This window comes from Petromyzon marinus, chromosome 73 (genome assembly GCF_048934315.1).
Source record: "Petromyzon marinus isolate PM22_M1 ecotype Great Lakes invasive population chromosome 73, UKy_Petmar_22M1.pri1.0, whole genome shotgun sequence".
Lineage (NCBI taxonomy): Eukaryota > Metazoa > Chordata > Hyperoartia > Petromyzontiformes > Petromyzontidae > Petromyzon > Petromyzon marinus.
This window is the reverse complement of record NC_133739.1, coordinates 4,916,992-4,986,950: the sequence shown is the minus strand read 5'-3', so window position 1 is coordinate 4,986,950 and position 69,959 is coordinate 4,916,992. Positions and strand designations below refer to the sequence as shown.

Genomic DNA, 69,959 nt, shown 5'->3' with positions numbered 1-69,959 from the left:
CGATGTTACTAAAGACCACACCAGGTACTCATTTGAGGCTGAGTCGACCAATGGGAGGAGGCCCAGGACCATTTCAGATTATCTCTATCAATGATGTTGGAATCGAACTGAGTTTGCCAAGTTTGGAGCACAGCACTAACCGCTACACCCCCCCTCGCCTCATTAGTACAGAGGCACATTGGTAAACACACACACATTGGTACACACACGAGGGTGATTCGACACGCTAAGGGAGTTTAAAGCTATGTTTGTTAGGTGGCGTAGAGTTTTGTTCCGATGTATTTTGGGGTGCAACGGTGGGTCGGTGATGTTCCTACCTCTCCAGGTATACAGGAGGTCTTGGGTTCGATTCAGACCCTGATGCCATGTTGGCAAGGAGATGTTAACTACGTACCCCACCTGGTATACAAGAGGTCGTGGGTTCGATCTCGACCCTGATGCCACTGTGGCTACGAAATGTTAACTACCTCAGCGGGTATACAGAGGGGTGTGGGATCGATCCGGACCTTGACGCCATGGTGGCTAGGAGATCTTAACTACCTCACCACGCATAGAGGGGGTTTGCGGAGATATATTAACTGCCTTGCCAGGTATGTAAGAGGTCGTGGGTTCGATCCTGAGCCTGATGTCATTGTGGTTAGGATATGTTAATTACCTCGCCAGATATACAGGAGGTCATAGGTATGTTCCCGACTCTGAAGCCTTCTGTATATTTGGAACCTGCGCCTCTCTCTCCCCGTGGTCGCGTGGATTTTTCTGCGGGTCACTCTGGTTTCTCCCTCCACGTTTAAAATCAATGTCACGTGTTCAAAGTAATTTGGATGCTATAAATGTCCACGTGATAATGATATCAGCTACTTTGTTAAGCTGTTATCATTTTTGATGGCCAGGTCACTTCTGAAAAACAGCTACACAGTCGCTTAGTAGTGGGGCCTTACACCTGGTCAATTAAAACATAGTTAAGTTAAAATATCTTTTGCTGAAAAAGCCAAATAAATTTGCAGATTCGTTCATGCCCGAACTTTACTTTTAACATAGACTTCAATGTCAAATGCTCCCAAAAACGTCAATGTTAAAGAATCCCATAGATTTCAATGTTAAAGGCTTCAATAGACTTAAATGTTAAAGTATCCCAAAGACGTCAATGATAAAGGCTCCCATATTCCTCAATATTAAAGGCTCCCATAGATCTTCTTTGGTTCTTTCGGTAAAGTCATGTAGAATGAGAATAAAATAATAAATTGATAAAATAAAATAACACAATAATATTCTCACGACGTTTCAGCCACAACACAAGCGGCCTTCATCAGGTGAAGGGAGCGAGACTGTCTGGTAGGACAGCGCTGGAGTGAGAGAGCCACGTTCAGATCACGGCTTTTAAGCTTAGAGTCGCGTGATCTGAACGTGGCTCTCTCACTCCAGCGCTGTCCTACCAGACAGTCTCGCTCCCTTCACCTGATGAAGGCCGCTGGTGTTGTGGCCGAAACGTCGTGAGAATATTATTGTGTTATTTTATTTTATCAATTTATTATTTTATTCTCATTCTACGTGACTTTACCGAAAGAACCAAAGAAGATGAATCATTGCAGTCACGAAAGCTTTAAATCGAAAGCTCCCATAGATTTCAATGTTAAACGCTCCCATAGACTTCAATCTCAAAGGCTCCCATAGACTTCATTGTTAAAGTCTCCCATAAACTTAAATGTTAAAGTCTCCCGTAAACTTCAATGTTAAGACTCCCATAGACTCCATGTTAAAGGCTCCATTAGACTTCAATGTTAAAGGCTCCCATATATTTAATGTTTAAGGCACCCATAGACGGCAATGTTAAAGGTTCCCATAGACTTCTATGTTAAAGGCTCCCGTAGATTTCAATGTTAAAAGTTAACAGCATATGCTAACATAGACTTCGATTTTGATTTAAAGCTTTCGTGACTGCAGGGATTCATATTCTTGGTTCTTTCGGTAAAGTCACGTAGAAGGGAAACAATAAAATAATAAAAATATAAAACAATAAAATTCTCACGACGTTTCGACTGCAACACAAGCAATCATCATCAGGTGTGAAAACCACAGCAAGAAAATTTGAAAAAAGTGGCGTTTTTTTAACGTTAGCACCACGGAGAGCGATCTGGCAGTTATTCAAATGGACAAGTCCATCTATGTTCGGAAAAGAGGAGGGGGGAGACTAAAATAATGGATGCGGTCTGAAAGCCACCGTAAGGGTGAACAATCAATTAAGACCCGAAATGGTTTATCAAATCCTTCCAATGATAGCTAATCCAGAATCCATTTTCTCGGTTGAAATTGTCTCTGTGTTTGTATATGCGGATTGCCTCAAAAGCGAATCTCTCATGATAGCCAGATGGCTTGCAGAGAACCTCTGTCTTGGAGAAGTCAATGTCATGTGAGCCTACTGAATTATAACAGTGATCTGGCACGAACGAGGTGTTGGTCCTACCGTGTTTTAGGTCTGCTTTGTGTTCACGGATGCGGTCTGAGACATGTCGTTTGGTTTTTCCAATGTAACGACTACCACAGAGGCAACTTAGTTTGTAGACGCCAGGGTACTGTATGTCCGGAATCACATCTTTTACAGACGGAACCAGATCACGGATTTTATGTAATGTGTTGAATCGGACCTGGATCTTGTGTTGTTTCAAGATTTTGGAGATCTTTTTTGTGATCCCTGCAATGTAGGGTAAAGTGATGGTTTTGAATGGCTCCTCAAGAGGGTCCTTCTTCATAGTTGGAGTGATAGCTTTGCGGATTGTGTAGTCGGAGTAACCATTATCCTTAAGAGATTGGTGTACGTGCTTGAGTTCACTGGCTATGTGTTCCTTGTCGGATATGCATTGGGCTCTATGGTGCAGAGTATTGATGAGGGAATTCTTCTGGGATGGGTGGTGGTGGGAATCCGGTTTCAGGTAAGCATCCGTATCGGTAGCTTTCCTGTAGACAGAGTGGCTCATTTAACCATCAGGTCTCTTTTTTATTAGGACATCCAAAAAAGGTAGCTTGCCATCCTTTTCGACTTCGATGGTAAATTTGATGGCTGGGTGTATGAAATTGATGTGGTCGAGGAATTGGTCTAGAGCAGGCCGGCCATGTGGCCAGATGACAAAAGTGTCATCCACATACCTCTTCCATAAGGTTGGGTGCAGAGTGGCAGTCTGGATGACGTCAGTCTTAAATTTCTCCATGAAAATGTTGGCTACAACCGGAGATAGGGGGAGGTCATTGGAGTACTCTCAGTTTGTTTGTATAAAGTTTCATTCACTTTGAATGGAACTTTCACTTGGAATGAAACTTTATACAAATAAACTGAGGGCACCCCAATGGGCTCCCCCTATCTCCAGTTGCAGCCAACATGTTCATTGAGAAATTTGAGACTGACGCCATCCAGACTGCCACTCTGCGCCCCACCTTATGGAATAGGTACGTGGATGACACTTTTGTCATCTGGCCACATAGCCGGCCTGCTCTAGACCAATTCCTCTACCACATCAATTCCATATACCCAGCCATCAAATTTACCATCGAAGTCGAAAAGGATGGCAAGCTACCTTTTTTGGATGTCCTAATAAAAAAGAGACCTGATGGTTAAATGAGACACTATGTCTACAGGAAAGCTACCCATACGGATGCTTACCTGAAACCGGATTCCCACCACCATCCATGCCAGAAGAATTCCCTCATCAAGACTCTATACCATAGAGCCCAATGCATTTCCGACCAGGAACACATTGCCTGAGAACTCAAGCACGTACACCAAGCTCTTAATGCTAATGGTTACTCCGACTACACAATCCGCAAAGCTATCACTCCAACCATGAAGAAGGACCCTCTTGAGGAGCCATTCAAAACCATCAGTTTACCCTACATTGCAGGGATCACAAAAAGGATCTCCAAAATCTTGAATAAACACAAGATCCAGGTCCGATTCAACACATTACATAAAATCCGTGATCTGGTTCCGTCTGTAAAAGATGTGATTCCGGACATACAGTATCCTGGTGTCTACAAACTAAGTTGCCTCTGTGGTAGTCGTTACATTGGAAAAACCAAACGACATGTCTCGGACCGCATCTGTGAACACAAAGCAGACCTAAAACACGGTAGGACCAACACCTCGGCCGTGGCAGATCACTGTTGTAATTCAGTAGGCTCACATGACATTGATTTCTCCAAGACAGAGGTTCTCTGCAAGCCATCTGACTATAATGAGAGATTCATTCATGAGGCTATCCACATATACAAACACAGAGACAATTTCAACCGAGAAGATGGATTGTGACTTAGCAATCATTGGAAAGATTTCATAAACCATTTTGAGTCTTAATTGATTGTTCACACGGTGACTTTCAAAGTCCGCATCTATTATTTTCGTCTCCCCCCCTCTTTTCCGACCATAGATGGACTTGTTCATTTGAATAACTGCCAAATCGCTCTCCGTGGTGCTAACGTTAAAAAAACGCCACTTTTTGCAAATTTTCTTGCAGTGGTTTTCACACTTGATGATGATTGCTTGTGTTGCAGTCGAAACGTCGTGAGAATTTTATTGTTTTAGATTTGTATTATTTTATTGTTTCCCTTCTACGTGACTTTACCGAAAGAACCAATAATATAGACATCAATGTCAAATGCTCCGATAGACTTCAATGTTAAAGGCTTGCATAGATTTTAATTTTAAAGGATCTCACAGACTTCAATGTTTGAGACTCCCATCGATTTAATGTTAAAGTTTTACAAAGACGTCAATGTTAAAGTCACCCATAGACTTCATGTTAAATGCTCCTATAGACTTCAATCTCAAAGGCTCCCATAGTCTCCATGTTAAAGGCTCCCTTAGACTTCATTGTTAAAGGCTGCCATAGATTTAAATGTTAAAGGGTGTCATAGACTGCATAGCAAAGGCTTCTCATAGCCTTCAATACAAAGGCTTTCATATACTTCAATGTTAAAGGCTCCCATAGACTAAAATCTTAAAGGTTCCCATAGGCATCAATGTTAAAGGATCCCATAGACTTTGATGTTAAAGGATCCCATAGACTGCAATGTTAAAGGCTCCCATAGCCTCCGATGTTAATGTCTCCCATGTATATGTAGTGGATTCAACTGAGTTGCAGATGTACTCTTTGGAGGCAACACATTTATTAATACCAACACACTTAACACAAAGGGGTAACTGCCCCTGTACACCCTATGGTGGTGGACCACCAGGCTAACTACACTGGTTACACTGGGAGTAGCTACAATGGACCGGACCCCAGCTTGGGTCCAGGTCCACGTGTTGGTAACTTCTTCTTGGACATAGAACGTAGAACGTAGATCTTCAGATGACAACAGCAACGCAGAACCCCGGCCCCTCTCGGGCACCCGGTTCATCTGCTCGCTGGCCGTGGCTCGCTCTGCCCTTGGCCACGACCACCTTCTCGAATCCTCAAGCAGGATCTCGCCCTGGCACGTGACCACCTCCAGCCCCCACTTGGGGCCCCTGTGTAGATCTTACTTGTCACGTGCCTTCCGAGGTCAACCAGAGTGCCATGGCCTGGGGTAACCCCATCCATTGGCTGACACTCTCACACTCCTTCCTGTAAGAGTTAGCACTGCACGCTATGCGTGGTGCCACTGAGCGCTATGACCCAGTACTCACCGAGCCCCCTCTGGGGCTGGTACTACACCCACATATACGGGGTGTCCGCGATGTAAGTGCATCGCACGCTGTGCCTCCCTAGGGCCGGCACCACACAGTGACATCCGCGATGTCACTACATATATATAAGTTAGTAGTTTCGTGCGTGTGTGTGACCACAGAGTAAGAGTGGGGAGTGATAGTGCAACGGTTAGCGCTACGCTGCGCTACCAATCCTGCAACCCGAGTTTTGATTCCCACTCACGGCCAAAACCAGTGACTATTATCTGAACTGGTCCTGTGCCTCCCCTCAGGTGATTCAGCCTTAAATTATTACCTGATGTGGTGCATAAACATTGCCACTGGGGGAGACAAAGGCGGTCGGGTGTGATGCTGGCCACCCACCCCCTCGTGTGCCATTTCGGCCTTCATAGGTGCTCACTAACAACACTTGCCCCAACATTCTGCAACGGCTATACGGGGGATATTTGTCTTTGTATGCATGCGTGCGAGTTCATACTTTATATTATACAAGTACGTTTAGTTCAATAAAGATAGATTTAGGAACTTGATGGACGCCCTGTACACTAAAAAGGAAGTCATGTCTGACCACAGATTTACACAATTACAACTGATCCAGACACATTGGAGAGATAGCATTCACAACTTCACATATTTGTATTTTTTGAGAAGAAAGGGGAACAAGAGATTAGACAAACACAATTCGCCTTGCCAACGTCTTTCTAAGAAATCGTGGGAGAGAACCAGCACAACGTGAATCAGTGTTTACGGGATACATTTTTGTTTTGTTATCAAGAAGAGAGAAAAAAAACACAGATCAATCCTTTAGCACTATTCCCGAAAAGATAGAGGAAGTGTGTTCAAACACCAAATAGACACAGTACCCATTAGAAGGCATCAAGTCTGCATTAAACATGTGCAAACAAATATGACTTGGTAATGTAATGGGTGTCTGTTTGGTATGTGAACATCTAAACACCCCTGTATTGTTTGCAGAGAGGGTAAAGCCTTTAAAATTACCAAGATTTAACTTTTTATTTTACCAGTTATGGCCCCATTGACCTACGTAGCTATTTTCAGAAACGACCTGGCCATCCCAAATCATAGCTCAACGAAGTGGCTGATAGCATCATCATCATAACGTGGAATTTTCTATCAGCAGCCAAATACTCTAAATGCGCGATGTGGATTCTAAATGTGGAGGGGAAAACCGGAGGATCCGGAGAAAAAATCCACACGACCGCGGAAAGAGAGAGAGAGATAGACACGTAAACTCCAAACATACAGCAGGCGTCAGGGTCGGGATCAAACCCATGACCTCCTGCATACCTGGCGAGGGAGTTAACATCGCCTGTCCACCGTGGCACCGCAACATACATAAGAACAAAACAACTCTACACAGCCTTACACAAGTAGCTTTCAACTCCCTCAGCGTGTCGAATCACCATCCTGTGTGTACCAATGTGTGTGTACCAATGTGTGTGTACCAATGTGTGTACCAATGTGTGGGTGTGCATTACAGTGTGTGTGTGTACCAATGTGTGTATGCATTAAGGAGGTCCAGTGTGCCGGCTCTGGCTCCTGCCATCATGAGGGGTGGACAGTCGTATACTCGGAGCAGGAGACTGCCAAACAACAGGGAGTGGATCTTCTTCTGAACAAAATAATGAAGGGGGCAAGGAAACGTGGTGGTGAGGTGTGGAAAGCTGTAAGACACAGGCTACTTTGGGCTCGCCTTCCCATCAACCGGAGGCGAGGAGTGGTGGTCGTGGTAACTTATGCCCCCACCAAAGACGAACATCCATGGAGGGATGCAGGCAAGGTTGATGAGTCAGATGCCTTCTATGACCTCCTGTCACAGGTGCTAGCTACAGTGGCCCCTCGGGATGGAGTCATCTTGTTGGGTGACTTTAATGCACGAGTTGGTCATGATGCTGGCACCTAGTCTGGAGTGATTGGAAGGCATAGGCCAGATCAGCTCAATAACAATGGTAGGAGGTTGCTAAATATTTGTGCAGCCCATGGACTTGTAATTACCAACACGCTGTTCCGGCATTGGCGCATCCATGCAACATCAAGGATGCATGCCGGTTCCAGGCAAGAACATCTGCTGGACTACGTAGTGATGAAACAGCGGATGCGGGCTCATGTCCTTGACACCAGGACCTACCGAGCTGATCTACTCTCTGACTATCGACTAGTCATCTGTAAGATGCGCCTGCTATTCTTCCACTCTGGTGGTGGGTGTGCACCCAGGACCCCATTCAGACCTAAGGTGGCCTGGTCTCAGCTAGCTGATGAAAGTTGCAAGCGAGAATTTCATCATCGCTTGCGGAAGGGGTTGGCATAGTCCCCCACTCCTCCAGATGTCGAAGGTAAATGGGTGAGGTTAAGGACTGTGACTCAGGCAGCTGCAATGGTTGCTTTGGGTACGCGGTCCAGACCTCTCCAGAGAACCTGGCTGACAGAGGAGGTGTTCAAGCTGGCTAAGAAAAAGCGACTGGCCCACTCTCATCGGCTACAGCATCTCACGTCGGAGAATGAGGAGGCTTACCGCAGCCTTCGCTCCGAGGTTCGGAGAGCCGTGATGCGCTGTAATGATGGGTCGTGGTCGTGGGTTGCTGAGGAGATGGAGTCTGCCTCAAAGGCCCGCGATTACATATCCCTATTTAATTCCATCAAAAAAGTTACCTGCAGCACCACACCTATTACCATCATTAGGGGAAAAAACGTTGATCCAATCGCAGACCGCCAGGAAAAGATTTGCAGATTTGCTGAGCATTTCTGTGAGGTACTTGGGGAGGGGAAATCCCTCCACATGGAAAACATCGTGGGACAAAGTGGGGATGACCCTGCTGAGGCTGCGGAGCCTCAAATATTGGAAGAGGAAGTAACCCATTGTGAGTGGCTCTATGAAGTGCCATCTGTTGAGGAATTACTGAAGGTGATCCAGAGTCTGAGACCAGGAAAGGAACTGGACAGAGATGATCCACCAAGCGAAATACTGAGGGAGGGTGGCGTTTGTGCACAAACTGCCCTACATGACATCATAACAACAGTCTGGGCCACTGGACGGGCTCCGCAGGACTGGAAGGATGTCCTGGTGGTCCCCATCTTTAAAAAGGGAGACCCCACAGACTGTAATAACTACAGGGGCATCTCACTCCTCAGTGTGCCGGGAAAGATACTGGCAAGGATTATTCAACACCGCCTTGCCAGGCACTCTGAGGAGAGGCTTGCGGAGCCCCAATGTGGTTTCAGGAAAGGGCGGTCCTGCACAGATGCCATATTTTCTGTCCGTTTGCTACAGCAGAGGTGTAGGGAATTCCAGCAAGACCTACATCTCTGCTTTATTGACCTGGTCAAGGCCTATGACACCATCAGTAGGCCTGGGCTCTGGGTTGTTCGTCGTGCTTTTGGAGTTCTTGACCCACTGCTCACGGTCATTAAGGACCTTCATGATGGTGAGCGGGCCCGGGAAAAAACTACGTGGCTCGGAGTCGGAGCCATTCCCTGTTCACCTTGGGGTGCGACAGGGATATCCTCTGGCTCCAACATTATTTAACATCTATTTTGACCACGTAGTTCGTGAAGCCTTCAATAGCTATACCGGAGGATTTTCCATCTGGTACAGATACAATGGGAGGTTGATCGATGCCCGGGTGTGGTCAAGGGATGGCTCCCTATTGGTCAACCTCGCTATGAATGCCGATGACCTGGTAATTGCGGCTCACTCAGAGGAGGACTTGGATGTACTGCTGCTGAAACTGGAGTGTGCCACTAAGAAGTGGGGCCTTACCATAAGCCCCACCAAAACGAAGCACCTGTCTGGGTATTTTGAACCATCGGGCACTCCACCCCCACAACTCCCAATCAGTGATGGGGCAGTTATAGAGAGAGTGGAGAGTTTCCCATACCTGGGCAGTGTGCTTATGACCGGCTCCTGTTTAACAGCAGAGGTCTCACTCCGAATCAGTTGAGCGGCATTACCTTTTCATCGGTTGCGTAACGCTGTGTGGAAGCTACCTGGTCTGTCACTCCGCACAAAGATTCGGGTCTTCTCGGCCACAGTCATACCCTCCCTTCTCTATGCTTGCGAAACGTGGACCCCCCTAATGGAACATCATCGCCAGTTAGAAACATTTAGGCTGGCCTGCCTACGATCAATCCTGGGTTTAACCAGGCTGGATTGTGAGGAGCTCACAAATCCTCGAAAGATCTGGACAAAGTCCCATCGGTGAGCTCCTACGGCAGGCAAGGCTGTGTTGGCTGGGCTATGTAGCCAGCATGCCCAATCACCGCATGACCAAACAGCTTTTGCTCGGCCGGATCGAGGGGGCTAAATGGGTGCGGTACGGGCTATAGAAGAGATGGAGTGATGTGGTACAGGAGGATGTGGAGCTGAGTGGACTTGCCGATTACTGGTACCAGCGGTGTCAAGATCGGCCTCTGTGGACGAGGCTCGTGAAGGACGCTATTGGGCAGTTGGAGGCAGTTGCCCTCCAACAACAACGGAGGGGGGAGTAGCGACGCTCACAACAAAGCGCCGAGCACCGGGTGGCTAAAGCACAGCAAGTTGGCACACAGGGGGCACAGGTGGTGCATCAGCCAGTCGTCTCGGTCATCCCAGTCAGTCGACCCGTGGCAACTGGGTCTGCCCCGTGACCTCCTGCCAGTGGGCGTTTGACACTTCACGTGGCCTCAAGGTGCACATAGCCTGGCACAAGCGTCGTGGTGACGTCACCGCCACTTAGTGGCGAATGGCGGTTGTTGTTGTTGTTGTTGTGTGTCTGTATCAGCGGTTGTGTAGGGGTTAGCATGCTGTGCTCCGATCCTAGCAACCGAGTTCGACTCCTGCTCACGGCCAACATAAGTGACGATTATTTAAACCGCCACTGACCTCCGCTAGGTCGACTCAGCCTCAAATGAGTTACCTGGTGCAGTGTGTCATCAACATCGCCACTCGGGAGGCAAAGGCGGCTGGGCGTGGTGCTGGCCACCCATCCCCTCGTGTGCCGTTTGGCCTTCATTGGTGCTACTCGCTAACAGCCCTTGCCTTAACAGTCTGTTAAGACTATATGGGCTTTCTTTGCATTTGTGTGTATACCAATGTGTGTGTACCAATGTCTGTACACACACATTGTGGGGAGCGGCGGTTGCAGCATTCAGCGCTGCACCACAAACCCAGCGTCCCGAGTTCGATTCCCGCTCATGGCCAAAACCAGTGGCAATTATCGGATCCAGTCCTGAGACTTCTGTAGGTTAACTCAACCTCAAATTATTACGTGGATGCGGTTTGTAAAAACATCGACCACTGGGGAGACAGAGGTCGCCGGGCGCGGAACGTACACCGTTATAACTCGGAACACTACCGCGTTAAGCGAAGACTTGCAGTATCTGCCCCATCCCTCCCCCTCTATAGCCCTGCCCTTTTATCATATAGCCCGCCCTCTCCCCCTGTAGCCCCGCCCTCTCCCCCTATAGCCCCGCCCTCTCTCCATAGAGCCCCTCCCTCTCTCCATATATCCCTGCCCCCTCAATGACTGTCCCCGCCCTCTCCCCCCTTTAGCCCCGCCCTCTCCCCCTATCGCCCCGCCCCCTGCCCATATACCACCACCCTCTCAATGACTGTCCCCGCCCTCTCCCACTATAGCCCCGCCCTCTCTCCATAGAGCCCCTCCCTCTCTCCATAGAGCCCCTCCCTCTCTCCATATATCCCTGCCCCCTCAATGACTGTCCCCGCCCTCTCCCCCCTTTAGCCCCGCCCTCTCCTATCGCCCCGCCCCCTGCCCATATACCACCCTCTCAATGACTGTCCCCGCCCTCTCCCATTATAGCCCCGCCCTCTCTCCATAGAGCCCCTCCCTCTCTCCATATATCCCTGCCCCCTCAATGACTGTCCCCGCCCTCTCCCCCCTTTAGCCCCGCCCTCTCCCCCCTATCGCCCCGCCCTCTGCCCATATACCACCACCCTCTCAATGACTGTCCCCGCCCTCTCCCACTATAGCCCCGCCCACCCAATGACTGTCCCCGCCTTCTCCACCGTATAGCCCCACCCCCTCCTCCCCCATCTCTGTGTCGCTCAATGAGCCCCGCCGCGATGGCTGCCTGGCCGCTGCTGCTGCTCGTTCTACCGCTGCTCACACCGGCGCAACAAGGTAGGCAGGCAGGCAGGCACGCGGGTAGCTACACACACACTCACAGAGCACACGTGACTGCATTCAGTACGCAATATTGTACGTGGGAGCGGTGGTGCAGCGGTTAGCACCACGTGGCGCTACGAACCCGGCAGCCCGAGTTCGATTCGCGATCACGGCCAACACCAGTGATATCGATTATCTGAACCGGTCCTGGGCCTCCCCTAGGTCGACTCAGCCTAAAATGAGTACCTGGTGCGGTGTGTAATCATCTACACGGGAGAGACAAAGGCGGCCGGGCGTGGTGTTGGCCTCCCACACCTTCATATGTGCCACTCACCTACAGCACTTGCCCCAACAATCTGTTCAGGCTATACGGGCGATCTTTGTCTGAATGTATGAATGTATGTTGATCTTCTTTCGCACCGTACATAGCCAACCGTGCTCATCGGAGTTGCGACGGAATGACAACAAACTTAACACAAAAATCGTACACGGAGTTAGACATTTGTGTTACACAAACTGTGCATGAAATGTGTGTGTAATGTTGTAAAATAGTTTCGCAAAAGATATGCTGTATATATATCGATCTCGATTATTTTTTTTTTGCTGTTACTTTAAATGTCCACGTGACGAGAAGCTTCTGAGAGCGAGCTACATGTCTCGGTGCGGATTTTTATATTTTTTTATTTTATTAGTTTTGTCATCGATATGTAAGTCACAAGTGTCTGTTCCGTGTGTCATCAAAACTTCCACAGCACGCGCAGTGTTCGTGATTAGGGTTGCGGTTAAAATGCCGTGCTGGGGTTCTGGTTAGAACGTGGTGGTGGTGGTGTTCCGAACCAGACTCAGACTCTGGAATTAGACTGCACCCAGGGGGAATCCGAGAAGCTGTAAAGCTCTTTACTCCCAGATGTCCAGTTAAGGGGGCACGGGGTCAGCAAACGATACAGCAACAAGCACACAATAAACGACTAATGATGCAAAATACAGGTAAGGGTGAGCAAGTCACAAATAATGCACAAAAGTACAAATAAAATAAGTACATAGTGGGAATATACCGACTAACCTACTCACCCTCTCACGCAATCACCCACTCACCCAATCACCCACCCAATCACTCAGCTATTCAGCCACGCACTTGCTCATCCACCCACTCATCCATTCATCCACCAACTCACCCATCCACCCACTCTTCCACCCAACCACTCAACCACCCACCACTCAGCCACTCACTCACCCACTCACCCACCTAAACAATCACCCAATTACTCACCCAACCGCTCAGCCACTCACCCACCCACTCATCCATCCATCCACCCACCCACTCATCCATCCAACTCACCCACCGAATAACTTAGCCGTTCACCCAACCGCTCACCCACTCATCTATTCATCCACCTACTCATCCACTCATCCATCCACCCACTCACTCAATCAACCACCCAACCACTCAGCCACACACCCACCAACCCACTCACCCGCCCATCTACTCACTCTGTGATATCCAGTCAGTGACCTTCCACCACCCGTGGTAAGCAGATAATTGCGGGGCTGCGCCTATAACTTGTTTTTACATTTTAAGCGGGCGTGCAGCCTACAGCAAAGCTAACCAAGCCACTGAAACATAAAAAAGTGTATTAGTTCGAATTACATAAGTACGTAACATTCCTGCCGATGTCCCAGCACTTAACTGCACGTTTGGGACATTAAGTCTACGTGTGATTCTATGGATCTCTGTGTGAGTCTTTGGGTATATGTGTCTGTACGAGATTGTCGATCTCTGTGTGAGTCTATTGGTCGCTGTGTGAGTCTATGGATCTATGTGTGAGTAGTCTATGGGTCTATGTGTGATGAGTCTATGCATGTGTGTGTATGTTGAACTTATTTCGCCACCGTACATACTCAACCGTGCTGATCGGAGGTGTTGGGGAAGGGCAACAAACTAAACACAACAAGACCAACAACAACAAGCAGTATTTCTAAATAATCCAGAAGGCAGAAAAAATAACAGACCCAGACCACACCAAGAGAGCAACAACAACAACAGTCCCAGACCACACCAAGACAACAACAACAGTCCCAGACCACACCAAGACAACAACAACAGTCCCAGACCACACCAAGACAACAACAACAGTCCCAGACCACACCAAGACAACAACAACAGTCCCAGACCACACCAAGACAACAACAACAACAGTCCCAGACCACACCAAGACAACAACAACAACAGTCCCAGACCACACCAAGACAACAACAACAGTCCCAGACCACACCAAGACAACAACAACAGTCCCAGACCACACCAAGACAACAACAACAACAACAGTCCCAGACCACACCAAGACAACAACAACAGTCCCAGACCACACCAAGACAACAACAACAACAACAGTCCCAGACCACACCAAGACAACAACAACAACAGTCCCAGACCACACCAAGACAACAACAACAACAGTCCCAGACCACACCAAGACAACAACAACAACAACAGTCCCAGACCACACCAAGACAACAACAACAACAGTCCCAGACCACACCAAGACAACAACAACAACAGTCCCAGACCACACCAAGACAACAACAACAGTTCCAGACCACACCAAGACAACAACAACAGTCCCAGACCACACCAAGTCAACAACAACAGTCCTAGACCACACAAAGACAACAACAACAACAGTCCCAGACCACACCAAGACATAAAATATTCTCAGGCATCATCAAGGAAACAACAGACCCTCAGTCGAATTAAACTATAGAGGTGAAGGATCAAAGTTACAAATCACGTTTGCAAATTGTGATTGCTGTGTCCAGTGCTAAACTTCTGCTTCAGGATATTTATGTTTTTACGTCGCAACAAATAAAATAAATAAAGTATATGAGTACAAATTACACAAGTGCATACATTCATGCCGATTTTGCTAAACTATACCATACACTATACCGTACACTATACCACGCACTATACCACGGACGATACCACACACTATACCACACACTATACCACACACTATTCCACTTTCATTTAACCAGGTGCAAGGCGCTATTGAGTTGCTGTGTAGTTTTTTTTTACAGAAGCGACCTGGCCATCACAAATAATGGCAGGTCAACGAAGTAATGGCTTATCATCATCTTACTCTTGGGACTTTCGATAAAGTCACGTAGAGAGGTAAAAATACAATACGAAAAATTACAAAGAACAAGCCATCGCTTGTGTTGCGATTGAAACGTCGTAGTTTTTTGTAAAATAAAAAAAGAATTAACCAATCTACGTGACTTTACGGAAAGACCCGAGAATATGAATTCCTTCAGTCACAAAAGTTTTAAGTCAAGAATCATCATCATCATCATCACGTGGAAATTAATAGCAGTAGACAAATCCTCTAAACGCGTGTTTCTACTGCCGCAGAGAGACCCATAGACACCCATAGACACCCATCGAGATCCAGAGACACGTAGAGAATGTTAGAGACCCATAGAGACCCGTCATCATAGAGACCCATAGAGACCCACAAAGATCCAAACACTCGTAGAGAACAATATAGCACCACAGAGACAAATACTAATCGAGACCCATACTAAAACTAAACTATGTTCATCATTGTACCATTTAAGGCCCCACTGAGCTATTGCGTGGATCTTTTTCAGAAACGGATCGGGCTGTCACAACTGATCGCTGCTCAAGCAAGTAGCTGCTAATATAATCGTCGTGCGTGAATTTATAGCACCAGGCGAACGTTCTTAATAAAATAAAATATTTTATTTTATTATTTTATTCTCATTCTACGTGACTTTACCGAAATAACCAAAGAAGATGAATCCTTGCAGTCACGAAAGCTTTAAATCGAAATTCACCAGGCGAATCTTCGAAACCGCGTGGTGATATTGCTTCTTAAATGTGGAGCATAAATATGCTGCTTCAGAATATGATTTGAAGTAACTAAACTTAAATAAATTAAGGCGTTTAACAAATCAGTACACATTGCACAAGCACTCGCTCACATTCCCTGCCGATTTTGCAACACTGCTACAGTATGGGTGCTTAGTGGGGAAATGCAGCAAAAACGACAACAACAGTGCCAGGAGACCACACAAATCAGGTTATTGTGGTTGCATTCTGCCTGCTGTGGTGATGTTATTATACTGTGGTGGTTTTGCTTGCTGTGTTCATAACGTGGTTAAGTTTGTGGTTATGATGCAGTTTTGGCTGTGATTATATTGGCGGCCGTTGAGGTTATGTGCCGTATTGGTTATGGTTATAACGTGGTTGTAGTTATAATGGCTGTGGTTATTTACACACTCACCCGCTCACCCACGCACTCACTCTCCCACCCAATCACCTATCCACACACTCTTCCACCCAAGCACCTACCCGAGCACCCACCCATTCACCCACCCACTCACCCACCCAATCACCCACCCACTCACCCACCCACTCACCCACCCAATCACCCACCCACCCATTCACCCACCCATTCACCCACCCACCCACCCATTCACCCACCCACCCACCCATTCACCCACCCACGCATTCACCCACCCACCCATTCACCCACCCACCCATTCACCCACCCACTCAGCTATCCACTCACTAACTCGCCCACCTACTCACTCAACCTACCCACTCACCCAATCACCCACTCACTCACCCATCACTCCCCCATTCATTCACTCACTCACCCACTAACTCTCTCACCCACCCATTCCCCCACTCACCCATCTATTCACCTACCCACCCGCCCACCCACCCATTTACTCACCTACCCACCCACCCATCTACTCACCTATCCATTCACTCACCCACCCTCGTGTTGAAGCAAAAAAACATTGACTCGAATGCTATCTCAGAAAGGGCGTAGGTCCATTCTCAATGAACACGGTGCATAACCGAATGACACCTTCACCAGAAACGGAGCTTTTCATTTTATTGCATCCAGTGCTTGACAAACCTCGTGCGGTAATTTTGTTTGACTGTAGTTTTATTTTACACTTTACTGCATACTCGGTAGCGATTCTGGCTATACGGGCGATCTTTGTCTTTGTATGAATGTATGTTTATCTTCTTTCGCACCGTACATGGAGTTGCTCATCGGAGTTGCGTCGGAATGACAACAAACTAAACACAAAAATCGTACACGGAGATTTTGCAACACTATACCATACACTATACCATACACTATACCACGCACTATACCACGCACGATACCACGCACGATACCACACACTATACCACACTTTATACCACACACGATACCACTTTCATTAAACCAGGTGCAAGGCCCCACTGAGTTGCTGTGTAGTTCTTTTTTTACAGAAGCGACCTGGCCATCACAAATAATGGCAGGTCAACGAAGTAATGGCTTATCATCATCTTACTCTTGGGACTTTCGATAAAGTCACGTAGAGAGGTAAAAATAAAATACGAAAAATTACAAAGAACAAGCCATCGCTTGTGTTTCGATTGAAACGTCGTAGTTTTTTGTAAAATAAAAAATAATTAACCAATCTACGTGACTTTACCGAAAGACCCGAGAATATGAATTCCTTCAGTCACAAAAGTTTTAAGTCAAGAATCATCATCACCATCACGTGGAAATTAATAGCAGCAGACAAATCCTCTAAACGCGTGTTTCTACAGACTCAGAGAGACCCATAGACACCCATAGACACCCATCGAGATCCAGAGACACGTAGAGAATGTTAGAGACCCATAGAGACCCGTAATCATAGAGACCCATAGAGACCCACAAAGATCCAAACACTCGTAGAGAACAATATAGCACCACAGAGACAAATACTAATCGAGACCCATACTAAAACTAAACTATGTTCATCATTGTACCGGGTAAGGCCCCACTGAGCTATTGCGTGGATCTTTTTCAGAAACGGATCCGGCTGTCACAACTGATCGCTGCTCAAGCAAGTAGCTGCTAATATAATCGTCGTCGTGCGTGAATTTATAGCACCAGGCGAACGTTCTTAATAAAATAAAATATTTTATTTTATTGTTTTATTCTCATTCTACGTGACTTTACCGAAAGAACCAAAGAAGATGAATCCTTGCAGTCACGAAAGCTTTAAATCGAAATTCACCAGGCGAATCTTCGAAACCGCGTTGTGATGTTGCTTCTTAAATGTTGAGCACAAATTTTCTGCTTCAGAATATGATTTGAAGTAACTAAACTTCAATAAATTAATGAGTTTAACAAATCAGTACACATTGCACAAGCACTCGCTCACATTCCCTGCCGATTTTGCAACACTGCTACAGTATGGGTGCTTAGTGGGGAAATGCAGCAAAAACGACAACAGTGCCAGACCACGGCACGAGGACAGCACACAAATCAGGTTATTGTGGTTGCATTCTGCCTGCTGTGGTGATGTTATTATACTGTGGTAGTTTTGCTTGCTGTGTTCATAACGTGGTTAAGTTTGTGGTTATGATGCAGTTTTGGCTGTGATTATATTGGCGGCCGTTGAGGTTATGTGCCGTATTGGTTGTGGTTATAACGTGGTTGTAGTTATAATGGCTGTGGTTATTTACACACTCACCCGCTCACCCACGCACTCACTCTCCCACCCAATCACTCATCCACTCACTCTCCCACCCAATCACCCACCCAAGCACTCACCCATTCACCCACCCACTCAGCTATTTACTCACTAACTCGCCCACCCACTCACTCACCCATCACTCCCCCATTCACTCACTCACTCACCCACCAACTCTCTCAACCCACCCACCAACTCTCTCAACCCACCCACTCACCCACATACCGATCTATTCACCTACCCACCCGCTCACCCACCCATCTACTCACTCACCTATCCATTCACTCACCCACCCTCGTGTTGAAGCAAATAAAACATTGACTCGATCGCTATCTCAGAAAGGGCGTAGGTCCGTTCTCAATGAACACGGTGCATAACCGAATGACACCTTCACCGGAAACGGAGCTTTTCATTTTATTGCATCCAGTGCTTGACAAACCTCGTGCGGTAATTTTGTTTGACTGTCGTTTTATTTTACACTTTACTGCATACTCGGTAGCGATTCTGGCTATACGGGCGATCTTTGTCTTTGTATGAATGTATGTTTATCTTCTTTCGCACCGTACATGGAGTTGCTCATCGGAGTTGCGTCGGAATGACAACAAACTAAACACAAAAATCGTACACGGAGATTTTGCAACACTATACCATACACTATACCATGCACTATACCACACACGATACCACTTTCATTTAACCAGGTGCAAGGCCCCACTGAGTTGCTGTGTAGTTTTTTTTTTACAGAAGCGACCTGGCCATCACAAATAATGGCAGGTCAACGAAGTAATGTCTTATCATCATCTTACTCTTGGGACTTTCGATAAAGTCACGTAGAGAGGTAAAAATACAATACGAAAAATTACAAAGAACAAGCCATCGCTTGTGTTTCGATTGAAACGTCGTAGTTTTTTGTAAAAGAAAAAAAAATTAACCAATCTACGTGACTTTACCGAAAGACCCGAGAATATGAATTCCTTCAGTCACAAAAGTTTTAAGTCAAGAATCATCATCATCATCACGTGGAACTTAATAGCAGTAGACAAATCCTCTAAACGCGTGTTTCTACAGACTCAGAGAGACCCATAGACACCCATAGACACCCATCGAGATCCAGAGACACGTAGAGAATGTTAGAGACCCATAGAGACCCGTAATCATAGAGACCCATAGAGACCCACAAAGATCCAAACACTCGTAGAGAACAATATAGCACCACAGAGACAAATACTATTCGAGACCCATACTGAAACTAAACTATGTTCATCATTGTACCAGGTAAGGCCCCACTGAGCTATTGCGTGGATCTTTTTCAGAAACGGATCCGGCTGTCACAACTGATCGCTGCTCAAGCAAGTAGCTGCTAATATAATCGTCGTCGTGCGTGAATTTATAGCACCAGGCGAACGTTCTTAATAAAATAAAATATTTTATTTTATTATTTTATTCTCATTCTACGTGACTTTACCGAAAGAACCAAAGAAGATGAATCCTTGCAGTCACGAAAGCTTTAAATCGAAATTCACCAGGCGAATCTTCGAAACCGCGTGGTGATATTGCTTCTTAAATGTGGAGCACAAATATTCTGCTTCAGAATATGATTTGAAGTAACTAAACTTAAATAAATTAATAAGTTTGACAAATCAGTACACATTGCACAAGCACTCGCTCACATTCCCTGCCGATTTTGCAACACTGCTACAGTATGGGTGCTTAGTGGGGAAATGCAGCAAAAACGACAACAACAACAGCGCCAGACCACGGCACGAGGACAGCACACAAATCAGGTTATTGTGGTTGCATTCTGCCTGCTGTGGTGATGTTATTATACTGTGGTAGTTTTGCTTGCTCAGTTCATAACGTGGTTAAGTTTGTGGTTATGATGCAGTTTTGGCTGTGATTATATTGGCGGCCGTTGAGGTTATGTGCCGTATTGGTTGTGGTTATAACGTGGTTGTAGTTATGATGGCTATGGTTATTTACACACTCACCTGCTCACCCACGCACTCACTCTCCCACCCAATCACCTATCCACACACTCTTCCACCCAAGCACCTACCCAAGCACCCACCCATTCACCCACCCACTCACCCACCCAATCACCCACCCACTCACCCACCCACTCACCCACCCACTCACCCACCCAATCACCCACTCACCCATTCACCCACCCACCCATTCACCCACCCACCCATTCACCCACCCACCCACCCATTCACCCACCCACCCATTCACCCACCCACCCATTCACCCACCCACGCATTCACCCACCCACCCACCCATTCACCCACCCACGCATTCACCCACCCACCCATTCACCCACCCACCCATTCACCCACCCACTCACCCACCCACCCACCCATTCACCCACCCACCCACCCATTCACCCACCCACCCATTCACCCACCCACGCATTCACCCACCCACCCATTCACCCACCCACGCATTCACCCACCCACCCATTCACCCACCCACGCATTCACCCACCCACCCATTCACCCACCCAACCACCCATTCACCCACCCACTCACCCACCCACCCACCCATTCACCCACCCACTCACCCACCCATTCACCCACCCACTCAGCTATCCACTCACTAACTCGCCCACCTACTCACTCAACCTACCCACTCACCCAATCACCCACTCACTCACCCATCACTCCCCCATTCATTCACTCACTCACCCACTAACTCTCTCACCCACCCATTCCCCCACTCACCCATCGACTCACCTACCCACCCGCCCACCCACCCATCGACTCACCTACCCACCCACCCATCTACTCACCTATCCATTCACTCACCCACCCTCGTGTTGAAGCAAATAAACCATTGCCTCGATCGCTATCTCAGAAAGGGCGTAGGTCCATTCTCAATGAACACGGTGCATAACCGAATGACACCTTCACCGGAAACGGAGCTTTTCATTTTATTGCATCCAGTGCTTGACAAACCGCGTGTGGTAATTTTGTTTGACTGTCGTTTTATTTTACACTTTACTGCATACTCGGTAGCGATTCTGGCGCGTTTCATATTTTTTCAGACGTCCACGGAAATGCATGGAAGTTCGATCGTATTTATTGACATGAAGAGGGGGAGCCATTGCCCCCCCCCCCCTCCATTCCCCTAGAAGGTAGAGCGATCACTCGCCAACCGCGAGAGGAGTGGGGGGGGGTAGGTTCCTGGGAAATTCCACGGTAGGCAAATACCATACCTGTCAACCCATACGGTTTACCCCTTAATCATGTACAAGGGAAATTGAATTTCGATTTAAATCTTTCGTGACTGCAATGATTCATCTTCTTTGGTTCTTTCGGTAAAGTCACGTAGAATGAGAATAAAATAATAAATTGATAAAAAAATATTATTGTGTTATTTTATTATATCAATTTATTATTTTATTCTCATTCTACGTGACTTTACCGAAAGAACCAAAGAAGAAGGGAAATTGAGTTGTCGGATGCAGACGGCGTACAGCCGTTTCAATACGGGCAATAAAAAAACAAATGTTGCGTCTATGTGTCTGTTTAACCCTTGCGATGGGACTTTGTAGGATGAACGTTGAGATTTATAAGGGGCACGGGGTGACCAATAAGGTCTTAATTGGTCTGTAATAAGGTGAGAGGTTTGACAGGTATGAACTCCGTGGTTGATAAAGTGCAGGGGAGGGGGTGGGGGTAGCCCTATGGGAAACACGGGGTTAGGGGGAGCCATGCCCACGGTCAGACTCGTCGACGCTTCACTCAGCTGGCCTGTTAATCCACCAAGCGCCGAATACAACGCACTACCCTATACACTTGTAAAGGAGCTCCAATGCGGCGCATTGTATTCGGCGCAACTGAACCTGAGCACAGCAGAACCCCCTCCCCTTGGCGACGGCGATTGGTTCCACGAAACCGGTCGTTTAAGTGATTTGGCCGTTAAGCTTCGTCCGTTCGTATTCAACGTCACTTTACCGAAAGTGACTTTACCGAAAGAGCTAAGAATATGAATTACTGCAGTCACGAAAGCTTTAAATCAACAATTCTTCGTCCGTTCGTTCGTTTCTCAGACCGCTTGCCCTGGTGAGGGTCGCAACTGCTGCAGCGTGTTGAGTAGTGTGGTCGAGACCTCAATTTCCCTGGCGACAGACTCCAGCACTGCTACACTGTACACTGCTATACACTACACACTACACACAGTCACAAGCTAATCATTCAGCCATTTCAATGCTAAATTATATGCTAATTCCTTTGTCAAGGCGCTTTGTTCCTCTCACACAGCTTAAAGGCCGTGATCTGAACGTGGCTCTTTCACTCCAGCGCTGTCCTACCAGACAGTCTCGCCCCTTCACCTGATGAAGGCCGCTTGTGTTGTGAGAATATTATTGTGTTATTTTATTTTATCAATTTATTATTTTATTCTCATTCTATGCTACTATACACTACGCTATGCACTGCTATTCACTACACTACTATACACTACACTATACACTACACTATACACTACACTACTATAAACTATGCTACTATACACTACGCTATGCACTGCTATTCACTACACTACTATACACTACACTATACACTACTATACACCACTACGCTACTACACTACTATACACTACTATACTCTACTACACTGCTGTATAGTACTATACCACTATACATTACTACACTACTCTACACTATACTATACACTACTACACTAATATAGATTACTATTCACTAATACACTAATATACACTACTACACTGCTATACACTACTATACACTATTCTACACTATTCTTCTGTACATTACTCTACACTTTACACTACTGTATACTACACTATATACTACTATACACTAGACTATACACTACACTACTATAAACTACACTATACACAACTATGCAATAACCTGCTATACACCACACTACTACACACGACACTATACACTATGCATCGGGCTCTATGGAGGCCCATCGTTAAACGATTCGTCATTAACAGGGGTCGTCAAGGGGTTCTCCTACAAACTTTAAATTTACTCTGCATGCCTGTAATAATAACGATGGTGGTGGTTGGTGGTGGCGGGTGGTGCTGGTAGTTGGTGGTGGTCGGTGGTGGTGGTGAATGGTGATGGTGGGTGGTGGTGGTTGATGGTGAATGGTGGTGGTGAATGGTGGTGGTAGGTGGTGGCGGGTGGTGGTGGATGCTGGTGGTTCTGGGGTGGTGGGTGGTGAATGGTGGTGTTGGGTGGATGATGGTGGTGGTGGGCAGTGGAGGTGGATGGTGGTGGTTGGCAGTGGTAATGGTGGTGGTGGGTGTTAGTTGTGGATGGTGATGGGTGGTGGTGGTGAATGGTGGTGGTGAATGGTTGTGGTGAATGGTTGTGGTGGCAGGGTGGTGGTGGGTGGTGTTTGTGGCGGCGGTGGTGTTGCGTCACAATCAGAATCCCCATGGTCATGTCGAACCGGGTCAGAGAGACGGAGTGGTTTATACAAGCAGGGCTGTAACAATGCGACGAAGCTTCGCCACACACTGTATAGCTGCCTGACTATAGAGTGACGACGATGATGAGGGCTGTAGAGCTGGCCAGCTACGCAGCGACGACGACAACGAAGAGATGGCAGCGATGACGGCGATGAAAGCCAAGACCCGAACCTCCATTTGCCTCTCACTTATATCCCTCCATTTTGGCCAAGCCCTGCCCCTGGCCACGCCCTACTTCTGGAACTCTCTCGCCGGTTCCAGGAGCTTCCCGATTCATCCCCGCCTGGACCCTTGGCCGAGTTACGCGCCCCCTTATGGTTGCCTATATGTGTGCCATTTTATAACGCACCCATACCCGTAGTTAGCCCCCATGGTCAACATATGGCACCCTGTCACTACAATATTACAGCAATATTACAACAATAGCAACAGAAGAGATATTCCCCTTCGTCCAACAGGTAAGGACAGAACTTGATTAGGCGCTTTCGTGACTGCAGGAATTACTCTTTGTTTTTTTTCGGTAAAGTCACGTAGAAATAATAAAAAATAATAAAAAAATAAAATTATATAATAGCATACGACGTTTCGATCGCAACACAAGCAATCATCATCAGGTAAAGGAAACATATAACCCCAGACAGACCTTAAGTAGGGAGAATTAATCGAAACGTCGTATGCTATTATATATATAAAAAAATATTTCTACGTGACTTTACCGAAAAAACCAAAGAGTAATTCATGCAGGCACGAAAGCGCCTAATCAAGTTCGAACCACCTTTACGGGAAGGTATGAGATCTGTTGTCTTTGTGTTTCTCTGCTGGTGTGTCTACGTCGTATGCTATTCTTTGTGTTTCTGTGTCGCTGTGTTGTCTCTACCTATGGTTGTGTGCCTGGGGACCTCTAAGTGTGCGCTGCTGCGCCCGGTTCCTGCCTGGGGACCTCTAAGTGTGCGCTGCTGCGCCCGGTGCCTGACAACTGTGTGCCTGACAACTTATATCATGCAAATTTGTGTCCCATTGTCTATAAGCCTTAGCCCTCCTACATCGCTGGCCTTCTTAAAGCCTCGGGACAGATTTACTTTACCCCTTAACTGTGCGCGTGTCTCCCCCCCAAAGGTCTCTCTACGGTAAGTATTCTATCACTATCTTAAATTTCACACTTAACTTACAATTTCACAATCTTTGAAACAGCGTATTCAACCAAACCATGCGTTGATTGTGTTTTAACTGACCGTTTGTGTTGCTTTATATAGTTTCCAAATTTTGCTATACCCTGTTTGATTTAGTGTGATGTTCCGTCTCTCTGTATCCCTTGGTATATCTGTGTTAATTCTCCCTACTTAAGGTCTGTCTGCGGTTATATGTTTCCTCTACCTGTTGATGATTGCTTGTGTTGCGATCGAAACGTCATATGCTATTATATTATTTTATTTTTTATTATTTCTACGTGACTTTACCGAAAAAACCAAAGAGGTAATAACAGGTTTGGGGAAGAAGAGTCGTTTATTAGCATGGAAAAAGCGTGGGCGTGATTCATGCATTCGTTAGTTTGGGCCATTTTGCAGCCGAATATTTTTTAGTTTGACATGTAGGAGGGCTTTCACGGTCAATTTTAACCGTAATAAAAGGTTGTTTTTTTATTTTATTTAGATGTAGAAATATAAATGCGTCGTTAAACACACACACCACCACCCGACAGCCAATCAGTAAGGGGTATGTTACTTAAAACACAACAATCCACTTCCTTTACTGTCAACACTCACTGGTTGTTGCGTGTTGGAGAGTTATTGACTGTCGCCTGATGAGACTGCTGTTTGTTGTTGTAATCACTGGCGTAACATCACCAGCAACTCGAATTTGTAAATGTTACTGTAGGTTTAACTTTCCAACACAACAACAACCGGTTAGTTCTGAACTAGTAAACTATTTGGCCACGTTTTGTGTTACGTGACAAACCGCTTACTGATTGCCTGTTTCGGGTGGTGGTGGCGGGTTTATACATTTGTAGTGTAGTAACTCTTGACACCCAGGAGACCTGTAGAGCCAGATCGAGACGAGGATTTTTACATAGGGCTGCTTGCCGTTTATTCACACTCTTACACACTCTTACACACTCTGTTCACACTCTCTACTCTCGACGCTTACACTCGTCATGGTGCACGTCAGAACTCTGACCTTTACGCGGACATCCCTCTGCTATCTACGCCCCGGTACGGCTTCTCCTATGTCTATCACCTCGTCTGCCCCGGGCTGGGGCTATAACGTATCACCGCCCGGCGACGAGGTGAGACCTCTACATATCTAGCCCTTCTTCGGCGGTGGCTGGGATGTCTTCCATGCAGGCTCTCGTTCCCCTCTCTCTCACTCCCCTATGGCGACCACTTTACTCTCTCCACAGCGACCCCGCTCTCGTCCTGGGGTCCCCCTTAAGTACCCTGCTGCCTCGATGACATTACGTCATCACATCACGTCATCCCACTCCTCTACAGATGACATTACGTCATCCCACTACTCCTCTACATCACCCCCCCCCTGTGAAGAAAAATCAGCCGTCCCGGCTGTCAACATCCCCTTATAAAATGAACAAAACAATCTAGACGACCCCAACGACGAACAACAAAAAACAGCAATACGTCATATCACTAAAACCCCCAAGCTAACATCCCTATAGCCACTACACAACAACACTGTAACAACAAAATAACACCCCCAACAATCCAATAAATGCCAAAAAAACCAAGGAGGGAAGAACATCAGCGAGGAACACAACACTTGACGGCGGACGTTGCAAAGTCCCCCGAAGCAATCTCCCGCTGTGCCCGTCACACCACCGACGTGGCCTGCACCCCCAGTAAAAGCAGCAGGCCCATCGCGCAGTGGCGGTGCGCTCTCCTGCGTGCCGGCTCACCCCACCAGCACGAAGCAGGCGGCTCCCCAGGCTCCAGATGTCGGAGCACACCTCTTCACAATTACAACGTGGGAGGCACACCCCACTTGCAGTCGCCGGGTTCCCGCGGCAACAATAGCGGCCGATGGCCGCGTCGCAGCCGCGCGCCAAATGGCGGGAACACCGCCGCGGCGAAAATGGCGGGAACACCCTCACCCGCGGGGATGGCGGGAACGCCGCAGCCGCGGGGAAGGCCGGAACGCCCGCAGTGACCCGACGGCGGCCGCGTTCCCCTGCAGCTCCGCCATCGACTCACCCACACCCGGCCGCTCCCTCGACACCAGCAGCTGGTCGAGTCGGCCGGCGACGTCGCCCCAGCTCTCCGTCGATGGCGGCCAGTCTGGGCCCACAGCCTTCTCCCACGCAGGCTGCAGTCGCCCTCCCCCCGGGGCACATCACCAGGGCCCCAGACTCCGGGGTCGTCGCAGGGAGAGCTCTGGTGCAGCCCTCGCCGTCCATCTGCTCCTCAGGTTTGGTCTTGCACTCCGCTGCCGGCTTTCCCACCACGCCAGCGAAGGGTTCCAGCTTCCTTGAATTTAAGCAGCGAAGGTTCGATGGCCACTTCCGACACCAAATGTTGTGTAGTAACTCTTGACACCCAGGAGACTTGTAGAGCCAGACGGAGACGAGGATTCTTACATTGGGCTGCTTTCTGTTTATTCACACTCTTACACCTTTACACTCTGTTTACACTCTCAACACTCGATGCTTAGACCCGTCATGGTGCACGTCAGAACTCTGACCTTTACGCGGATATCCCTCAGCTATATATGCCCCGGTATGGTTTCCCCTATGTCTATCACCTCGTCTGCCCCGGGCGCGGGCTCAACCATCACCGACCGGCGACGAAGTGAGACCTCTACATCTCTAGCCCTTCTTCGGCGGTGGCTGGGATGTCTTCCATGCAGGCTCTCGTTCCCCTCTCTCTCACTCCCCTTTGGCGACCACCTCACTCTCCCCACGGCGACCCCACTCTCGTCCTGGGGGCCCCCTTAAGTACCCCCCCACTCCTCTACAGATGACATGACGTTATCCCACTACTCCTCTACACAATTACATTTATGCCATCTAACCCTCTATGATGGATAATATTGGTAGTGAATACTTTACAAAACTACAAACTATTTGATTTTACCAGGTATGGCCGACTACTGAGCTACGTAGCTCTTTTTCAGAAGCGACGTGCCCTCACAAATGTTAGCTCACTTAAGTGGCTGATATCATCATCACGTGGACATTTATAGCAGCAGCCAAATGACCTAAACACGTGACGTTGATTTTAAATGTGGAGGGAAACCCTGGAGGGCTTGGAGAAAAAAGCCATGTGACCGCGGGGAAAGAGACACGCAAACTCCAAATATACAGCAGTTGTCAGTGTCGAGATTGAACTCACGACCTCCTGCAAACCAGGCGAGGTAGTTACTATCTCGCCTCCAGGAGGTAGTGGATTCAGTCCCCGACTGTAATGCCACGGTGGCTTCCTGAGGGTGGGGGGGCGGTTGGTGGATTTTCCTCCCATAACCGCTCACCCATCCTCTTACATCACGTAACCCCGGCCACCCTGCATTACCCCAGGGCAACAGCATTTGTCTATCTTGTTACAAGACCCAGCAACCTATAGTTCCATTCTTCACAAGGCCTAACATCTTTGTGAGATATCAACCTTATCTGGGCCTCCCCCTTGGTCAATTCAGCCTTAAATGAGTACAAATATCAGCACTATATGGAGAAAGGGGCATCTGCTTCTGGCTACACCACCCCCAATCGCCTTAACAGGTGGTCGCTATCAGTCCTTGCACCAACACTCTCAGAAGCTAAATGGGCAGTGTATTTATATATATGTGTGTGTATCGGTAGTGTAGCAGTTGACGCGCTGCGCTACGAACCCGATGGAGCTGCGTTCAATTCCCGCTCACGGACAACACCGTCAGTGACTATTATCTTTATTGGTACTAGGCCCTTCCCGTAGGTCGACTCAGCCGCGAATGAGTTATCTGGCGCGGTGCAAAGTAAACATCGGCACTGGGGTAGACAAAGGCGGCCGGGCATGGTACTGTCCACCCACCTCCTTGTGTGCCCTTCCGACATTCACAGGCGCTGCTGCTACTCGCTAACAGCACTTGCCCCATCAGTCTTGTTAAAGGCTATAGCGGGGGCGATCTTTGTCTTTTGTTTAAGTTTATTCATACTGGTTGTTGTTGTTGTTGCAGATTGCAGTGTCTCCTTGCCCGCTGAAACTATTCAGAAAACGCCGCAAGGCTCGGTCCTGTTCTCGGCTGCCACAACGACGCCTCCGAGATGCCAACTCGCGCTCGAGAGCACCGCGTGGACCGTCAGCCCGAAGGCGGACAGAGGTGCGCACGGCTGGCACGGGGTGCGGGTCGCATCGTTCAACGGCTCGGCCATCGTGGAGCCGGAGTACCTGGGAAAAGCCTGGACCTACAGCGAAGGCACCTCCAACGCCTCGCTCCTCGTCAAAAATCTCACGATATACGACTCGGGATACTACACGGTCACGGCCGTGTGGAGGTCGCCCAGTGGGATTCGGCAGTCCGAGAGCACTCAGCCCCTCTCTGTCCGCAGTGGTAAGGACGCCGCGGGAACTCGGTGGCGAGGGATGAGCAACGTGCAATGTGTGTACACACAGTACGTGGGGTGAACTTCTTTCACACCACCTGTACACAACAACAACGATGAGTAGTGTATAATCGTGTAGTGTATGGTAGTGTAGTGTTTATGAATGTAGTGTAGTGTGTAGCGTAGTTTATAGTGTAGTATGTAGTGTATAGTGTAGTGTGTATTGTAGTGTATAGTGTAGTGTATGCATGTTGAACTTCTCTGGCACTGTATGTAGCCAACCGCGCTAATCGAAGGTGCAGGAGAAGGACAACAAACTAAACACTAAAATAAGCAGTTCTAATTAAATTAATTTTCAATTTAGCATAATGGTGTAGTGTATAGTCGTCTGGTGTATAGTAGTGTAGTGTATAGTAGTGTAGCGTATAGTAGTGTATCGTATTGTGTAACGTAGTCTTTTGTGTAGTATTTAGTGTAGAGTTTAGTGTGTATAGTGGAGTGTGTAGTGTATAGTGTAGTGTATAGTGTAGTGTATGAATGTTGAACTTATTTGGCACTGTACGTAGCCAACTGTGCTCATCAGAGGTGTGGGGGAAGGACAAGAAAACATATTTCGGTTGCTGATGTAGATGCAGAGCCAATGACTACAATTTGACATCCAGGTTGGTCGAGCCCAGATGCGTGTGAAATTGTAAGTAGGAAAAAAACGTCGGTGACTGGGACATGAGGGTCGAGGATACATCTCTAGAACACCCTAGACCCCATGGACTCGACTCCATCTCACTTGACCACCCACCCACTCACCCACCCACCCACACACTCACCCATCCACCCACACACTCACCCACCTACACACACACTCACCCATCCACCCACACACTCACCCACCCACCCACTCACCCACCCCAACACTTGCCCCAACAGTCTGTTAAAGGCTCCACGGGGTGGGGGGGGGGGTATCTTTGTCTTTGTTATTGTTACAGATTGCAGAATCTCCATGCCCAGAAAGCCCATTCAGACAGAAGTGGGAGGATCGGTTCTGTTTTCGGCTCAAATAACCGCGGCTCCAAGGTGCAGGCTCGCGAGCGTGGTGTGGGTCAAGGCGAGGTACAATGACAAAGACACAACCAGTGCCGAAGCTCCACTACAGGTCGCGGCGTTCAACGGCTCGGCCCGTGTGCACCCACGCTACCGAGGCAGAGCCTGGCTCTACGGCGGAAACTCCTCCAAGTCCTGGCTCTCCGTGAAGTCCCTCACGAGATACGACTCCGGATTCTACCTGGTCACGGCGACGTGGGGCTCGGACGAGGGGGAAGTGCAGTCTGAGAGCAGACAGCTGCTGTCCGTTCATTATGGTGAGTCTATAGAGCTCAGTCGTGGTGTGTCTGTGTGTGTGTGCTATTAGTACAGCGCTGAAAAATGACTACAACTCTCATTTGAATGTATTTTATTTTTTGTTTTACCAGGTGTAAGGAGACCTGGCCCATTACAAATGATAGCTGCTCAAATCCACGCGACCGCTGAGAGAGAGACACACAAACTGTGATTATAAAAGTGGTGTTAAACTGAGTAATCCATGACACGTTAGACTCATGTTATAGCGAGTAGTCCATCACACGCTCTATTCCCGTTGTGGTGGGTAGTCCGTCACATGTGTAGTATCAGCGATTCGGAGACAAGGGTTTCCAGGAGGCACCTTTTTAAATAACACCTTCACACTTCACAGGTTCGTCCTCGTACTCTCCCTAGTCGTCCAGCCTAGCCTAAACACAACCCTGACCATGTAACACTGATGGCGCTGACCGAGACAGCCAACAACTATCTGGCTGCGCAATATCTAGCGAAGACGGCAGCGACGTAGGTGGCAAAGACGTCAGCGACGATGGAACGAGTCCACTCCCAGAACCATCAGCCCTGGGCTCCCGCTCTCAGCTGCTTTTATGCTACCCGGTGTGGCCTGGCTCTGCCCTGGCCGTGCCTCCCTTCTCGAAACCACTAGCAGGTTTCAGGGGCTTACAGATGGGGTCTTCCATAACCCTTGCCCCAGTTCCTTCGCCCTGCAGACACTCCGTCTAGATGCTCACCGGCGTGTGTACTGTTTGTCTACCGCAGTTGCCGTTGCTGGCCAGCAGTCGGCGCTATTACACTACACATGCTAGACTCACGTTGCAGTGAGTAGTCAATCACATGCTAGACTCTCCTTATAGCAAGTAGTCTGGTCTCACGCTAGACTCACTTTATAGTGAGTAGTCCATCACGCACTAGACTTGCCCCGACAGACTGTTCAGGCTACACGGGAGATCTTTGTTTTTATATATCTGTGCGTGTTGCTGGCCAACCACCCACTCGTGTGTATCACAGTGCTGGTCTTCATAGGCGATGCTGCTGCTACTCACTACTAACAGGACTTGCCGAGACAGTCTGCTGTTAAGGCTATTCGGAGAGTGAGGGTTGCTTATTTTTTTCAATAGGAGAGGAATTCGGATTAATTTTCTCTTCCATGCATTTACCTAAATATTTCTATATGATGCCAATGCATGCTTTAACGGCGAAAGAAAGATGAACAATAACTCGATCCAGAATACAGGGAATCTTAACAAGACTTGGAATGTATATAACTGTGACTTGATTCGTTCCGCACTATTGACACAATATGCACAAGAACGTGAACCAACTGGGGTGGATAACAATTTCTTGACATCCAAGTACAATCAGCTCCTCAAAACTCTCGGGCAACTGGAATAGCCCACATTTACGTGACCGCATAGTTCAACACAGCGACCCCAGATACAGAACACCGCGCCGACCGTTTATACCAATTATCACGAACGCTCCACTCCTGGGTGACAAGGCGACACAGCAGAAGCCCAGGGTATGCAAATCCACTCTCCAGATCACGTGCAGCCTCAGAAATCCCCCCAGACCGATTGGCAGCACAGGGCTCCCAGCATTCAATGCAGAAATAAGCTCAGTCTTGGTTTGGCGCTCACGACCGCACTCCGAGCAGATCCACGCAGCGGCAGTTTCAGTCACTGATCCGCCCGCCCTGCAGTAGTGATTTGCAGCATCTGGTTTTCTCCAGGAGTCCCTTGGTCATGGTTTGTGCTGATCATCCTTCCCCTGTACACGGGAAAGCGCTCAATAAATTACTCAAAATCTGGTCCCGCCTCTGTCAATCACCTTGGCTCATGCAGCGCCCTCCAATCGGAGCCCCGTGACATCGTTACATAAGCCCTGACTTTTTGTTGACCTCACTTGCCACCAATCACGGCCATCCCCGTCAACTGCCACCCTCACCCCACACCAAGCGGCCTACTCTGACTGCCCAACTTGTGCACCGCACCCGGTCAATGCCAGACTCCGTGATGGCGCCGCCTTGGCTTCCGGAGATTGGGGGGGGGGGGGCATCACCCCGAGGTGACAGTATATGTCGATACTGTTGTGGGGGTGACAGGGGGGTAGAGGATCGTTGTTCTTGGTTTGTCTTCTATGGTCCACCCCTATGCTCTCTCTCTCTTTTGTAGCCTGCGAGGTTCGGACCCAGCATGCGTCGCTCCGCTGTGCTCGGCACGAGACGGCGACTCTGTTGTGCCGCGCCCGCTCTCCGCTCTGCGCCCTCGAGGTGGTCGCATGGTTCAGGATCATATCGATGCAGGATCGCGAGCTCATCCTGCTCCACAACGGGAGTGACCTGAGCCGCCTGGGACCCAACTACGTGGGAAGGGCAGCGGGCGTCCGGCTGTTGTGGTCGAGGCCAGATGACGCCTCGCTGGTCCTCGCCAACGTCAGCCTCGGAGATGCCGGCAAATACGAGTGCCAACACGAGTGGAGGCAGGGAGGTGGATTCGAGTTCAGCGTCGCCGACATTATGCTCACGGTCACCAAAGGTGAGTCCGTGCACGATTACGACCCGTTGAAGGAAACCTGTAGGCGGCAAAACATTTTTTTTATTAAAACAATAAACGATTTGACATTTTACCTGGTGTACGTAGCCTGGTGTATATTTGGAGTCTGCGTCTCTCTCTCTTTCTCCCCGTGGTGGGTCGCATAGATTTTTTTCTCTGGGTCCTCCAGTTTTATTCTTCAACATTTTACAATGAAGAATATTTTTGGCTACTGCTATACATGTCCACGTGATGATAAGCCACTTCGTTGGGCCATAAATTATTTAAACAGATGAGGATAAACTATTTTTATTTTACCAGGTGTAGGGTCCCACTGTGCTATGTAGCTCCTGTTCAGAAGCCACCTGGCCATCGCAGATGATAGGTGGGTGCCATGGTGGCTAGGAGATGTTAACTACCTCGCCTGATATACAGGAGGTCGTGGGTTTGGTCCCAACCCTGGCGCCTGCTGTATATTTGGAGTGTACGTGTCTTCTCTCTAATCTCCCCGTGGTCGAGTGAATCAACGTGCGTTAAATGTCCACGTTATGATAAAGCCATTTTGTTGAGCTATCATTTATGGCCAGTCGCTTTTGAAAAAAGAGCTTTACAGCTCAGTGGGGCTTTACCTGATTAAATAAAAAAAATAGTTAATCGTTTTCTTTTTAAATAGTTTATAGTTCAACGAAGTGACTTATCATCACGTGAAAATGTACATCGGCAGTCAGATACTCTTGTAGGGGACTGTAGAGAAATTGTAAAGAGTACACGTGGAGATAATTAAGAACAGATGGACATAGGATACTGTATAGATAATTAATTAAATACACACGTTTAGATGATTGGGAACAGGGGACAGCGATATGTGCACGTTGAGATAATTATTAAAGACATGCCACAGTTATGGTGGAGGGCATTGTCCAATTAAGGGTGGGACCGAGACGGTACTGTATATAAACCAGAACGAGGCACCCCATTCGGTGCGCTTGCCTTGGACCAGAAACTACAAGGTGGAAGACATCAGGGCTGTTTGCTGGGCGACAAAGGTGGAAGACATCGGGGCTGACAGTTCGCAGGGATGTATTTACAAATTACTTAGAAAATAAAAATGAATAAAGACTCCACTTTTTAAATAAATGGACTCCTCCAAGGAGCTTCTTTACACTCTTGAATGCGTGGCGTTAGTTCTAAACTGTGGGGGTAAAAAAAAACGGAGGACCAGGCGAAAAAAATCAACACGACCACCATCGGGAGGGAGAGAGAGACACGCAAACTCCAAATATTGAGCAGGCTACGTTTGGTGCTAAATAAGTTCAATGTAAAATTTTGATTTAAAGCTTTCGTGACTGCAGTAATTCATATCCTTAGTTCTTTCGGTAAAGTCACTTCAACGTGACTTTACCGAAAGAACTAAGAATAAGTTCAATGTACGTACAAAAAGGAATTGGACCAGCAGGGGCCTGAAATCGGCTTGCTTTGTAGATGACTGGAGAGGACCTACGAAGTATTGTAAGCTAATGCACGGTTTACCACAAACTACTGTGAATGTAACTCAAAGCAGTGCACACTACCGCAAATTTCCTGCAAAGTATCGCAAACTACCGCTTAGGTTTTTTTAAATATTATTTCCTGATAGAACAAATCAATTGTAATATGTTTGCCCACGTGGACAACTGAATGGAATTTGCTTTGTCCGGTTGCAGTAAAAAAAACGGCGTATTACCGACACAATCTAACCCAAAGTAATCTTAATCACGTGACATTTAGGTTTGATTGGCTTTTCTATTGCCATGGAATAGCAACAAGGCACGATACTGATCGTGGATATTAGGGTCTGTTTTTTTTAATTACTTCCGTTGTAAATTTTTGATTTAAAGCTTTCGTGACTGCAGTAATTCATATTCTTAGTTTTTTCGGTAAAGTCACGTTGAAGAGAAACAACAAAATAATAAAATATATATAAAACAATAAAAAAAATTCTCACTGTCTTATATATTTTTTATTATTTTGTTGTTTCTCTTCAACGTGACTTTACCGAAAAAACTAAGAATACTTCCGTTGTGTTTTGGTTTTTGCCATCTTCCAGCGGGAGTTGTCGTTTTAACGCGATTCGGTTTTTAAAATATCTTTGTTGCCTAGACAAGATCACCGAAGTGGCCACATCACCCACGACAAAGACAACAACAACAACAGAACAAGATGTCCCCCTTCGTTCAGCAGGTAAGAAGGGGTTTGGGGAAGAAGAGTCCTTTGTTTGCATGGATAAACCGTGGGCGTGATTCACGCATTCGTCAGTTCGGGACATTTTTGCAGCCGAATATTTTTTTTTAGTTGGACACGTAGTAGGAGGGCTTTCGCGATCATATTATCCGTAATAAAGTTTTTCGATGTAAAACTTTCGTGACTGCAGGGATTCATCTTCTTGGTTCTTTCGGTAAAGTCACGTCGAAGGGAAATAATAAAGTGATAAACGTAAAATAAAATTCTCACGACGTTTCGGCCACAACACAAGCAGCCATCCTCAGGTGAAGAAACAGGACTGTCGTAAAGAGCAGCGCTCCAATGCTTGGCCAGAACTGTCGGTAAAGTCACGTAGAGCGCTGTTTTTCCGACAGTTCTGTTTCTTCACCTGAGGATGGCTGCTCGTGTTGTGGCCGAAACGTCGTGAGAATTTTATTTTGTTATGTTTTATTATTTTATTATTTCCCTACTACGTGACTTTACCGAAAGAACCAAGAAGAAAATTGTTTTTCTTTTCTCTTTGGTTTAGATCGCGTAAGTATATGTGTTATTAAAGCTGCCACCACCACCCGACAGCCAATCGGCAAGAGGTTTGTCACGTAAACAGAGCGTGCCAATGAGTGACTAGCTCGGCACTAACGGGCTGTTGTGTGTTGGAGAATAAATCCACAGCAACATTTACACATTGAGTTTGCTAGTGACGTTTCGCTGATCATGAAAACAACAACAACAACCAGCTTCATCAGGCGATAGCCACAATTGTGGAGAATTCCTCCTGTTTTATTTAACTTGACCGATGACCTACCAGCTTTTATCCTCCAGCCATTAAGTACTACTACTCTTTATTGTCTATGAATGTTTTTATGGTACAGGGTTTTAACGCCTTCATTTCAATTGCTTTGTTTTTAGTTTATTTGGCATACAGTATAGTTACAGCATGTTCTCCTTGAGTAGTAATGGCGTTCCTGGAAAAAACACGTTATGTAAATATTGCGTTGTAAAAAAATAAATAATTAAAGGGAGTAAAGCACAGTCCGTGATAACACGTGAGATGATGCATGCACAGGCCAAACAAAAGCTGAGTTTAAAGTGTGTTGGGAAGCATCCCAATGCCTCGTGTGACCATGATGCTCCGCTGAGGCAGCCGTATGACCGCTTATTCCTACTTGCGCTGGAACGTAGTTTCGTTCGCTCGATCGCTTTTAATATATCATTCATTGTAATAAAATGTGTTCCCTATAATACATTAATTATTGCATCATATCCAATATGGCGTTATGAAAACACCATGCTTCATTACAGGAGAACGGCCTGTACTACTCTTTATTATCCAGGAATTTATGTTTTTACAGCGTTTTTACGTTTATTTCAAATGATTTGTTTTTAGTTTATTTGGCATAGAGCAAATTAACTTATTTCAATTGTAATGCTCTATATGTTTGGGTTACTGTGTGCCTAACCCCCATTATCTGGGTCAGGCTTAAGTATCGAATATTCGTGGTGTTGGCTTTCGTTGGACATTCCAAGAACGTAACCCCCAACGATGTTCAAATCCTTCCTGTACTCTAAACCATTCAATGCGATTTGGAAACGTTCATGCTTACCATGTAGTATCAATAGTAAATGTTTTATACTCAATGTTATTGAGGGTCTATGTGTTGTCTTGGTGTGATCCGAGACTGCTTTTGCTGTTTTATTGCATAGCCAAAGCTTGGGAATTGATGTACTTATGCAATTTGAACTTATGAACTTTATTTGTTTACCTAAAGGAGGCCACGGTGGCTTGGAGATGTTTTCTCCCTTGCCTGAAATGCAGAAGGTCGAGCGTTTTGTCCAAACCCTGACGCATGCTGCTGTATATTTGGAGTCTGCGTGTCTCTCTCTCCCCATAGTCGCGTGGATTTTTCTCCGGGTCCTCTGGTTTTTCTGTCCACATTTAAAATCAGCGACATCACACATTTAGATAGATTTTTAGAGTATTTGACTGTGATTAAATTTCCACGTGATAAGCCACTTCGTTGAGCCGTCATTAGTGGCTAGGTAGCTTATGAAAAGGAAGCTAATAGCTCTGGGCCTTTAACTGGTAAGATAAAACATTGTTTAGTTTTATTTGCATACTTTTTTTTTAAGTGGTATGGTTACCTTCCCTATACTTTGCACTCCTATAGTGTCTGTATTGTAACATTTTGACCCCCGCGCCCCTCAAACTGGATGTATGTTAAAGAGCGCTTCATAGCACTCGGGATTCCTCTTGCAGTATAAATAAACAAGTGATCCTTAACTCATTGTCTCTCACAGAAAATGGAGCTCACGGGTACATTGCGCCTGCTGTGTCGGGGGTGACGATCCTGGTCTTGGTGCTGGCGGTCTCCCTTCTGGCTTTTTATTTCAAACGTGAGCGAGCGAGTCGGCGTACCGGCTAACAATGCCATTTACAACGTGGGGGGGGGATTAGGTGGGGCTGGGGGGTGGGGTTGTTGCTGTGAAACTTTTCACGTTGTAGAGAGTGATCCAAAAGTTACGATACATAGGGTTTTTATTGTTATTACAAAGGGCGATCCAAAGTAAGGACAAACCATAGGGGTATTGTAATTACACAGGGTGATCCAAAAGTCAGGACGTGTGGTTATTATTGTTATTGTAATGAAATCCACGAGGGAGATGGGTATCAACCCTCATTTATCTTCTCCAGCTCCCCGTACAGAGCCATCTCCCTCTCTCTCCGTGTGTGACTCCCGCTCTTTTCTCTATCCTGCAATCATGTCCCCCGTAGTGCCTTTCCTTCAGCATGTCATGGGGTCACCGGCTCGTCCTCCAAAGGGAGGGCTGTGAGGCTCTGCTGTCAGCTATGTGCTGCTTTCCTCTTCCGGGTTATCAAAGCCATGCTCATTACATCTGTCTTGAATATCCTACATTATTATATAGGGCGATCCAAAAGTCAGGACACATTAGGTTATTATTGTTATTATGCAAGGTGATCCAAAAATCAGGACACAAAAGGCTATTATTGTTATTATACAGGGTGACCCAAAAGTGAAGACACCTAAGGCTATTATTGTTATTATACAGGGTGGCCCAAAAGTCAGGACACGTAGGGATATTATTATTTTACAGGGTGGCCTAAAAGTCAGACACATGGCTATTATTGTTATTATACATGGTGGCCCAAAAGTCAGGACGTGTAGGGTTATACTACGAGTAATTGTAGGTTCTATACCACGGTACAATCCACTATCCCTTCTATGCGCTTCGATTTAAGTAATGTCTGCATGCATTCTGGTTTTCAGAAATGCACCCTGGGCGTAAAACGGGGGGTATGCCTGCGTTTGTGCATGTTGACTGTGTAGTTGCTTTATGAGACCTCCTTTGCCAAAAACAAGATATAGGAATAGGTTTTACCCTTTTAACTGGCACAAAAACTGACACCTTTATTCAAGGCATCATGTTTGCAATAACCACAACACAAGCAGTCAAAATGCAAACAAAAAAGACAACGCTGATAATATGCACTGTCCTTGATGTGTCAGTTTTTGTGCCAGTTAAAAGGGTAAAACCTATTCCTATATCTTGTTTCTGGCAAAGGAGGTCTCATAATGTAAATGCTCACCCCGAGCCCTCAATACTCTGATAGTGCGCTGTTTTTTGAGTTGTACGCCTTTTGGCGTCTTCTGGTCCAACACCAATGGAGACTAGGCTCGAAGAAAAGCTCCGATTTAAAGCTTTCGTGACTGCAATGATTCATCTTCTTTGGTTCTTTCGGTAAAGTCACGTAGAATGAGAATAAAATAATAAATTGATAAAATAAAATAACACAATAATATTCTCACGACGTTTCGGCCACAACACAAGCGGCCTTCATCAGGTGAAGGGGGCGAGACTGTCTGGTAGGACAGCGCTGGAGTGAGAGAGCCACGTTCAGATCACGGCTTTTAAGCTGTGTGAAAGGAACAAAGAGCCTTGACAAAGGAATTAGCATAAAATTTAGCATTGAAATGGCTGAATGATTAGCTTGTGACTGGTCACAGAAATAGCTATGTTAAAAGTTAAAGCATACACATCCGCAGAGGCACCCATTGTTAAAAGAAATTAGCATAGAATTTAGCATTGAAATAGCTAAGTTAAGGCATACACATCTGCAGAGGCACCCCTTGACAATGGAATTAGCATAGAATTTAGCATTGAAATAGCTGAGTGATTCGCTTGTAACTGCTACAGAAATAGCTACGTTGAAGTCAGAGCATACACATTCACCGAGGCACTTAGTACAAATCAAACAGGAGAATTTAGCATTGAAATAACTAGGCGAATTTAGCATTGAAATAACTGAGTGATTTGCTAGTGACTGGTCACAGAAATGACTACACATCTGAGCTATTCACAGTACTATATAGTGAACCAATAAAAACTAAAATATAAATTACCTTCATGTTATCAATAAATTCTATATTCTCCAATCAGCTAAGCTACCAACAATAAGTCGTTATATATCACAATGCTATATGGCGAAAAAATGGATGGATTCTTACCCTCAAATTTCTGCACCACGGATAGCTACGGGCCCCGTTCAGACGGACGAGTTCGTCCATGGTCAGAACAGAGGAGGGGGAGAGAGACAGCTTCGAGGCCCTAGTATACTCCATGTTGTAAACCATACCATTAACCGTGGTGTGAGAGGTATTAAGAGGCAATGCTGGCGAAAGAGCTGCGGTCTGAAGGTCATCGTAAAAATACAATTAATTAAGAACAGAAATGATTTAACACATCTTTCCAGTGGTTACTAAGCCTGAATCCATCTTCTCGGTTGAAATTGTCTCTGTGCTTGTATATGTGAATGGCCTCATGAACGAATCTCTCATGGTAGCCGGTTGGTTTGCAAAGAACCTCCGTCTTGGAGAAGTCAATGTCATGTGAGCCCACTGAATTGTAACAGTGATCTGCCACGGCAGAGGAGTTCGTCCTACCGTGTTTCAAGTCTGCTTTATGTTCGCGGATGCGGTCCGAGATATGTCTTTTGGTTTCTCCAATGTAGCTACTACCACAGAGGCACTTTAGTTTGTAAACGCCCGGGTACTGTATGTCTGGAAGAGCATCTTTTACAGATGGAACTAAATCACGGATTTTGTGTACTGTGTTGAATCGGACCTGGATCTTGTGTTTATTCAGGATTTTGGAGATCTTTTTAGTGACCCCTGCAATGTAGGGTAAGGTGATGGTTTTGAGTGGCTCCACAAGAGGATCCTTCTTCATGACTGGAGTGATGGCTTTGCGGATTGTGTAGTCGGAGTAGCCATTAGCCCTGAGAGCCTGGTGTACGTGCTTGAGTTCACTGGTAATGTGTTCCTGGTCGGAAATGCATTGGGCTCTATGGTATAGAGTCTTGATGAGGGAGTTCTTCTGGGATGGATGGTGGTGGGAATCCGGTTTCAAGTAAGCATCTGTATGGGTAGCTTTCCTGTAGACAGTGGCTCATTGAACCATCATGTCTCCTTTTAATTAAGACATCCAAAAAGGGTAGTTTGCCATCTTTTTCGACCTCCATGGTAAATCTGATGGCTGGGTGTATGGAATTGATGTGGTCGCAGAATTGGTCTAGAGCAGGCTGACCATGTGGCCAGATGACAAAGGTGTCATCAACGTACCTCTTCCATAAGGTCGGGCGTAGAGTGTAGAGTGGGCACCCCAATGGGCACCCCAATGGGGAGCCCATTGGGGTGCCCTCAGTTTGTTTGTAGAAAGTTCCATTCCAATGATAGCGATGACACCATCGCTATCATTGAAGACCTAGTTCATCAAGGACTGCATACTGATGTACCCCCCCTGGTGAGACATTGCTTAACCAACACATACTTCACCTGGAATGGAACTTTCTACAAACAAACTGAGGGCACTCCAATGGGCTCCCCCCTATCTCCGGTTGTAGCCAACGTATTCATGGAAAAATTTGAAACTGACGCCATCCAGACTGCCACTCTACGCCTGACCTTATGGAAGAGGTACGTTGATGACACCTTTGTCATCTGGCCACATGGCCAGCCTGCTCTAGACCAATTCCGCGACCACATCAATTCCATACACCCAGCCATCAGATTTACCATGGAGGTCGAAAAAGATGGCAAACTACCCTTTTTGGATGTCTTAATTAAAAGGAGACATGATGGTTCAATGAGCCACTCTGTCTACAGGAAAGCTACCCATACAGATGCTTACTTGAAACCGGATTCCCACCACCATCCATCCCAGAAGAACTCCCTCATCAAGACTCTATACCATAGAGCCCAATGCATTTCCGACCAGGAACACATTACCAGTGAACTCAAGCACGTACACCAGGCTCTCAGGGCTAATGGCTACTCCGACTACACAATCCGCAAAGCCATCACTCCAGTCATGAAGAAGGATCCTCTTGTGGAGCCACTCAAAACCATCACCTTACCCTACATTGCAGGGGTCACTAAGAAGATCTCCAAAATCCTGAATAAACACAAGATCCAGGTCCGATTCAACACAGTACACAAAATCCGTGATTTAGTTCCATCTGTAAAAGATGCTCTTCCAGACATACAGTACCCGGGCGTTTACAAACTAAAGTGCCTCTGTGGTAGTAGCTACATTGGAGAAACCAAAAGACATATCTCGGACCGCATCCGCGAACATAAAGCAGACTTGAAACACGGTAGGACGAACTCCTCTGCCGTGGCAGATCACTGTTACAATTCAGTGGGCTCACATGACATTGACTTCTCCAAGACGGAGGTTCTTTGCAAACCAACCGGCTACCATGAGAGATTCGTTCATGAGGCCATTCACATATACAAGCACAGAGACAATTTCAACCGAGAAGATGGATTCAGGCTTAGTAACCACTGGAAAGATGTGTTAAATCATTTCTGTTCTTAATTAATTGTATTTTTACGATGACCTTCAGACCGCAGCTCTTTCGCCAGCATTGCCTCTTAATACCTCTCACACCACGGTTAATGGTATGGTTTACAACATGGAGTATACTAGGGCCTCGAAGCTGTCTCTCTCCCCCTCCTCTGTTCCGACCATGGACGAACTCGTCCGTCTGAACGGGGCCCGTAGCTATCCGTGGTGTGGAAATTTGAGGGTAAGAATCCATCCATTTTTTCGCCATATAGCATTGTGATATATAACGACTTATTGTTGGTAGCTTAGCTGATTGGAGAATATAGAATTTATTGATAACATGAAGGTAATTTATATTTTAGTTTTTATTGGTTCACTATATAGTACTGTGAATAGCTCAGATGTGTAGTCATTTCTGTGACCAGTCACTAGCAAATCACTCAGTTATTTCAATGCTAAATTCGCCTAGTTATTTCAATGCTAAATTCTCCTGTTTGATTTGTACTAAGTGCCTCGGTGAATGTGTATGCTCTGACTTCAACGTAGCTATTTCTGTAGCAGTTACAAGCGAATCACTCAGCTATTTCAATGCTAAATTCTATGCTAATTCCATTGTCAAGGGGTGCCTCTGCGGATGTGTATGCCTTAACTTAGCTATTTCAATGCTAAATTCTATGCTAATTTCTTTTAACAATGGGTGCCTCTGCGGATGTGTATGCTTTAACTTTTAACATAGCTATTTCTGTGACCAGTCACAAGCTAATCATTCAGCCATTTCAATGCTAAATTTTATGCTAATTCCTTTGTCAAGGCTCTTTGTTCCTCTCACACAGCTTAAAAGCCGTGATCTGAACGTGGCTCTCTCACTCCAGCGCTGTCCTACCAGACAGTCTCGCCCCCTTCACCTGATGAAGGCCGCTTGTGTTGTGGCCAAAACGTCGTGAGAATATTATTGTGTTATTTTATTTTATCAATTTATTATTTTATTCTCATTCTACGTGACTTTACCGAAAGAACCAAAGAAGTCGAAGAAAAGCTGTCTCGGGTGTGGACCAATCAAATTCAAGGACAGTGCATATTATCAGAGTTGTCTTTTTTGTTTGCATTTTGACTGCTTGTGTTGTGGTTATTGCAAACATGATGCCTTGAATAAAGGTGTCAGTTTTTGTGCCAGTTAAAAGGGTAAAACCTATTCCTATGTGTAGTTGCTGTTTCTGATTGTGTTCCATGTGACCAACAGGTGCACAGAGGACTCGCATCGAGAATGCGGTGAGTTGCCAATTTGCTTTGGATCACCGTGCTTTCTCTTGCCGTTTCTGTATTATGTTGAACTTCTGTTGCACCCCAACGGAGCCAACTGTACTAAATGAAGGTGCGGGGTAAGGACAAACTAAACACAACAACAAGCAGTCCTAAAGAAATTCGTTTTATATTTAGTAAAGTCGTGGAGTGTAGTATGCAGTGTGCTAGGGTTGTAGTGGTGTATGGTAGTGTTGTGTATAGCAGCAACAACAATTGGCATTGTTGCTGCATTGGCACTCGTGGACCGTCCATGCTCCTTGTTCTGTTGATGCACTTGGGCTACGCCCATCCCTAAACCTTGATGAACAGTTTGCCTTTAGAGGCTGACTCCTTTGCCTGATGACGACCGCTTGTGTTGCGATAGAAACGTCGTGATTTGTTTTATTTTATTTTGTTTCTAACTATTTCGGCTTTACCAAAAGGGTAAGAACCAATTATAATTTTTCATTGTTGATTTAGTTGTTTTTTGTTTTTCTTTCCCCCCCCCCCCACACCTCTGATTAGCGCGATTGGCTATATACGGTGCAAAATTACTTCCACAAGCATGCGTACATAGACTCTTGTCTTTCGCAACTTTAATCGGGGGGCGTTTTGTTATTGGCTGCTTTTGCTTTGCTTTTTTTTATCTTTTGGCCTGTCCAAGCAACTGTGATTTCAACAAGTCTGGACAGTACTTTCAAATGGGGAAAAAATAGCTGTCGCGGGTGTGTATGTATGTGTCTTTCCTCGTGGGGAGCGGTAATGTAGCAGTTAGCACTACACAGCGCTATGAACCTGGCAGATACCCACGGTCGATTGCCGCTCACGGCCAACGCCAGTTACCATTATCTGAACCGGTCCTGAGCCTCCCGTAGGTCGACTCGGCCTCAAATCAGTACCTGGTGCGGTGTGTAGTAAACATCGCCACTGGGGAGACAAAGGCGGCCGGGCGTGGTGCTGGACACCCACCCCCTTGTGCACCGTGCCGGCGTTCATAGGTGCTACCGAATAGCACTTGCCCCAACAGTCTATTAAGTCTATATGGCGAATCTTTGTTTTTACGATGGTGGTGGTATACTGATAAATGTTTACACGATCTAACACCCAAATACGACGACCTCTCTTATGGATGCCTCTCTCCATTACGCTCGGCTCGAGAAGCTGAGCCGTCAGCAGCAGGATACCTACGACAAGCTGGAGCTGTCGCAGGTTCGGACGTGGAGATTCTCCCCCGTGGCACTGCCCCAGCACCAGGTTGGGTCCACTGAGGATCTGCGGACAATCGTCGGGACCTAACTCTCAATGAGGCGGCGTCGATATATCTCCATTTAGTTCTGGCTGATGAAAGAAGAAAAGGCTTCATATTCTTGGTTCTCCTCCTGGTTCTGTCGGTAAAGTCACGTAGAATGAGAATAATACAATAAAACAAAATAAGACAATAACATTCTCACGACGTTTCGGCCACAACACAAGTAGCCTTCTTCAGGTGAAGGAACAGAACTGTCGGGACGACGGCGCTTCAATGAACGCTGCTAAGATTCGCAGCGTCTTTTAAGCTAGGTGGGAGAAGTAAAGCGCCTTGACAAAGGAGTTTACATATCAAACAGGAGAATTTAGTATTGAAATAGCTGTGTTAAAGTGTTGGATCAGCAGGGTGTTAGAGTCAGAAATTAGCATGTAACTGGGAGATTAGCATGATGTTAATGTGAGGGATTAGCATGTGACTGGTCACGGAAATAGCTATGTTAAAATCAGAGTTTACATATCAACAGAGGCATTTAGTATATGGACGCTAAAGGACTGCAACTACCCAACTATCATACAATAAACGGATGTGAAAAAACTAAGTATAAACTACATCAATATAATAAATGTACTCAATATATTCTTCAATAAGTTGAGCTATTAACATAAAATAACTGGGTATACACTATATATAATGAATACCACATAGTAAACTAATAAAAAAACTAAAATATAAACTACATCAATGTTATCAATAAACTCTATATACTCTCCAATCAGCCGAGCATAGATGGACTTGTCTGTCTAAACAAAGCTCGTTGCTGTCTGTGGTGCTAACGTTGAAAAGAAAAAACCGCCACCCATTTTTTCGCCATATGGCATTGTAATGTATAACGACTTATTGTTAGTAGCTCAGCTGCTTGGAGAGTATATAGAGTTTATTGATAACATTGATGAAGTTTATTTTAGTTTTTTATTAGTTTACTATATGGTATTCATTATATAGTGTAGTGTATACCCAGTTACTTTATGTTAATAGCTCAACTTATTGAAGAATATATTGAGTACATTTATTATATTGATGTAGTTTATACTTAGTTTTTTCAAATCGGTTTATTGTATGATAGTTGGGTAGTTGCAGTCCTTTAGCATCAATATACTAAATGCCTCTGTTGATATGTAAACTTTGATATAAGAATAGGTTTTACCCTTTTAACTGGCACAAAAACTGACACCTTTATTCAAGGCATCATGTTTGCAATAACCACAACACAAGCAGTCAAAATGCAAACAAAAAAGACAACTCTGATAATAATATGCACTGTCCTTGAATTTGATTGGTCCACACCCGAGACAGCTTTTCTTAGAGCCTAGTCTCCATTGGTGTTGGACCAGAAGACGCCAAAAGGCGTACAACTCAAAAACAGCGCACTATCAGACTATTGAGGGCTCGGGGTGAGCATTAACCATATGAGACCTCCTTTGCCAGAAACAAGATATAAGAATAGGTTTTACCCTTTTAACTGGCACAAAAACTGACACCTTTATTCAAGGCATCATGTTTGCAATAACCACAACACAAGCAGTCAAAATGCAAACAAAAAAGACAACTCTGATAATAATATGCACTGTCCTTGAATTTGATTGGTCCACACCCGAGACAGCTTTTCTTAGAGCCTAGTCTCCATTGGTGTTTGACCAGAAGACGCCAAAAGGCGTACAACTCAAAAACAGCGCACTATCAGACTATTGAGGGCTCGGGGTGAGCATTAACATTGTGAGACCTCCTTTGCAAGAAACAAGATATAAGAATAGGTTTTACCCTTTTAACTGGCACAAAAACTGACACCTTTATTCAGCTGTCTCGGGTGTGGACCAATCAAATTCAAGGACAGTGCATATTATTATCAGAGTTGTCTTTTTTGTTTGCATTTTGACTGCTTGTGTTGTGGTTATTGCAAACATGATGCCTTGAATAAAGGTGTCAGTTTTTGTGCCAGTTAAAAGGGTAAAACCTATTCTTATATCTTGTTTCTGGCAAAGGAGGTCTCATAATGTTAATGCTCACCCCGAGCCCTCAATAGTCTGATAGTGCGCTGTTTTTGAGTTGTACGCCTTTTGGCGTCTTCTGGTCCAACACCAATGGAGACTAGGCTCTAAGAAAAGCTGTCTCGGGTGTGGACCAATCAAATTCAAGGGCAGTGCATATTATTATCAGAGTTGTCTTTTTTGTTTGCATTTTGACTGCTTGTGTTGTGGTTATTGCAAACATGATGCCTTAAATAAAGGTGTCAGTTTTTGTGCCAGTTAAAAGGGTAAAACCTATTCTTATATCTTGTTTCTGGCAAAGGAGGTCTCATAATGTAAACTTTGACTTTAACATAACTATTTCCGTGACCAGTCACATGCTAATCCCTCACATTAACATCATGCTAATCTCCCAGTTACATGCTAATTTCTGACTTTAACACCCTGCTGATCCAACACTTTATCACAGCTATTTCAATGCTAAATTATCCTGTTTGATATGTAAACTCCTTTGTCAAGGCGCTTTACTTCTCCCACCTAGCTTAAAAGACGCTGCGAATCTTAGCAGCGTTCATTGAAGCGCTGTTGTCCCAACAGTTCTGTTCCTTCACCTGAAGAAGGCTACTTGTGTTGTGGCCAAAACGTTGTGAGAATGTTATTGTCTTATTTTGTTTTATTGTTTTATTCTCATTCAATGTGACTTTACCGAAAGAACCTGGAGGATGGATCCTTGCAGCCACGAAAGCTTTAAATAGAAATTCTTGGTTCTTTCGGTAAAGTCACGTAGAAGGGAAGCAATAAAATAATAAAAATATAAAACAATTAAATTCTCACGACGTTTCGACTGCAACACAGGCAATCATCATCAGGTGTGAAAACCACAGCACATTTTCTTACTGCGGTTTTCACACCTGATGATGATTGCTTGTGTTGAAGTCGAAACATCGTGAGAATTTGATTGTTTCATATTATTTCATCGTTTCCCTTCTACGTGACTTTACCGAAAGAACCAAGAATATGAATCGCCGCAGTCACGAAAGCTTTAAATCAAAGAAAAGGCTTGTTTTGTACCCTTACCGGCAATGATTAATCAATGATCAGACAAAACGGGTGTTAAGATGTTCAAACACCAAATAGACAGTATCGCAAAGCATCGTCAACGCTGCATGCACCACACATCGTGCTTGTGCTAGAACATGCAAACCAAGGTGCTTTGATAATAATTATAATAAAAGTAAGGCATGCATTGTCTTTGTAGCTGATAGGTCTACAACAGAGCTACAGCCTCCTGCTGTATTTCCCTGTCTCTGCACCATCGTTACACCAGAGGACAATGACAAAAGTCGAACAGCTCAAAGGCAATGCAAATATCAAAGCATTAATAATAACTCGGGTTGAGCAGCTCTATCCATTGCTGTTAGAGCCTTTGGCATTCATTCTAACTCTTTAGAAGCATAACCACGGTCTGTGGAGTGACACAGGACAATGTGCAGATACCTACAGTTAAGTACGTTTTTAAACGCGCTTCAACTGTTCTTGCATTCGATGAGTGGAATTCGGTTGAAAGGGTTGCGCCATACCAAGGCGCTGTAGGTTGCTTCACCTGCCACCACGCTCACATGCCGACAGGGGCAGCTGAGAGAGAATGAGGTGTGTAGGGGTTTACCAAAGGTAACCCTCCCCCCGGGTGGCCCGTGACCGGAGGTTGACACCTCAGACCCTCAAGGGCTGGAGGCTGGGGGGGATAGGGGCTACAGGCCCATTTTAAGAACCTTTCATCTGTGAAAGATGTCATTCCTGACTTACAGTACCCTGGTGTCTATAAACTGAGTTGAATTTGTGGTGATTTTTACATTGGGGAAACGAAACGACATGTTTTTGACCGCATTCGCGAGCACAAGTCAGATTTGAAACACGGTAGGACGAATAATTCTGCCGTAGCTGATCATTGTTAACACGCTGTGGGTTCTCATGACATTGTTTTCTCCTTTACCAAAGTGCTCTGCAAGCCGTCTGGATACCACCAAAGATTTGTCCATGAAGCCATCCAGATATACATAGACATAACTTCAACCGAGACGATGGATTCAAATTGAGCAATCATTGGAAGGATGTTATTAACCAAGTTAAACTTTGGCTGCCTTATAGTTTATATTCATATCTGCATCTCCAGTCTTTTACTCCCAGCCCTGCTCACTCCCATCACTTGAAAATTTGCCGTGCAGTGCTTCGAGCCTGCAGAGTTCTCCCCCAACCTCCCCACCCCCAACGTGTCACAGCAGTAGGCCGAGAGCTTTTGGACCATCCTCACAGCTCTCCTCTGGCCCACGCCCCGCCCCCACACTCACCCTGGCTCCTCCCCCCTCCTCTCCCCCCAGCTATATAACCCCTTGTCAAAGTCATCTCTTTGGCATACTTCAGCGATTGATTTTTCGCTGTGGTTGTCCCCACCTGATGACTGACGCTTGTGTTGTGCCCAAAACGTCGTGATTTAATTTAGTTTTCATTTTTGTTTTAATTTTATTTAATTTTTACCTATGTGACTTTACCGAAAGAACCAAAGAGTATGGATCCTTGCAGTCACGAAAACTTCAAATCTAGAATCATCATCATCGTCACTCTCGTTATCTGGAGTCCACACTTAAAAACACATTTGTTTACTATTAATATTGTAAAGCGTTGACCAGTCAGAAGTTGGGCGAACACTCCGTTCCATTATTTGAGCCTCATGGCGGGACCCCATGGTCACCTAAGCCCCCGGCTCTTGCATAAACTGCGTTGTGACGTCATTTTACGTCTGTTGAAGGCGAACGATACGGTAATCTATTCCTCTCGACGAGCTCTACACGATGCCGTAATCAAAGTTTCAAAGTTTTGTTTATGACTATGGCCATTTTGGCAAAGACGGTTGCTTGGTGAAGAACGAGGAGAGGATTGATTTCTGGTGGGTCGCTGCGTTTATGTGCGCGGTGGTGACGGAGTTGCCAAAAAATAAATTAAATAATTACGATTAATTTATTCGGGATCCCGCCATGAGATTCATTTGTGCCGCTCTCACGTGGAACCCGTCATCCTTGCTCCCAATGCGCCCCGAGCCCCACCAGGCTCTTCCTATGACGTCAATCTCCCTTTCCAGGGCGTTCTCTTCCTCTCTCGCCCCGCCTTCTCTCTCCTTTCCCTAATCACGTCACCCCGTCGTGGGGACCTCCTCTCACGTAAGTATCCTTACATTACTTCAAGTGAGTATCTCTACAATATTAAAGGTATTTTTCATGATTGCGGTACCGGACATGTTTCTCACGTTTATCGAATGTATAGGATGCGTTGTTGGGCTTCGGTCGGAGTGTTAACTGCAACTGCAGAACCTAACCCCCTATTTCCCATAAGCCTTAAGTCTTGCCAACCACGGGGATTTTCAGGAACCTAACAGCCGCGATTGCCAAGGGATTGGTGCACGCTTAAAGAAAGACAACTTGGAAGGTTTATTAAGTCGTACAAAAAAACGAGCAATAGCCAAAACTTAAGGAGTTATCGAGACTGCTCGCTGACAAGATACAACCACCAAGTGAGTCTCTGGCGATTTCTGAAGGCAGTTCAAGCCCAGTGCCGCAGGTCGTCAACCCTACATGTGGCCGTAACAACGTGGTGATGAAAATACAAAATAGAGATGCTCCTGAAAATGACTGGAGACAATTTTACTCTGCTCGAGAAGATGCGTTTGTTTTCTTTAGGGAGTTATCAATTTAACCCATCTGTTTAATTTGCCAGCAAGCCGTGTCAATTATGAAACAGAGAAATCTGCAAAGGCGTTTTCATACCTGTCAACCCCTTATCAGTGCCCTACCTTTATTACAGACCAATTCAGACCTTATTGGTCACACCGTGCGCCTTATAAATCTTAAATTCATCCTACAAAGTCCCATTGCAACGAAGACACAAACAAATACTAGATTTAAAGCTTTCGTGACTGCTAGGATCCATACTCTTTGGTTCTATTGGGTAAAGTCACGTAGGTGAAAATAAAATAACAAAATATTTAACAAAAAAATCACTCGGCTATTTCAATGCTACATTCTATGCTAATTCCTTTGTCAAGGGGTACCTCTGCGGATGTGTATACTTTAACTTAGCTATTTCAATGAGCCATTTCAATGCTAAATTATATGTGAATTCCTTTGTCAAGTCGCTTGGTGTTTTTCTTCTCACACAGCTTAAAAATCGTGATCTGAGCGTGGCTTCTTCCACTCCAGCGCTGTCCTCCTGACAGTCTCGTCCCTTCATCTGATGAAGGCCGCTGGTGTTGTGGCCGAAACGTCGTGATTTTTTGTTATTTTATTTTCACCTACGTGACTTTACCCAATAGCACCAAAGAGTACACAAACAAATAGACAAAAAAAGCTTTACCCGTATTGAAACGTACAAGAATATGGGATAAACCGTGTTGGTTAACAGCTATGCATGTTACAACAGTAGTGTACGGCGATTATCCATAAGGGGAATTACAAAGCAGCAGTGCTTAACTCAAGGAACCTGTAGCAGCTGAAGCTTCTTATCGAAATGTACGAATTTTACTGAAACACATGAAGGTTTTGAGTGACGCAGACATGTTAAGGGAGTGCTACATTGAATTTGCTTAAATTATGTTCACCGACTTTTTAAACAAAGACAAAGTAGTGCGTAAAATCCAGTCTCTTGCAAATGCCGGACACACCAGCGACAAGGTGATGCGAGGTTCTTGGTATGGGTGTTTCCGAAGCTGTATGGAATAAGGGTACGTTTAGATCGCATTTTTTTCAACTATTACTGTTTACTATGTTAATTTTACCAGGTAAGGCCCCACCAGGATATGCAGCTATTTGTCATATATCTCAACGACGTGACTTATCAAGGGGACATGTATAGCAACCATTTACTCTAAACGCGTGTTTCTAAATATGTAGTGGAAAAAACGGGAGGACCGGGAGAAAAATCCACACGACCACGGGGAGAGAGACATGCAAACTCCAAATATACAGGCGTCGGGATCGGGATCGAACCTACGTCCTCCTGTATACCAGGCGAGGTAGTTGACATATCGCCACCGCGGCGCCCCTATGCGTGTATGGTGCTCGCTATATGTGGCCAAACACAGTCACAGTTTCGAATGTGGTGGCGCTCCACAATATTGTAGTAGGAACACTACACTACTACATTAAAACTAATGTAATATCCCGTCATATGGCGGGTTCAATTTAACGTAAAAGGCTAAAAATTTAAGATTGTATAGAATTTATTTAATCACAATTTGGTATAAATTGACGACCAACTTACAAAAGTTGAAATTATTTTTCTAGAATCGTGACTTTACCGAAAGAACCAAGAATATGAATCCCTGCAGTCCCGAAAGCTTTAAATCAAAATTTAATTTGAAGTCTGGATTTTTGCATCTTGACAAAGCCAAATGAAGTTGTCCATGGGAAAAAACAGGGTTCGTTCAGATAAAGTTCAACATACTTAAAAAAATGTTTTTCCTAGTGACTTATTGACAGTGATAGCAAATAGCAGGAATGATTGTAAACTGTCTTCGCGTCAAAATAAATGGTAAATTCACATCAGACTGTGCCAGATAAATAGATAAATTGTTGAGAATGAAGACTATCTCCACGATTTGATTCTGAAATTATGTTTCGATAACGCAATCTAAGCTATCTTATCTGCTTAATGGACTATGTTGATTGTTGATTCATCATTGCTGGCCTCATCACGGATAGCTCGACTCTGCCTTTTGCGAGCTTCACGATGGCCTTCTCTATCAGTTGCCCGTCTTGCTCGTGACGTTTTAGCAGTTTCCAGAGCTCGTTGCTGGGACATTCAGTTTTTTTCACGTCGTGAACGATCCAGTGTTTCTTGACTTTGACGATTAGGTTATCTCTGATGTCTTTCTCTGCTTAATGAAAGTCTTCCTTCGTCTGCAGACTCTTCTGTATTCATCTGAATGAAATCTATTTTACGGAATGTGATGTAGTGAATGTAATTTACTCTTTGAGTCATTTATTACAAACCTGTAAATATTTACAATAGTAAATCACCTTCATCGTAGTGTCACAAGAGCCGTTTGAGTTCCCTTCCAGGAAAAAAAGTTAACAATGTTTCAAAACTTACATTTTCCCTCACCTGTGAGAGTGAATAAAACATACATAACACACACTTGGTTCTCGACTTATGCTTTAGCAAATTTGGAATTGTTATGGGGATGATTTAATTAGCATAAGTGTCGACTTACTGGATTCTGTATTGATGTGAATAAAAAATAATAAACTCTTTAGAAACCGGAAGTACAGGATTGGTGTTTACTCATTTTCACAAATTTAGCGAAAAAAATCAGCAGAAGCTCGCTTTTAACCAAAACGAATTTACTATAACTTACTGGATTCTGAATTTTAAAAAAATATATTGATTATTGTTATTGATTTCACAAATTTCCACTCGAAGTGTGAGCAAAAGTAATCAAAATGAAACTGCGCTGAGCTCAAATTAAAAGTGGATTCTGCTTCTTCATATCAATTTCAATTGCATGTCCAAGAATGAAAAAAAACTACTATCACGCACATAAATGAACTGAATAGACCATCCATTATTGTTCTGTAATGGTGTGTCCAAAACGAAAAGATAAATACAAAAAGACAGCAGCACTCTGTATAATTTTTGGGAGAAATGTAATTATTGTTATTCTTGGTTCTTTCGGTAAAGTCACGTAGAAGGGAAATAATAAAAATATAAAACAATACAATTATCACGACGTTTCGACTGCAACACAAGCAATCATCATCAGGTGTGAAAACCACAGCAAGAAAATTTGAAAAAAAATTCTTGCTGTGGCTTTCACACCTGATGATGATTGCTTGTGTTGCAGTCGAAACGTCGTGAGAATTTTATTGTTTAATATTTTTATTATTTTAGTGTTTCCCTTCTACGTGACTTTACCGAAATAACCAAGAATACGAATCCCTGCAGTCACGAAAGCTTCAAATGAAAAAAAGGCTTGTTTTGTAACAAACTAATAAAAAAATTCAACAAAAAGCCTTTCATGAAAAATATTTAAAAGTGTAAATTCCCTGAAAATCCACGTAGCCGAGTAGAATAGAGCGTCAGGCGTTAGGCACAGATCACCAAAACGACGTGGATAAAATATAGCTCCTCCCCTTATATCAGTTAGCCCTGCCCTCTTACCATCTACCCCGCCCTCTTCCTCACTGACCCCGCCCTCTTCAACCTGCCCCTTCCCTCTCCACATATAGCCCTGCCCTCTCAAAGGCTGTCCCCGCCATATCCCTTTATAGCCCCGCCCTCTCGCAATATATACCGCCCTCTTCCCTAATAGCCCCGCCTTCCCCCCTATAGCTCCGCCCTCTCCCCTTATAGCCCCACCCTCTCGATGACTGTACCCGCCTTCCCCCCCCCCCGCATAACTCCGCCCTGTCCGCTATAGCCACGCCCGCCCCAAATATAGCCCAGCCCTCTCCACCTATAGCCCCGCCCTCTCGATGACGTCACTGTCATCTTCCCCCCTATAGCCCCACCCCCTCCTCTCACACCTCCTCTCTGTGTCGCTCAATGCGCCCCTCCGTGGTTCACTGAAGGTGGCTCAGTGAGAGAAGCGATGGGGGAGCTTGGCTATCGCATACTCACGCATCACACAGACGCGCAATGTATACTGCATAGGTTACACAGGGTGGCCCAGAAGTCAGGGCACATAGGGTTATTCTTTTTATACAGGATGTGCCAGAAGTCAGGACACATAGTGTTATTGTTATACAAGATGGCCCAAAAGTCAGGACACATAGGGTGATTATTATACGAGGTGGCCCAAAATCCAGGATACGTTGTTATTGTTATTCTATCAAATCGCATAGGGCTATTTCATTTCTGTTAACGAATATTCAAAATTACGTATGAACATGAATGCATGATGGATGTCTTATCTTTTGAAGTGAATTTAGGACGTTGTTTTACATTACAGTGGGTGCAATCTTTGGTAACGTTTATTGGCTGTTGTGTGTCGTTGCCTCAATTCGTTCAGTGGTTCTTGGTCGAGTTTTAGTAAAACGACAGATTTGACATGACGGCCACAGGAATAATATATATCAGTAACGATAATACACACACTCTTAACTTAAAAGAGACACGGTGAAACATGTTTTAATGCCATTTTTAACATAATCAAAAATGTACGTATGCACAGTCCGTTCTCCTGTAATGCCGCGTGTTGCTTGCATAACGCGAATTGGATATATTAAGCGATGATGAAGGTGTCATAGGGAACATGTTTTTATATATAACGCGAACGCGAATTGAGAATAACGTGATCGAGTGAACGGAGCTATGTCACAGAGCGAGTAGGAACCAGTGTTGGACGTACCGCTGCCTCGACATAGCATCATCATCATCATACAAGGCATTGGGATGCTGCTGGATGCTTCTGGTAGTTGCTACCCACCACGCGCCTCAGTCATTGTTCAGCCTGCGTTACGTCATCATCTCACGGTGTTATCGCGGACTGTGCTTTACCTCCTACACCATATATTATTATAACGGAATTTTCCCACAACGCGGTGTTATTTGAGGAACGCAACTACGAACCATGTTGTAGGAGAATAACAGACTGCATGTTGAACTTTTTTCACACCGTTAGTAGACAACTATGTTCATCGGAGGTGCGGGATGACCCCATGTGTCCTGACTTTTGGACCACCCTGTATAACAATAATGCCCCTCTGTGTCCTGACTTGTGGGCCACCCTGTATAACAATAATGCCCCTCTGTGGCCTGACCTTTGGACCACGCTGTATAATAATAATACCCCTCTGTGTCCTGACTTTTGGGCCACCCAGTATAACAATAATGCCCCTCTGTGGCCTGACCTTTGGGCCACGCTGTATAATAATAATAATGCCCCTCTGTGTCCTGACTTTTGGACCACCCTGTATAACAATAATGCACCTCTGTGGCCTGACCTTTGGGCCACTCTGTATAACAATAATGCACCTCTGTGGCCTGACTTTTGGGCCACCCTTTATAACAATAATGCCCCTCTGTGGCCTGACCTTTGGGCCACCCTGTATAACAATAATGCCCCTCTGTGGCTTGACCTTTGGGCCACCCTGTACATTAATAAACCTATGTGGCCTGACCATTGGGCCACCTTTTACAATAACCCAATGTGTCCTGACTTTTTGGACAAATTGTATAATAATAACCCCATGTGTCCTGACAAAACATATACTTACACACGTGCACATACTGTATATACACAAATAACCACGTAAACATATACTCACATGTTTAAACATACACGTAACTATGTATATATACATATTTTTACACATTCACACAATATATAAAACCAAAACTTAAGGAGTTATCGAGACTGCTCGCTGACAAGATACAACCACCAAGTGAGTCTCTGGCGATTTCTGAAGGCAGTTCAAGCCCAGTGCCGCAGGTCGTCAACCCTACATGTGGCCGTAACAACGTGGTGATGAAAATACAAAATAGAGATGCTCCTGAAAATGACTGGAGACAATTTTACTCTGCTCGAGAAGATGCGTTTGTTTTCTTTAGGGAGTTATCAATTTAACCCATCTGTTTAATTTGCCAGCAAGCCGTGTCAATTATGAAACAGAGAAATCTGCAAAGGCGTTTTCATACCTGTCAACCCCTTATCAGTGCCCTACCCTATTACAGACCAATTCAGACCTTATTGGTCACACCGTGCGCCTTATAAATCTTAAATTCATCCTACAAAGTCCCATCGCAACGAAGACACAAACAAATACTAGATTTAAAGCTTTCGTGACTGCTAGGATCCATACTCTTTGGTTCTATTGGGTAAAGTCACGTAGGTGAAAATAAAATAACAAAAAATTTAACAAAAAAATCACTCGGCTATTTCAATGCTACATTCTATGCTAATTCCTTTGTCAAGGGGTACCTCTGCGGATGTGTATACTTTAACTTAGCTATTTCAATGAGCCATTTCAATGCTAAATTATATGTTAATTCCTTTGTCAAGTCGCTTGGTGTTTTTCTTCTCACACAGCTTAAAAATCGTGATCTGAGCGTGGCTTCTTCCACTCCAGCGCTGTCCTCCTGACAGTCTCGTCCCTTCATCTGATGAAGGCCGCTTGTGTTGTGGCCGAAACGTCGTGATTTTTTGTTACATTTTTTTGTTATTTTATTTTCACCTACGTGACTTTACCCAATAGAACCAAAGAGTACACAAACAAATAGACAAAAAAAGCTTTACCCGTATTGAAACGTACAAGAATATGGGATAAACCGTGTTGGTTAACAGCTATGCATGTTACAACAGTAGTGTACGGCGATTATCCATAAGGGGAATTACAAAGCAGCAGTGCTTAACTCAAGGAACTTGTAGCAGCTGAAGCTTCTTATCGAAATGTACGAATTTTACTGAAACACAAGAAGGTTTTGAGTGACGCGGACATGTTAAGGGAGTGCTACATTGAATTTGCTTAAATTATGTTCACCGACTTTTTAAACAAAGACAAAGTAGTGCGTAAAATCCAGTCTCTTGCAAATGCCGGACACACCAGCGACAAGGTGATGCGAGGTTCTTGGTATGGGTGTTTCCGAAGCTGTATGGAATAAGGGTACGTTTAGATCGCATTTTTTTCAACTATTACTGTTTACTATGTTAATTTTACCAGGTAAGGCCCCACCAGGATATGCAGCTATTTGTCATATATCTCAACGTGACTTATCAAGGGGACATGTATAGCAACCATTTACTCTAAACGCGTGTTTCTAAATATGTAGTGGAAAAAACGGGAGGACCGGGAGAAAAATCCACACGACCACGGGGAGAGAGACATGCAAACTCTAAATATACAGGCGTCAGGATCGGGATCGGGATCGAACCTACGTCCTCCTGTATACCAGGCGAGGTAATTGACATCTCGCCACCGCGGCGCCCCTATGCGTGTTTGGTGCTCGCTATATGTGGCCAAACACAGTCACAGTTTCGAATGTGGTGGCGCTCCACAATATTTTAGTAGGAACACTGCACTACTACATTAAAACTAATGTAATATCCCGTCATATGGCGGGTTCAATTTAACGTAAAAGGCTAAAAATTTAAGATTGTATAGAATTACTTAATCACAATTTGGTATAAATTGACGACCAACTTACAAAAGTTGAAATTATTTTTCTAGAATCGTGACTTTACCGAAAGAACCAAGAATATGAATCCCTGCAGTCACGAAAGCTTTAAATAAAAATTTAATTTGAAGTCTGTTGGATTTTTGCATCTTGACAAAGCCAAATGAAGTTGTCCATGGGAAAAAACAGGGTTCGTTCAGATAAAGTTCAACATACTTAAAAAAATGTTTTTCCTAGTGACTTATTGACAGTGATAGCAAATAGCAGGAATGATTGTAAACTGTCTTCACGTCAAAATAAATGGTAAATTCACATCAGACTGTGCCAGATAAATAGATAAATTGTTGAGAATGGAGACAATATCTCAACGATTTGATTCTGAAATTGTTTCGATAACGCAATCTAAGCTATCTTATCTGCTTAATGGACTATGTTGATTGTTGATTCATCATTGCTGGCCTCATCACGGATAGCTCGACTCTGCCTTTTGCGAGCTTCACGATGGCCTTCTCTATCAATTGCCCGTCTTGCTCGTGACGTTTCAGCAGTTTCCAGAGCTCGTTGCTGGGACATTCAGTTTTTTTCACGTCGTGAACGATCCAGTGTTTCTTGATTTTGACGATTAGGTTATCTCTGATGTCTTTCTCTGCTTAATGAAAGTCTTCCTTCGTCTGCAGACTCTTCTGTATTCATCTGAATGAAATCTATTTTACGGAATGTGATGTAGTGAATGTAATTTACTCTTTGAGTCATTTATTACAAACCTGTAAATATTTACAATAGTAAATCACCTTCATCGTAGTGTCACAAGAGCCGTTTGAGTTCCCTTCCAGGAAAAAAAGTTAACAATGTTTCAAAACTTACATTTTCCCTCACCTGTGAGAGTGAATAAAACATACATAACACACACTTGGTTCTCGACTTATGTTTTATCAAATTTGGAATTGTTGTGGGGATGATTTAATTAGCATAAGTGTCGACTTACTGGATTCTGTATTGATGTGAATAAAAAATAATAAACTCTTTAGAAACCGGAAGGACAGGATTGGTGTTTACTCATTTTCACAAATTTAGCGAAAAAAATAAGCAGAAGCTCGCTTTTAACCAAAACGAATTTACTATAACTTACTGGATTCTGAATTTTAAAAAAATATATTGATTATTGTTATTGATTTCACAAATTTCCACTCGAAGTGTGAGCAAAAGTAATCAAAATGAAACTGCGCTGAGCTCAAATTAAAAGTGGATTCTGCTTCATATCAACTTCAATTGCATGTCCAAGAATGAAAAAAACTACTATCACGCACATAAATGAACTGAATAGACCATCCATTATTGTTCTGTAATGGTGTGTCCAAAACGAAAAGATAAATACAAAAAGACAGCAGCACTCTACAATTTTTGGGAGGAATGTAATTATTGTTATTCTTGGTTCTTTCGGTAAAGTCACGTAGAAGGGAAATAATAAAAATATAAAACAATACAATTCTCACGACGTTTCGACTGCAACACAAGCAATCATCATCAGGTGTGAAAGCCACAGCAAGAATTTCTTGCTGTGGAATTTCTTGCTGTGGTTTTCACACCTGATGATGATTGCTTGTGTTGCAGTCGAAACGTCGTGAGAATTTTATTGTTTAATATTTTTATTATTTTATTGTTTCCCTTCTACGTGACTTTACCGAAATAACCAAGAATATGAATCCCTGCAGTCACGAAAGCTTTAAATAAAAAAGGCTTGTTTTGTAACAAACTAATAATTAATTACAATTTCAACAAAAAACCTTTCATGAAAAATATTAAAAAGTGTAAATTCCCTGAAAATCCACGTAGCCGAGTGGAATAGAGCGTCAGGCGTTAGGCACAGATCACCAAAACGACGTGGATAAAATATAGCTCCTCCCCTTATATCAGTTAGCCCTGCCCTCTTACCATCTACCCCGCCCTCTTCCTCACTGACCCCGCCCTCTTCAACCTGCCCCTTCCCTCTCCACATATAGCCCTGCCCTCTCAAAGGCTGTCTCCGCCATATCCCTTTATAGCCCCGCCCTCTCGCAATATATACCGCCCTCTTCCCTAATAGCCCCGCCTTCCCCCCTATAGCTCCGCCCTCTCCCCTTATAGCCCCACCCTCTCGATGACTGTACCCGCCTTCCCCCCCCGCATAACTCCGCCCTGTCCGCTATAGCCACGCCCACCCCAAATATAGCCCAGCCCTCTCCACCCATAGCCCCGCCCTCTCGATGACGTCACTGTCATCTTCCCCTCTATAGCCCCACCCCCTCCTCTCACACCTCCTCTCTGTGTCGCTCAATGCGCCCCTCCGTGGTTCACTGAAGGTGGCTCAGTGAGAGAAGCGATGGGGGAGCGTGCGGGCATCGCGATGGGTGCCCGGCCGCTACTGCCGCTGCTGCTGCTGCTGCTCGCTCTGCCGCTGCTCACATCAGCTGAAGAAGGTACTGGGCAGCTTGGCTATCGCATACTCACGCATCACACAGACGCGCAATGTATACTGCATAGGTTACACAGGGTGGCCCAGAAGTCAGGGCACATAGGGTTATTCTTTTTATACAGGATGTGCCAGAAGTCAGGACACATAGTGTTATTGTTATACAAGATGGCCCAAAAGTCAGGACACATAGGGTGATTATTATACGCAGTGGCCCAAAATCCAGGATAAGTTGTTATTGTTATTCTATCAAATCGCATAGGGCTATTTCATTTCTGTTAACGAATATTCAAAATTACTTATGAACATGAATGCATGATGGACGTCTTATCTTTTGAAGTGAATTTAGGATTTTGTTTTACATTACAGTGGGTGTAATCTTTGGTAACGTTTATTGGCTGTTGTGTGTCGTTGCCTCAATTCGTTCAGTGGTTCTTGGTCGAGTTTTAGTAAAACGACAGATTTGACATGACGGCCACAGGAATAATATATATCAGTAACGATAATACACACACTCTTAACTTAAAAGAGACACGGTGAAACATGTTTTAATGCCATTTTTAACATAATCAAAAATGTACGTATGCACAGTCCGTTCTCCTGTAATGCCGCGTGTTGCTTGCATAACGCGAATTGGATATATTAAGCGATGATGAAGGTGTCATAGGGAACATGTTTTTATATATAACGCGAACGCGAATTGAGAATAACGTGATCGAGTGAACGGAGCTATGTCACAGAGCGAGTAGGAACCAGTGTTGGACGTACCGCTGCCTCGACATAGCATCATCATCATCATACAAGGCATTGGGATGCTGCTGGATGCTTCTGGTAGTTGCTACCCACCACGCGCCTCAGTCATTGTTCAGCCTGCGTTACGTCATCATCTCACGGTGTTATCGCGGACTGTGCTTTACCTCCTACACCATATATTATTATAACGGAATTTTCCCACAACGCGGTGTTATTTGAGGAACGCAACTACGAACCATGTTGTAGGAGAATAACAGACTGCATGTTGAACTTTTTTCACACCGTTAGTAGACAACTATGTTCATCGGAGGTGCGGGATGACCCCATGTGTCCTGACTTTTGGACCACCCTGTATAACAATAATGCCCCTCTGTGTCCTGACTTGTGGGCCACCCTGTATAACAATAATGCCCCTCTGTGGCCTGACCTTTGGACCACGCTGTATAATAATAATACCCCTCTGTGTCCTGACTTTTGGGCCACCCAGTATAACAATAATGCCCCTCTGTGGCCTGACCTTTGGGCCACGCTGTATAATAATAATAATGCCCCTCTGTGTCCTGACTTTTGGACCACCCTGTATAACAATAATGCACCTCTGTGGCCTGACCTTTGGGCCACTCTGTATAACAATAATGCACCTCTGTGGCCTGACTTTTGGGCCACCCTGTATAACAATAATGCCCCTCTGTGGCCTGACCTTTGGGCCACCCTGTATAACAATAATGCCCCTCTGTGGCTTGACCTTTGGGCCACCCTGTACATTAATAAACCTATGTGGCCTGACCATTGGGCCACCTTTTACAATAACCCAATGTGTCCTGACTTTTTGGACAAATTGTATAATAATAACCCCATGTGTCCTGACAAAACATATACTTACACACGTGCACATACTGTATATACACAAATAACCACGTAAACATATACTCACATGTTTAAACATACACGTAACTATGTATATATACATATTTTTACACATTCACACAATATATAAAACCACACGTACCTAAAAGTATGTTTCGAAGTACAAATTAAACAAAGATCGCATGTACATACACATATAGCCACATATATATTTACACAAGTACATAGACTAACATACACGAACGCATATATGAAGCAATTTGCGGGACCCCGGGGTCCCATCACTACCCCGGGGTGGGAAAAACCGCGTAGCGACACGAGTCTTGCCTTACCGACAACAAAACTAGCGGTCAATCGATTGGCCTCGTCGAGAGCTACTCGGGGCACTGAGTTTCGTAAAAAGTTGAAAAATTACACAAACACGTTAAATTCACTGCCTGGGGGGCGGGCTCGCCTTGGCAAAGAAGCTGAGGATCGACGGCTGACCGGAGGGCGTCGGACGCCCCCCGGGGCTTGCGTTTGGCCGGTGGGGGTGGTGCCCATCGTGTCGATCGCCGCCTGCTGCTGGAGCTTGTTGGCGCGAGTCTGGGCGGGCGGCGCGTTGCTGTCGGGATCACGTAGTGGACGGACTGAAAAATAATAATTATTGACCTGATTTTTGCGGGATCCCGGGGGTCCCGCCAAATCATTCATTTACGCAAAAAGACAAAGATCCCCCGTCTAGCCTAAAACAGACTGTAGGGGCAAGTGCTGTTAGCGAGTAGCACCTATGAAGACCGGCACGTCGCACGAGGGCGTGGGTGGCCAGAACCACGCCCGGCCGCCTTTGTCACTCCACTGGCGATGTTTATACACCGCACCAGGTAATCATTTGAGGCTGAGTCGACCTAGACGAGGCCCAGCAGGGTTGAGAAAATCGTAACCGGTGTTGACCGTGAACGGCAATCGAACCCGGGTCGCTGGGTTTGTAGCGCAGTTGCTAATTGCTACACACCCACATACTGACCCAACCACTCACCCAACCACACATCCACATGCTCACCCCACTCACCCAACCACTCACCCAACCACTCACCCACGCACCCAAATGCTATGTACGGTGTGAAGGAAGTTAAACGTGCGTGCAACGTACAGCACATGCAACATACGTTCAGCAGGGAAGGCGCGCTTAGTGGACGCACGCCGTGGAGAAGGAGCATTTAAGGTTAGCTCACGGGCAGGAGGTGCGGCGTGGATTTCTTCATCGACGTCACGGTGATGGATGGCGATGGATACGGGGAGGCCTTCATCCAGCAGTGGATAGAGCACCACTGACGAAGACACACGCAAATAGATGCAGGCGCACGTGTACTCAGTATCTACACACACAGCCTAGACATATACAATTTTAATGCGTTAGCATGCATACAAAATCGGGCAATCTTTTTTAAATGTGCATTCACAGATATGCACACTAACACGCAGGCTTCCGTGCCCAATATCATCCATAATGCAGGTTTTTTGCGTTAGATCGCATAAATATAAATGTGTCTTTAAACCCACCACCACCACCCGACATAGCCAATCAGTAAGGTTTGTCACCTAAACACAACAGACCAAATCGTTACTAGTACAGTACACAGGTGTGTTGGAAAGCAAATCCACAACATCTTGACTCTCCAACACACCGGTGTGCTGTACGCGTAACGAATTGGCATGTTATGTTTACGTGGCAAACCTAACTGATTAGGTGTTGGGTGGTGGCGGGTTGAACAACACGTTGATTTTTACGCGATCTAACCTAAAATAAACTTCTATTATGGAGATATACACCACATGCAATGTATTTACTGTGTATATATGTATATGTGTCTGTCTATTACAGGGTGGCCTAAACAGTCAGAACACATCGGAATATTTAGTTTATTTTAACACTGGAATTTACATTTTTTAAATGTATTATTCTCTATACTTTTTGGTTCTTTCGGTAAAGTCACGTAGGTATAAAATAAAATAAAATAACCTTCTTGGTTCTTTCGGTAAAGTCATGTAGAATTGAAATAAAATAATAAAAATAAAACATAATAAAATAAAAATTCTCACGACGTTTCGGCCACAACACAAGTAAGCCTTCATCAGGTGAAGAGACAGAACTGTCGGGAAGACAGCGCTTCAGTGAACACAGCCAAGCTTTAAGTAAGCATCCGTATGGGTAGCTTTCCAGTAGACAGAGTGGCTCATTGAACTATCAGGTCTCCTTTTAATTAGGACATCCAAAAAGGAAGTTTGCCATCTTTTTCGACTTCCATGGTAAATCTGATGACTGGGTGTATGGAATTGATGTGGTCGAGGAATTGGTCTAGAGCAGGCCGGCCATGTGGCCAGATGACAAAAGTGTCATCCACGTACCTCTTCCATAAGGTCGGGCGTAGAGTGGCAGTCTGGATGGCGTCAGTCTCAATTTTTTGGCTGTGTTCACTGAAGCGCTGTCTTCCCGACAGTTCTGTCTCTTCACCTGAGGAAGGCTACTTGTGTTGTGGCCAAAACGTCGTGATAATTTTTATTTTCAATTCTAAGTGACTTTACCGAAAGAGCCAAGAAGAGGAATCCCTGCAGTCACGAAAGCTTTAAATCTAAAAATAAAATAACTCGCGGTGTTTCGGGCACAACACAAGCCTCCACCATCAGATGGGAAAGCATGGTCTGCTGCTGAGGCAGACTGTTTTAAAAGTGTTTGAAATGGGTGTAGCCCAAGGGTCATAAAGAAGTGGCCGGAGCTAGTGATGTTAACGTGAGAAATTAGCATGTAACTGTAAGATAGAAGGAGAGCGGCCTCCTGGACGAGGGCACGGAAGTGGCTATGTTAATGTGAGGAATTAGCATAATGTTCATGTGAGAAATTAGCATGTAATTGTAGAAAAGAAGGAGAAGAAGAGCGGCCTCCTCGACGAGAGAGTGCAACCCAACGGGTGTAATCCAAAGGGCCAGTGAGCATGGGAGTGCAATCCAAATGCATGATAGATCTGTAGTGGTTGAACTTTACACGAACAACTTTTGTCTTTCTTCAACCACTTCTTTATTTTCATCGTTTAACACGTTCCCCACACTCCGCCGTATCCTGGACACCGCGGCTCGCTCGCCGTGCTTCGCCCGTCTCGCTCCCCACCTTGGTTCCCAGTATCACGTCGCTTTGCTCCGCACACACGTCTTCAACTCTATCCCTACGCTCTCTCCACTGCTGGCTATCCTCACCTCCTCCGTTATACAGCGTCGTCGCACACGGCGAAACTCAATCTCACTTCTCTGTCTCCGCACACCTCGTCTCCAGCTCCTCTATTACTACGCTCTCTCCACTGCTAACTGCTTCGTCTTGCTTCAGCTTCGCTATCACTATGCTCACTCCACTGCTAACTGCTTCGTCTTGCTTCAGCTTCGCTATCACTATGCTCACTCCACTGCTAACTGCTTCGTCTTGCTTCGGCGTCGCTATCACTATGCTCCAACTCTCTTCTAAACTCTGTTTCCGAACTCCACGTCTTCACCGCACAGCTCCCAACTCCAATCTCTCCCTCTCTCTCTCTCTGTATCCCCCCAATTTATCCCCATTCTCATGATCGCTAATTAATTGGTCCGCGTGCCTCCGCACGCCTCGCGTCTTCAACCACCTCCCTTTTTCCAGACACCTCGACGCCTCCTCGGCCCCAGCAACAGCACCAACCAATCACAGCCCTTCTGGCTTAATTGGCCCGACCGTTACCTCATCACCCCAGCCTCTTCACCTGGCTGTCCTAACACGACCCCACTGTTGCCGCCGTCTCCTCAGGCTGACCCCAGATAAACCCCACACTGTCCGTGTGATCAATACACTCGCGCAGTTTCCCCAGCACACCTTCCTACTCCACTACAGATCTAAGAGAGAGGCATAGAGAGAGAGAGAGAGATTCGGAAATAACAGCTGACATAGGCAGGTTTGATGGAAACAGTTAAGACTTTACCTGGTTAATAACGTCCTTCCAATGATTGCTCAGTTTGTACCCATCTTCTCGGTTGAAGTTGTGTCTGTTTATAGATCTGGATGGCTTCATGAACAAATCTCTGAAGGTAGCCGGTAGGTTTGCAGAGTACATCCGTCAGGGAAAAATCAATTTCGTGTGAGCCCACAGCGTTAAAACAATGATTGCATCTATTGTGGTTATTTTATTCTTATTCCTTGAGACGACAAAGGATTAAACCGATGAACCTACAAACACAACACCAACAACTCCGATTGTAAAAGCTAGGCCCTGAATTCGCTTAAAAAGAGACGTCATGCATTGTACATTCATGCTCGTGGAAGTGGTGTTGAACATTGGTTAAGATCAATGAAATAACCCTCTGTGATTTGTTGAAATAAATCCAACTCTACGTGTCATGACTTTTTCGCCACCCTGTAAAATAATAACGCTGTGTCCTGACTTTTGGGGGCACCCTGTATAACAATAATACCCGTATGTGTCCTGACTTTTGGGCCACCCTTTGTAACAATATTAACCTAATGTGTCCTGACTTTTGGGACACGGTTTTTAACAATAATACTTCTGTGTGTCCTGACTTTAGGGCCACTCTTTATAACAATAATACCCCTTTGTGTTCTGAATTTTAGGCCACTTTGTATAACAAGACTAACCTTATGTGTCCTGATTTTTGGGCCACCCTGTACATACTCGTCTATCTGCATTCACATAGACATACCGTACCAGTACCTTCCCAGTAACCTATCGGTAAGTTCGTGGGGTTTTTCTATCATCAGAATTAGCGCCACGCTCTGTAGTTTTACGTTGCCCTGGTTCAACGCCGATGAAGCCGCTATGAACCGAGAGTGGTGCTGAGCTCTTAGACAGCTGGACATTCAGATGACCGGGGTGGTTGGCAATGAACCCACGACCTTATGCATGCCAGGCGATGGAGTTAACATCTCCTAGCCACTGGTGCGCCCCAAGCATCCTGCAAGTTCAAGGTTATCGCTCTCCCTCCTCCTCCCCCTCCTCTCACATCTCTCACCAGTTCCACCTGTGTAACCGACACCTTGTTTTCCACACCTATCGGCTTCATCTTTAAACGAACGCCACATCATTGGAGCTGAAGGCAGCTCCAGCTACTTCATTATTAAATTGCGACCGCTATTTTCTGTGTTCATATCATTCTTTGTTTGGCGAAGTTTTTCTTTCCATTCCTCACGAAATTAGCGGTGTGGTGTCGCCCTGTATGCGTGTGATTGGCCACCCACCCCCTCGTGCGCTGTGTTGGCCTTCGTAGTTGCTCACTAACAGCACTTGCCCCAACAGGATCTCTGCCTTTGTAATGTGGAGCGGGTGGTGTAGCGGTTAATGCGCCGCACTACAAACCTGGCAACCCGAGTTCAATTCCTGCTCCACGGTCAACACCAGTGACGATTATCTGAACCGGTCCTGGGCCTCCCCTAGGTCGACTCAACCTTAAATGCGTACTTGGTGTGGTGTGTAAATATCGCCAGTGGGGAGACAAAGGCGGCCGGGCGTGCTGCTGGCAACCCACCCCCTCGTGCGCCGTATCGGCCTTCATAAGTGCTCACGACAGCACTTGCCCCCAATAGTCTGTTAAGGCTATACGGGGGATCTTTGTCTTTGTACTTGGGACACGGTGGCGCAGTGGCTAGCACGCTGCGCTATGAACCAAGCCACCAGAGTGTGTTTCCTGGAGCAGACGATTGGTGCTGGACGAAGCCACATTTGCCAATGTTATTTGCAATTTGTTATCCTTACCCGTGCATCAACAGCTTAAAACTTTAACATGCAGTTTAATTCAGGAACTGTGAGTTATTTGTCTTGGTGTGGTCTGGGACTGTTATTGTTGGTTTTGCTGCCTTATCCCAAGCATTCAGTTCGTGTTGTATTTGTACGATGGATTTTTTTTTATTTTACCAGGTCCAGCCCACTACTGAGCTACTTTGTTGCACTTGTTCTGAAGTGACCTGCCTGTCACAAATGATTGCTTCTCAACGAAGTGGCTTCTCATCGTGGCGACATTTATAGCAATAGCCAAAATACTCCGAGCCGCGTGATGTTTCTTCTAAATGTGGAGGGAAAAAGCACTGGACCTAGTTAAAAATCCATGCGACAACGGGAAGAGAGAGAGAGAGACACGCAAATGCCTAATATACAGCAGGCATCATCAGGTTTTGGATCGAACCCATGCCCTTCTGCATACCAGACAAGGTAGTTAACATTTCCTAGTCACCGTAGCGTCAGGGTCGTGATAGAAACCACAACCTCCTATATACTAGGCGAGGTAGTTAACATATCCTGGCTACCGTGGCGTTAGGGTCAAGATCGAACCCACGACGTCCTGTATACCTAGCGAGGTATTAAACATCTCCTAGCTACTGTGGCCTCAGGGTTGGGATCGAACTCAACCTCCTGTATACTAGACGAGGCAGGTATCATCTCCTAGCCATCGCGGGGCAATAATGTTTGTACTTATGCCATTTGTACTTATATACTGTGTCAATTTGTTTATCGTGACTTTCTTTCCTTTCCTCTTTCTTACACTCGTACTGGTTGTTTGTATCGTTTGTTGTTGTTGTTTTCGTCACTGGCTGACCCGCCCATACTGGACATCTTTGTAAAAGGGCCTCATAGCTCATCGGATTCCTCCAGAATATATATACTGCACACATTCTGATTCTGTTTCCCAAGATCAGTGGCGAATCTCTGACCTGGTTGTGGGCTTCTCTTAGGTCCACTCAGCCTTAAATGAGTATCTGGTGCAATGTGTAAACATCAGCAATGTGGGGAAACAAACGCGGCCAGGCGTGGTGCTGACCAGGCTACCGCCTTAGGTGCCATGACTGCCTAAACGGATGCTCGCACACAGCAATTGCCCCCACAATCTGCATGGCTATGAGCCGAGCGATCGTAGTCTCCGGGCGTGTGGTGTTGTTGCGTCTGCAGATTTTCTGTGCCCTTTGTGCGCTTAGATTTCCTTTTCCATAAACGGTTGGTTCAAACACCCTAGTAGGGACATTTAGTTAAAACCGTGTTCCAAAAAATAAGAATTGGTTTTACCCTTTCTGGCGATAAAACAGGATTTTAAGTTTTCGTGACTGGAAGGATCCATACTTTCGGTAAAGTCACGTAGTTAAAACAAAAATTATCACGACGTTTCGGATGCAACACAAGCGTCCGTCATCAGGTGGGACAACCACAGCAAAAAAACAGTTTCTGAAGTAGGCAAAAGAGCCGCTAGTAACAGGGGGTTATATAGATGAGAGGGGGGGGGGAGCCAAGGATAGAGAGGGTGGAGGGGAAAGGAGGCAAATGAGACATTGAGGGTCAATAGCCTGAAGAGCAGGGGGCGGTACATGGAGCACGTAAGGCAAATTTCTAAATGATGGGACTGAGCAGGGCTGGGTGTAAGAGACTGGAGATGCGGATATGAGAGCAAACAATAAAGCAGTTAAGGTTTTGCTGTGATTGTTCTCACCTGATGACGGACGCTTGTGTTGCATCCGAAACGTCGTGATTTAATTTACTTTTATTTCTTTTATTTTATTTTTTTGTTTTTCACCTACATGACTTTACCGAAAGAACCAAAGAGTTTGGATAAAACAGGAGTTTTGTTAAAATGTTAAAACATCAAACAGATTAAACCTTTGACTTGAAGCTTTCTTGACTGCAGCAATTCATATTGTTTGGTCTTTCGGTAAAAGTCACTTAGATAATATTCATATTCTTAGCTCTTTCGGTAAAGTCACGTTGAAGGGAAACAATAACATAATAAAATATATATAAAACAATAAATAATTCTCACGACGTTTCGACCATAACACAAACGGTCGTCATCAGGTGTGAAAAAACC

The 69,959-nt window shown here is 45.4% G+C and overlaps 1 protein-coding gene across 2 annotated transcripts; it reads left to right on the top strand.

Annotated features, from left to right (window-relative positions):
• The first annotated feature begins 11,711 nt into the window (after positions 1-11,711).
• LOC116957388 (cell adhesion molecule CEACAM3-like) lies at positions 11,712-45,042 on the top strand. 2 transcript variants are annotated; one of them, XM_032979509.2, is made up of 8 exons: positions 11,712-11,814; positions 28,961-29,335; positions 30,311-30,682; positions 32,852-33,214; positions 35,351-35,431; positions 37,751-37,846; positions 43,560-43,588; positions 44,762-45,042. In XM_032979509.2, the coding sequence occupies exons 1-8, from the start codon at positions 11,742-11,744 to the stop codon at positions 44,894-44,896; spliced, it is 1,524 nt and encodes a 507-aa protein (XP_032835400.2). In that variant the 5' UTR covers positions 11,712-11,741; the 3' UTR covers positions 44,897-45,042. The 2 variants fall into 2 exon arrangements, with proteins under 2 accessions (XP_032835400.2, XP_075911974.1); XM_076055859.1 differs by lacking the exon at positions 44,762-45,042 and adding an exon at positions 44,126-44,752.
• Positions 45,043-69,959: the final 24,917 nt, after the last annotated feature.

Excerpts from the sequence above, each read along its gene's own strand:
- LOC116957388 (XM_032979509.2), top strand. The coding sequence starts at position 11,742 with ATGAGCCCCGCCGCGATGGCTGCCTGGCCGCTGCTGCTGCTCGTTCTA. Across the intron at positions 11,815-28,960 it reads GCTCACACCGGCGCAACAAG|ATTGCAGTGTCTCCTTGCCC; the intron begins GTAGGCAGGCAG and ends TTGTTGTTGCAG. Across the intron at positions 43,589-44,761 it reads GGACTCGCATCGAGAATGCG|CTGAGCCGTCAGCAGCAGGA; the intron begins GTGAGTTGCCAA and ends CGGCTCGAGAAG.